This window comes from Artemia franciscana, chromosome 5 (genome assembly GCF_032884065.1).
Source record: "Artemia franciscana chromosome 5, ASM3288406v1, whole genome shotgun sequence".
NCBI lineage: Eukaryota > Metazoa > Arthropoda > Branchiopoda > Anostraca > Artemiidae > Artemia > Artemia franciscana.
The window spans coordinates 21,487,597-21,559,685 of NC_088867.1; the positions used below are offsets into that span (position 1 = coordinate 21,487,597).

A 72,089-nucleotide genomic window follows, 5' to 3' on the forward strand; every position below is an offset into this window, starting at 1 on the left:
TAACCACGAAAACAGAATGCAACTACAGTATTACTTTAAAATTTCTCACCTTCTCAATACCAACCAGTCACAAAATATAGCTATGTTTTGTATAGGGGTTGCATATATTTGACTATGAAATTGTCTAAACTGCTATATATACCGCTGAGGATTTTATACTCATTTTAATACATGCCATCGAATAGGGGTTTTTGTATTGGGGTTGTATATATTTGTCCATAAAATTGTCTAAACTGCTTTATATACCGCTGAGGATTTTTATACTTATTTTGATATCGAATCATATTTTCAGGATTAATTGTTTATAAGTCAAAATTTTTCCAGAAAAATTCTCTTACTTAATACTAAATCTAAATCTAAGTCAAATTTCAATTTTTTTCGTGCTTAACAGACATACCGAGATTTAAAATTTGAACTGAATATATGAAAATCTCAAGATTGAAAAAAAATTAAATAGAAATCTACCACAGCTGGAAACCCTGGGAATTTAAACCACCAGTCTATACCCATCAAATACAAAAATAACAAACAAATAATTATTTGTTTTTTAAGAAGTATTTTGACTCATATACTTAATTTAAAGCACACACCTACATGCATCTTTATTAGAGTCAATATTTTTCTGACTATTTTGGTTTTTATTGGAATATTTTATGATAAATAGAAGAGGAAATATTAACAAAGAGCTCTAAACTGACAGGAATAGCCATTATAAACATTCACCAAAATATTGAGGTAGACATCAACTGTATAATATAGCGGTTGTGGAAATACAGAAATAGACTTTTCTTATAAAATTGTGAGTTCTGTAACTTAGGCGAAATATATAGAACTTTTAAAAGTAGAAAGATATGCTACGTTGTTATGAAAACTAAAATTTTGATTGATTAATTTTGAGATTTCGTCAAAGTTAAAACTGTTTAATGAAACACTATTTTTTAAAAGAAACAGTGATTAGTTAATGCTGTATTGCCTATCCTTAAAACCCTTGTTTCAAATTTCTTCTATGTATATCTATCTCTTCGTTCTGTCTTTCTTATTACACCCTCAAAAGAACTAGTATTTAATATTTAATATATATTTCACAAATATATAAGCTATATAACGATCTTTATTCTCATTTTCTACTCTTCAGTACTATCATGTACTAATGGTGCTAAGCGATGCCATAAAGTTAAGCGACATACTAAATGATTTGACCTAATCAAATTGTTACAAAGAGTGTATGACCCCAAAAGGTGGTTCAAGACCAATCTTTTTTGTCAATAACAAGCTTAACTCACTCGGTATAGCGGTTAGAAGTGCAGAAGCAAAAAATTATACAGAAAATATTAAATATTATATTATTTTATAGATGGTGAACTGTTATTGTTTTTTTTTCGGTGGGGTGGTTTTTATAACTTAGTATTTTTGAATCAATATTTTTACACCATGTTAATTTCGACAGATTTATTAGAACTTAAACCCTCGCCAGATTTTAGATTAAATTTACGACCATTTCCATTACCTACCTACGACACATAATTGTCGAGGCTCCCTTTAAATTGCAGGTATTTCGTTGTTCGCAAGTTTATCAAAGTAACCTGTTATACGCCCCCCCTAAAAAAAATCCTGGATCCACCCCAGACTGAATCCAAGCAGAGATAAGGATTTGGGTTTTTCCTATAGTGTCTTTCAATTAGAGATAAAGATTGAGTTTCTTCTTCTGGACATTCATAGAATTGGGTTTTAAGGATTGTTCCCCCCCCCCTTCGTTTTTGATATTTACCATATATATATATATATGATATTTACCATATATATATATATATATATATATATATATATATATATATATATACATAATATATATATATATATATTATCGAAAATAAATATTTATACTATGGAAAACAAATTTTATGTCGAAAATAAAGTAGCTCTACCATACTATTTTAAGGGAGTAACTAGAAAAATTAACGAATCAATTAGACCATGGATAGTAATAATTGAACGGTGATCAAACCACATGAAATCAATCTTTCCACATATCGTTTCATAAAATTTCAACTTTCCGGCTTATATTTAATCCCCATTTGCTGTCTTTGCTTCGGCTCCGCCTGTTTGAAGGATTTGCACCAATCACATTTATATCCTATTTATTCGAACCATTCATCTTTTCCACTAAAAAGCGCATCCCTGATTGGTTTGTCATGGTTGTGAATGCTTCATGTAACCGTAACGGAACAAATTCTGTCATCAGTCACATAAGTGCCTTGTCAAGAGATAAAACTAATTTTTGGATAGCTTTTAATTTTTTGGTTTAAGTTTTGTCGCAGTACAAGTGAACTAGCTTTAGGAATGATGCGGCCTTGTTTCACTGGATATCCCTTCCAAGGTAGTTTACCTATTATTATTGTGACTGGCGTAGCTAGGCCCATAGTTCAGAGGAAAATTACAACGGGGAGTAGTGTTTTGTCATTTGTCTGTCGCTAATTTAGCTACGTACGCTGGTTACCCTTTGGATTTCCACCCAGAAATCCCTAGATGTTATTTGAGCCTACTGCTCATCCTTCTTTGGCACTATTTTCAAAGTACCCCCTACCCTCTCGAAACAAAACTTCGTTGTTTATCGCAATTGAATTCCCCAAGGCTATCAAACGGACCCTTAACAAAAACATTTTTTCTTGAAAAAAAAACTCACCGGCAAATTTTTTGCAGTTCATATAATTGACTTACTAATAAAGTGAACATACCACTCGATGCTTTTTTTATGTTCTTTACGAATATAATAATCGCTTCTACCGCAAATTCAAATTTAAGCCCTTTTTGACCAAACCTAACCTAAACTAACCTTATTATAGATAATTTTGGCACTCAAAAAATGTAGTATTATTTTGTCAAAAACGGCGCTGAGAAAACGTAGGATTATTTTGTCGAAAACAAGCGATAGCTCATACTTTGATTGGAAATTCGTCATTTTTGAGAACTCAAAAAGTGCTAAAATATTTGCAGTAGCAGCAATTATTATATTCGTAAAGAACAAAAAAAGCATCGAGTGGTATGTTCACTTCATTGGTAAGTCGATTATATGAACTGCAAAAATTTTACCGACTCACTACTTGAATACTAGTTCATTAAAATCCTTCTCACGCTCTTTCCTTTTTCCTCCGCTTAAGTTACGCCCCTTTCTCTTACTCTATCTTGATACATATTTTACGACGTTAATTGTATTTTCATGTAAATTTAATTATCAATTATCTTTTAATCATCTTTTGAGAATTTTTAAGGCTCGTCCATTTAAGTTTATAATTTAATTTGTTTGTCATTTTTAGCGATATTAAGTTCCTAACTGAAAAAAAAACTCCAAAGGCCAAATTATCAAAATTAAAAAAATGAAAATTTCGATTTTCAAAATTCAAGTTTAAAATATTGTTTAGTACTCCCCCCCCCTTCCAAATACATTTTATTAGTATTTTAACCCAGAAATGAATGCAAGATCTGGGTTTGAAAATTGATTTTTGGACAATAATTTGGATATCTTTTATTTCGCTTTGAAAATATAGTCTCATGCATGTATTGTTTGAATAAAGTTTGCTAGAATCTTCAAAAATTTTCGTGGCATAGAGCTAATGTATACGTTTCTATGTTATATGTGCATTAAATTATCCCAGCTGGATTTTTTCTTTTTTTTCCATTGATACAACTTCACTAGGTACAAACAAAAAGATAAAAATAAAATATGGATATTGGATTTAAATTAAAGGTTCACAAAGTACAAAACACGTAAGTCATATGTCTACTAATTTTTATGGTATTACAACTGTAGCCAACGGCATTTGCTGGCCAGTTACAAATTTTTGCTGAGACTGGTACTCACCTTGGGAGCTGTTGGGAGGAGGGAGTGTTTGCCCCCCACATTTCCAAAAATATATTTTTTTCAATATAAACTTTATTGAGGAGTGTTTTTCATTAGTATTTTCATCATGAAAATAAAAAAATGCCCCCCCCCCCCCCGCATTTTGAAAATAAAATTTGCAACATAGTAACACTCTTTAGTGTTTTAGAGGGCTTCGGGCCCACTTTGAGAACTGTCTTCCTGCATACAACCGGAATTTATCACTAGTGCATCTTCAATAGTTGCAAGAACAGAAAAGAAGACGAAAAATTCCAGTAATTGCAGTATGTTTTTTATTTTTATTCCTGTCATTACGAGTACTCTTTCTTTTGACATCCCAAATTAAGATAGTATCTGGAAGAGGGGGGAAGGGGGGCTATGACTTGGAATAAGCTACATTAGTGCACCATCAATAGGCTACATGAGTCCGCCATCAATAGGCTACATTATTCTTTGTATATAATTTTTGGGAGATGTGACTCAGTCTGGAAATCAAAAGTATGTTAGAAAATAGGTCTAAGTATTTTTGACCTATGAGAACTAGAGGACACTTTAAAAGCGTTAACCATGTGGCATAATTCTACTTAAGAATTTATTTCCAAGTTTATGGTACCATTGCTCAATAGTTAAAAACTCCTTTACGATGTTACAAAAACATGTTACTACCGATTTGAAAGAACAAACTTGTTTTAACTAAGAAACGTTCCAGCTTTGCTGCTGGATTTTGGGCATGTAATTTCATAATTTTGAAACAATGAAAAAAAAATAGACATGGGTTATGGTCACTTGGTAATTATCACTCTTTTCTTTTATTTTACTGTATATGTTTATTTCTATTTTAAATCTTTATTTACCGTTTTAAGTCTCGTAGCTAAGGGTCTCCATTTCAACAGAATAAATTACCACGTAATGTATTTTAAATATTTGAGATTCCCCGCACTGAGGAAACTGTTGGCTTAGACTGTTAGCAAAAAAGGGGAAATTGAAATTTTTTTAAAGCTATGTGCCGACGGTTAATGCGATACTGCTTAGAAGTATTGTAATGTTTTCCCACCGTTCTAAAGTCTGTCGAGGCGCGTATGTAAAACTTATTTCTTTTTTAGGGGGGGGCTTAGAAGAAACTTTTGAATTATAGGGAAATCTCATGCCTTTGTTGGATGTGGGCTTCAAGCCTCCTCAATCTCAAATTTGTTCGGGTGGGGTTGAGTTTGGAAGCTCCCATCCCCATTAAAGTATGGTATTCCTAGAAGGATCTTTACGTAAATTTTATTTTCTCTTTTTTTAGAAGTTTCGGTAATTATAGCTGCGTTTGATGAAATTCAGGTTTCTATGTCTTTCCTGAATTCTAAAAAGTATAAATTTTAGGTCAAGGAAGGGTAAACCAGCTTGGTGGTGTTTTCATAAATGGTCGTCCCTTGCCAAATCATATTCGGTTGAAAATCGTTGAACTAGCGGCAGCCGGTGTAAGACCTTGTGTTATTTCACGCCAATTACGAGTCTCGCATGGATGCGTCTCCAAGATACTAAATCGATATCAGGTAAAGTACGTTTGCTTTTACTTGGTCAGGGTGGCTAATATTTAAATTCGGATAAAAATATCTTTCTAGTTTTCTATGAGGGGCACCTACTTTCATAATTTTGTTCACCAACTAGAGCACGCTACGTGCAGTGCAAGTGTGGTATGATTAGTGTGAAGGGGGGTTGCATTGGCAAAAGTGCGTTAAGTATGGTGAAGCAAGGGACGCCCCAACATGTACAGAAGGGAAGGCTTTATGCAGGGGGAGGGGTACTAGGATTACCCCCCCAATTTTTGTTCAATTTATAAAAACGTAACAAAATACATATGAAGAAAGTTCTTTTGCTAAAGGGGAGAAGTTTTACAGGGAGGGGTTACACTCCCTTAATAAATAACCCCCGAACAAAATCCTTGATACGCCCTTGGCAGAAGGTGACAGAACGTGGGTAGCCCTTCGGCTTTCTAGTCTTTGAATGTTTTTTCTCCAATATCCGAGATTCATCTGTATACATTGATTTATTGATTTATCTAATTTAATGCTATAAATGCTAAAAGGTAAAGAAAATTTTTTTCGGAAGATATTCGTATCTTTTGAGCCTCCAACATCTGAAACGCCAAGAGTCATAAAAATTATCTGCAAAAATGATAAGGTCTAAACCCCTAACACTTTATGAAGAAGACATTTGTAATTTAGAGTATATGTAGCTTGGAATCTCGTAAAAAAAGGAACAGAGTTTCCTAGCCGTGGTTATAACTATTTACTTTAAAAATAAGTATCGTTTTTCATAGCTTCAACTTTACTTATTGCCTTTTAAGATATTTTTTTTATTATTTGATTATTTGCTACTTCGGCGGCCGAAATATAACGTTGAAGGTCAGTAAATTACATCTTAGGCTGGGGAGAGATAGTAATTGAGAGTCAAAAGGCCATTCCTTGTAAATGTGAGCGTATTCTATGTTAGACTTTTACTTTGAAACTTTGCAAATTTGTTTCCTTTAATGCAAAAACTTACGTTTATTCTTATATAAACAAATTTATAGCTTCTTCTTTCGAATGAACGAAAAAAATAATACAACCAGCCATGTATAATTTATTATCCATGTACAATTTATAATGTTTTGTACATAAAGCTTTGTGATTTCTTTTCTGATGAAAACACCTCAAACTATGAGCCCAGTCATGGCTACGTCTTGACAACTTGCCTTTTTTTTTGAATTTGCACCCCTTCCCTGATTAATTAGGCCCTCTTGAATTAGATTCTTGCATAGGAGTCGGGATGTCCTGTCCCAACGCTATGGGCATACAGCCGGGAAACATAACTTCCAAGGACAGTCCTCTGCTTGCATCGCTCTATTCTCCTTAAGATGTTGTCTTCATATGCATTGAATTGCAAAAAAAAAAAATATATATCAGGAAGGGGCACGAAAAAATGTGTAGAAGTTATTTTAAACATAATTCATTTTACCCGACATGGAAATGATCTGATTAATGAGGTGAGGAATACAACGCGATCGGGACGTGTGACAAAACACATAGGCACGACAATTTGGAATGCAATCCCAGAGTATATAAGGGAGTCAGAGAGTCTCCCACAGCTTAAGCGTCGGTTAAAATTGCATTTTTTGAATGATAAATGATCAAGTTGATGAAGAGAATCGTATTGAATGAGAGTGGGCTATCCAGAATTTTTCAGGCCTAAATAATTGTTTGAAATATTATATATATATATACATATATATATATATATATATATATATATATATATATATATATATATATATATATATATATATATATATATATATATATATATATATATATATATATATATATATATATGCTACAGTGGTTTCAATTCACATAAATGTAGGGGGAGGGCAAAATATACTAAATATAAAAAATATGGCCTTTTTGCGACTAATTGATATGTATGTGATATAAAGGTTTTAAATAAAAATCTACCTATCTACCTACCTTTGTTGAATTTCATTTTCCGCGTACGTGTATCAACTTTTCTTTTCCGGATTTGTCTTCGTTAAACTAATTTGTTTTCACGGTGATTCGCTCTGAATATTTAACCCAGGAGTCAAAGAAGATTAAAGCTAACTTAATGTTTAAAGTTAAAATAAGCTAGCAAAGATTCTTCTTTGGCGTCTACGCATGCTTCACAAATTTATAAAAACGCTGCTTTTTTTATTGGGCCAGTTTTTTTTTTGTGCAGGTGAACACTCTCCAAATGCTTGATTAAAATACCTACTCTATTCCAGTCCTGTATGGGGTTAGTCATTTAATTTCAGCTCAGCAGTTCATTAAGTCAGAATATTATGAAAAAGAAAATCTTGTGGCCCAATTTCAAGATCGTTTCCACCTCATACGAGTGCCCCGTATGAGTGCCCTCATACTTTAGTAGTGCACCATTACATGCATAGATAGTGCCCCTCATACGTTTCAATGAATTGGTTATTCATGGGACCATTAGATTCAATTTATGATTGCAGAAGGGGAGAAGGGGGCAAAACAGGTTTTTCAAGTTGATTGGTTGCAGGTTGATTCTAATTCACTCAAGTTAATTGACTCAAGTTAATTCTAAGCTGGAACAGAGCCCCCAGTCCCTGTCACCCCGGTTGACACCATTGCGTGGGACTGCAAGCTATGGCGTTATAGTCAGTGCAAAAGTGGCTCTCAGACGAATTCTGAACAAGATGCAAACTCTGTATAGGATATAAAAAATCATTATTTGCAATTGCTAGTGATTTTACAGAAAATTATACAACTAGATACTATTTTACTAGTTTGAATAATATTTTGTGTAATAGGAAACTGGCTCAATTCGAGCTGGCGTTATTGGAGGCTCAAAACCGAAGGCTGCCACACCTGAGATCGAGAAACGTGTTGAAGAATATCGACGAGAGAACCCTGGAATTTTTTCATGGGAGATTAGAGACAGGTATTGCCTTTAAATCATTATCATGAAAGTTTTTTTCATTAATGTTTTACCTTGTCTCTTCTACGTAACCTTTCTTGATGTAAGCTAAGTAATGAGGCTAATAAAATGCTGTGTCAAATCCCCCGTTTGAATTTTCAGATACTGAACTTCACATTATATTTCTAAAATAAACTTTAGTCGATCAAAGTCACGATTTTGTTTAAATTACATTATCGTGAGGAACTTGGAAAATTCAATTTCATTTAAGCAAAGCAATCTCTGTGGTACTTTTCTTTTAATAGATTCTTTTTGTGTAATAAGCTGTAATTCTGAGAATTTCTGAAGCCTCGTTTTATCTTCTTGTTTTAAGGTTCTACTTATAGAATATGGTGAACCAAGGGGTAGATCCAAGGGGTAGTCTTAGGGGCACATACCGCCCCCTAAGGTCAAAATTTTCCCTAACTACAGGAGCAGAGGGGCGAAAAACACCGACAAGGAGAACCAAGATTTGTTGAGAACCCCCCCCCCCCCAAATATTGGGAACTAATAGAAGCTCATGCTTTCTTTAAGGGAACAGTACTATCTAGTGCTAAGCAGCGAGATCAAAGCTAATGAAAAAAGCTAGCTAAGAATATTACAGTTGTGGTTTTTCCAGTTTTTTATTCCCAAAAACTACTTTTATCAAAAGAGTACAATAGGTATTGCTTGTGCACAGTTTCTTGAAAACAGCCTTTGATCTGCATACTAATGTGGTCAGGCTAACCAGGTTTTTATTTATAATGCCTGGGTACCCCCTTGAGGAGACGAAAAAAAGCAGACACACTGCTGCTTCTCAAAAAAAGTTATCTTCCTTGTTGCGCAAGATAAAAGGACTTCAATACTTTGATAAAAAAAAACAGGGATTTCAGTTCATTTTTCAAAATTTCCATGATTTTATTTTTAAAATAACCTTTTACCATTAAAATTAAGCGAAACAATAGTTACCATTACTGAATCACGTTTAAACAGCTATTCTTCCTTGCTTGACAGTTTTTCCAAAAAAAATCATATTTTAAAATTTCGGTTATTATGGGTTTGGGTTCGTTTTTACTTGGTTACGTCACATGTTGCAACCATGATAATTGAGAGTAGTTTAAAAACAGAGGAATCTGACTGTTTTCAGAAAATTTTAGGTTGCATGTAAACAAACTTCGAACTTTGATCAAAATCGAAATTTCATTAAACAAAAGCCAATGTGGTTTTAAGAATGAGATAAGCGAGTATTGTTTCAAAGTAGTTTCTAGGATATTTTTTTTTATGGCTTCCTTCCAATTATCCCGGGTCTTGAAGATTACCGTTATATATATATATATATATATATATATATATATATATATATATATATATATATATATATATATATATATATATATATATATATATATATATATATATATATATATATATATATATATATATATATATATACTAATCTACACTTATGGCCTTTTGAAGGATTTTATTTTGCTTTCTTGTGAAGAAAGGGGGATTGCTGAAGCTCTATACTTACCTCACGCCAAATGACCATCAGACCCCTAATGCATGAATGATCCGTGTCCAATAAAGATAAATTAAAGCCTTTTCAAACCAACGTATGCTTCAAGTACAGATAATTCAAGTAAGAGTAGATTAGTATATATATATATATATATATATATATATATATATATATATATATATATATATATATATATATATATATATATAATGGTCCCACGTCTTCAAGACGTGGGACCATTTGAAAGAAGCGATAAAAAAATATTCTAGAAACTACTTTGAAAATATACTTACTTATCTCATTCTTAAGACCACATTGACTTCTGTTTAATGAAATTTGAATTTTGATCAAAGTTCGAAGTTTGTTAACATCCAACCTGAAATTTTCTGAAAGCAGGCAGATTCTTGTATTTTTAAACTACTCTTATTGATCATGGTTGCGGCGTGTGACGTAACCAAGTAAAAAACGAACCCAAAACCATAGTAACCGAAAATTTAAACACATTTTTTTTTAAAAAAACTGTCAAGGAAGTCAGAATAGCTATTTAAAGGTGATTCAGTAATTACCATCAGACCCCAAATGCATGAATGGTCCGTGTCCAGTTAACAGTGTTCAGTCAAGTGCAGTGGCGGCATAATATAAGATTCTTTCTGGAGGCCAAAGCCCTACCCCCACGTTTGCAAAATTATACATAAGAGTGTACTCTTTTATAATATAGTGACCATATAAAAATAGTGATTCAAGTTATATTTCTAAAGACTGGACGTACTAATTTAAGCAGCTTTATTGTTGGCTTGAAAAATTCGTTGTTTCGTCCCTTTGTTTGTTGTGTGAAAGAAAATGAGCATTTAAAATGAGTTTTCATTACATCAAAGAAATATTGGATAAAGACCAAAACCTCAAATAACATCTCAGAAGAACAAAGGATTTTGAGCATGCAAAAGAGACAAAATCATAAAAGCCATAGGTAAATCAAAAGAAGATTCCCTATAACTTGTGATTAAATTAAAAAAGGCAACAACAAGTTTTTCATCTGAAAGTAGCGAGCAACATTAAAACTTAGAACGAACAGAAATTATAATGCATATGAGGGGGTTTGCCCCATCGTCAATACCTTGCCCTTTACGATAAATTCTTTAGCAATGACCCCTGAATCATAAAAGCCGTTTAATTAATAATAGTTCTCTTGAATAGCTCTTATGATTGTACTTTCAAACTTTTGCTTCGTACTTTCAGTTGAAAAAACATGTTTTTTGGTATTCAATTTCTCATCCTTTTTTAAATAATGCTGGGAAATTTGGCACTCCCTTCATGGAACGTTCTCTTCCTCCATGAAAAAGTCCTTTGTGGAAAGATCATCCCACTTAACTCTCTCCCAATGACCCCCCTTCCCCGCACCAGAAAAAAACAATGAATTTGTCTGTATACTTCACAATAACACGTACTATATGCGAATAATGGACAAAGTTCATAAGTTGCAGCCTTCCCCCGGGGACTGTGGGTGATAACGTCATCTTTAGAGATATAACTATTAATTTTTGACCATTCTGAACAAAATGACTATCTGAAAATTTTTATCGGATTACTTTGGGAAAAAAATTAACGTGTGAGGGGGCCAAGTTGCCCTCTCATGTTTTGGGTCACCTAAAAAAGCACTAGAACTTTTTAAATTCCGTTTGAATGAGCCCTCTCGCAATATTCTAGGATCACCGGGTTGATACGGTCACCCCTGGAAAAAGAAAAACATGTATCCGTGATCTTTCTTGTGGCAAAAATACAAAATTTATCATTTTTGCGGATAAGAGCTCGAAACCTATACTGTTGTGTTTTCTGATCTAATGGTGTGATTTTCAATAAGATTCTATGATTCTCAGGGGGTGTTTCCCCCTTTTTTTCAAAAATAAGACAAATTTTCTCAGGCTCTTAACTTTTGATGGGTAAGACTAAACTTGATAAAACTTTTATATTTGAAATCAGTACAAAAATCTAATTATTTTGATGTATCTATTAATATATAAATTCCGTTTTCTAGAGTTTCGGTTACTATTGAGCGGAGTCGCTCCTTGCTTACAGTTCGTTACAACGAACTATTTGACAAACTGGACTTAACTTCCATGAAGTAATGACACCAGGACTAATCTAATTTGAGCATGATTTTTATTGAAGTATATTTTTTTTTGTCTCTCAGTCATTTTTATGATATCGTTTTAGATTTTTTTTTTTTGTGTGTGTGTTTGTGTGTGTTCTGCCATCAACAGCTATTGTATAGCTAAAATATTTACTTATGTCGATCTTTGTGTCGCTGTCGTGAAAAATTCCTCATTTGTTGGAAAATTTGGTTCTTTTATAATGGAAAAGATAGGGATTCTTGGCTATTACTTACTGGCTTATATTTTGAAACCACCTATTTGTGTTCTTACCTTTTCAAATCTTCATCTCGAGGTTTTTTTCATATTTTGTCCTTGAAAGGCACAATAGTTATAATTTTTTGATATTAGGCTACCTTAAAAAAAGAATAAGTAAATCCAAAAAAAATAATAAGTCTTAGAAAAAAACCAACACTCTTTCCCTTTCCCGAAAAATGCACAAGTAACAGAAGCAAAAGTATATTAGAACTGTCTTGTATGCAGAAGTCTATTTTTTGCAGAGGAAAACTCGAGGAATTACATGAAAATCATAATAAATTACAGAAAATATAATTAAAATGGTGATTTTTTTGGGGAGGGGGACAGTTTTAAAAGCATATCCCACTCTATCTGTGTGTGATTGACTTGGTGGTATGAAAATGTAAATAAACACTCCGTAAATAATAAACATCTATTTTGAATTTCAAAATGACTTTATTTAAAGACTAAACTATATTCACTGAAAGAAGGCCTTTAGAATATTTGTCTTCATTTATTCAGTGTTTTGTTTTTCTAGAGCGCTAATAGCTTCATAAGCTAACTTTGACTTTTACTGTAACTTTTGTGCTTCCGACACCAGACACAGGAGAGAGATTGGCTACAGACTCACCCCACCCTTATTAATAAGACAAAGTTAACGATGTAAAAGAAAAATTCCTGCATTGTTTATATAAATTGCTTGTTTTGTTCTTTGGAAAGATTTCTAGCCCCCTCCCTAAATAAATTCCCTTTTGTGTGCTAACCAACAACTGTATTTCACGGCAACTTAAAAGGTACCAGGTAATAGATTTGCTGATGAAGTTTTTTTTATATAGTTAACACATCATTGACTTTAATTGCATTATAATGAGCTTTTGTTTCAATTAATTCCTGCTAAGTCAGACCTGGCTCTTAATGAAACATTTTATTGCCAATAAAACAAAACATTTTTCTTTGCTTTTTCTTGTGGAAATTGCTTACTCAAGAAACAGCATACATTGTCAAAATCGAAAAAAAGTAATCTAGGCTATATATACCTGAGCTGCGGTTAAATTCTCAGTTGTGTTAGAAGCCTTAGAAGGAGCAGTGATATTGGTGAGTCATGTCTTAATAGTCCTCAAAAACGGAGGCTGTCTTTATAGCCCTCACGTGCTAATTAAAACTGTGCTACCTAAAAAAAAAATGAAAGAAATTTTTTATCGGAAATCGTAAATAGTAAATTCAAAACTTAAAACGAATTGAAATTAATGGCCATTCTTAAGACAAGGGGACCATTTAAAGGAAGGCTTAAATGAAATTCTGGAAGCTACTTCAAACAGTCCCAAATACTTACTTATCTCATTCTTAAGAGCACACTGCTTTAGATTAACTCCCCCTCACCATCCATGATGAATAAAACATAAAGCACACTTTGTAGTTTCATTCTATCTTACAGTAGATACTGGTGAAAGCTAAACGCTAGAATTTTATCGTGGCGGTCGTTTCTCAAGCAGCGAAGAAAGCGCTAATATAAAATGAGTGAATACATAAAATGGACTGTATGTTTATTCATCAGGGGGGATCAGAATACAGTGAGGTAGTGTGCCCTTAGGGATGAAATAAGTAGGTATACATGATTGTCTTAAATTAGTGTTCTAAGCTTTTAGGATTTCTTTCAAATGGTCCCCTAGCTTCAACATTTCCCAAATTAACTTACATAGCATGCTCAAATTACGTAATTAAATTAAAGTGAATGAATAAATGAGAAGTAAAGATTATGTTGAATAACGATATCAAACCGTAAATGGACTGAAATTACCACAAATAGGAAAAGCTAAATATATGGGTGAAAATGAAGGTTTTAATTTATAATTAAGAAATTTTTCTTCACTTTGGTGAGGAAAGGATTTAAATGCTTAGTATCGTCATACTAAGTAGCTGTTGTGTTCATAATTTGGTGTGATGTAACAGTAAAGGTTGAAAATTGTAATAAGCAACTGGAAACACTGCGACACATTTAGTAATTCTACAAGTGTTCATAGTGTCAGCACTATGAACACTTGTTAGTGTGTCAGTGTGTGAACACACTGACACTTGTCAGTGTGTTCTAACACTAGTTAGAACACACTAGTGTTCTAACTAGACTGCAGAGGTAAATGTGGAAGCCTTTGAACTCCTTGCTTGGATGGCTTGCTCTTCGGATATAATACTTTGAAAGAATAATTGTATAAATACTATATATTCGTCTTTAGCAGAAGTGATAATATATAAGTAGCAGCCGTTAAAGAGGTTCTTTAGCACTTTGTATTTATACCTGTCAGTCAAACACCAAGAAAGAAAAATAATAGAAAGAATCTAGAATAAAAATAATAGAAAATAAAAATAATAGAAATAAATAGAAAGAATAATAATAGAAATAGATAGAAAGAATAATATATTGAAATTATAGAATTTATAAAATATAGAATAATTATATGAAATAAAATCATACAATTATTGAGCTCTATAACTATATAGACAGAATAATAATAGAAATAATAGAAAGGAAAAAATATAATAAGAAAGAATCTACTCATACTGGCCTTTCTGGAACAGAAAAAATATTCCCTTCTACTAATTTGCATTGCAACAATAGTATATATAGAAAAAACGAAACCTGACTTCAAAGTCTGAAACCACATTTTTTTCAGGTTTTCATGTTTTTTCATTGTATTTTTATTAATGTTTGCTTCTTAAAAAAGGAAAAAAAATATTCAATTTATCTAAACAACTTTTAGCCTTTCAGGGGTATTAGAAACTACCAAAAAGGCGTTTTAAGCCTTATAAGTGTTTCTTCTCCCTTTTCTCCTCTTTAGTAATAAGAGCGTGATAAGATGCTATGGCAACTAGAAAACTTCTAAAAAGTATATGAAGGGCCATTTTAGACAAAAAAGGGTTCACTTTCGGCTATAACAGGACACTATAACTTGGACACCCTGTTGATTTTTCCCCTTTTGTGAAATCTCTGGTAGTTGGCCCCTCTAGGGAACTCGTACAGTCTCATCAGAAGACACACGGGAAAAAGTAATTTAGTTTTCTGTTTCTTTGATAAATTCATGCAAAATTAGATTCAGTATTTTCGAAAACTAAGTGTCAAAGGTGTGTCGTGGGACGGAGTAGTATTCTGGTATGCTGAATTTTGTTATGATTTTTGTCAATATTCTATTTTGTAAATTTTACTACGATTCCCCTAAGGCCTGATTGACTTTATATCACCAAAAACTTTTGCCTCCATCCAAGTTATGTGCATAAGAAGGGTTGATGGCTTGCGGCCACCCCTCACACATATTAGGATTGTTTTTCATTTTTTTCGACGTTTTTCATTAATGTCAGTATGCTAGAATTTGCTTGACATATCTAACGCGTGAGAAAATTACACCAAATATAATTTCTAGTTGTGTTTTTGTTAGGCACTGACAAACCTCCCCCTTGGATTCTAATTTGGGGGGAGGACTGGTTCTATTGAAGCGGTCTTTTCTGGTCATTGCATTGCACAAAGTAAGAATTTGCAAGTAGTATTTCGTATTACCTGGCCCGAAGAGAGGTTTCAAACCTGGAAAGCGTCTTTAGATATAGCTTTATATCAACATATAATTTTAGTCCAGTCAAAATTCTCACAAGGCTACTTGCATGCATTAAAAAGTTGCATGTCACCTAATTTTGTCTCTCTCTTGATGTTTTAGAGAGATTTGATGTATAGCATTCTAGACAGGTAGATTACATTTAAGATTATACTCCTTGTAATTTATGAGCTCATTCTCATTTTAAGAGGAATAAGTGGGTATTACATACTTCTAAGGTATATTAATTTTGGTTAATTATGGTACATTGTAAGTTCAAACTTGCGTATGTTTAATCGCCATTAATTACTTATTAAATTTAGGCAATTAATCTTGAATATAAGATAAGAAACGGCAAATCTGATAATATTCAGGACAAAAGCATATTATGCCAAGATACATTTGAAAGAACGGTTCTGGAACAAAATCTGGTAGTTGTCTATTATTCAGAACACACTCAATAAGTGAAGTTAGGTTCTTTCGTGAAACAAACTACGATGCAAGTACATTTTAATAAAATATTTGGTAATTGTTCATTACTCAATTGATTCAATTCAAAACACTCAAGAAGAAAATCCGGTTTCGTAGCCACAAAGACAAAACTCAATTTAGTTTCCTATGCATAGTGATAGAAGATAGTGTCCGATCATGGATTTTGAAATGGAGATTTGGGATTTGCCAAAGACTGAAAAAGAGGCAATTATATTTTTCCAGGATAAGGGGTTGTTGCCCACAACAAAACATGTGGCGGGCGGCAGTAAAGGCAGAAGGAAGACCTCCTTTTTAACGCGATTCTTAACGACATTCTTGTGTTCTGGGTACATAATTCTAAGTTGTAATTTTGAAATTTTTCTAATAAGTATTATATTTTCATCATATTTTGTTTTATTTCATTAGCTTTATCAAAAATTAGAACCAGCTTAGCTTATTGAGTGTGTTCTGAATAATGCACAAGTATCCAAAATCTTTTACTGAGTAATCCTAATCCATATTTTAGTCTGCTGTGTTGATTTTTTTTTGGTTTGTTTTAGCGACCCCATATTTTTCTTTTCTAATTTTTATTTTAAGCTATGTTTTATTTTATTCCTGTGGTAACACAGTGGTCCTCTACTCAAGAGGTCAAGTAGATCTTCTACTTGACAATACGAGGGCCAAGGATCGATCCCACGGTATTAAGGCTGGTCGACATGGTTGCTACTTGTCCCTAAGAAAATCGTAACTCAAACGCCAGTTCAACGCCTTATGCACTAGCGGTGGCTCTGGAGGGTGTTTATCTTTTTTATCATTATGTATATCATAGAGATAAGGTGTTCCGGGGGGAGCTGACTCAAAGTCTTGGAATGCAATTGTAATTTGATAAATTCGATAATAATTTTAGATTGATCAAAGAAGGGATTTGCGACAGAGCCTCAGCACCATCTGTCTCCGCTATATCTCGACTTCTGCGGGGCAGAGACGACGATGAAAAAACAATGAGTAAGTAATTAATTGTTAAACATTTGTTGACTGATTTATTTTGTATTTGTCAGGTGGTTTATTACAATCCAATTTAGCTTCCCAATAATTACCGCGAAATCTTTGCATACCTTGCTTATAATCGGGTATTTTCATGGCTTCAGTTTGGATAGCCTACGGGGGTTTAAATCCAGATTGTAGCCCCTATTAATGTTCAATTAAATTACATGCTCTTAACGCTCTATTCCCTCACTCAATTAATCCTTCACAGTAATCTCACTTGTTATTTTCGCCAGCGAAGCGGGCTTATTAAAGGCCTCCGCAAATCATTTCGGTGCACGGACCTGTCACATTATTAGAATTAATGGTTCTTTACCTTTAGATTTCTTGTTTCTGTATGTATGGCCCAGGTGAAGAGTTTTAACACCAAAAGCCCGCACGCATTTGTAAGGAATTCCTTAATTGTCTCGTGTATATATTCCCACGTCCACCTTTCTTGGCCCACCCTCAGTTTGTACCGCCCCTCTTGCTGTAGACTACAAATTGGGTACTGTGGCCTACAGGTGTATTCAGCTCGTGTGGCCTTCTATCCGGAAGGTATAGTACATTGTAGATATAGTTATTATTATTGTTAGCACATCGTTAATGATTCTACTGATCATTGTTTTCCTTTAATAGCTCTAAAGCAGTTTTATTAATATCTCTGATAATTTTGTGAATGTTCCTGCTGTCTTTTATGCTTTTTCATGAAATTGATATATTACTGCATCGTCAGTATTGAATATGTCTCTTGTCAGTGACTTTGTCGTAGCCTAATCATGTTCTATTCAAATCGATTAAAAGGTTGAATAAGGTTGTTTATTTTTCTTGCAAATATGTTTTAATTCAGGTATTATGTTGCCTCATATTTACAAATGAGGGTAAAATTCTAGTTTAGTGACTTCTTGGTATCTCGGAAAGGGGTTAGGTTAGGAAAATGAAACTTTTGGGGATGGGTCTACAGGCTAAAGCATATCCCGGGAAGGTATTTTAAAGTACCCAACCCTCCACTCCTTCTCCCTCTTGAGGGCCCTGAAATTCACCTACATGACCTATTGAAATTTTGGCAAAACAACATTTTACCTTAATTTTCAGTTACCAGTTGCCTTTTCTCTGCCTTTAGTTCTGAAAATGCAGTTCCTGTTGTTTTAGTAGAATTCTGAGCCAAATCAATGTTGTTTTTTTCAAAATTTAGGAAACGTATTTCCATATCTTTAAAACCTTATAAATTGGGATTAAGCAAAGTTGTGAAGCTGAAAACAATTTTGTTGTACTTCATTCAAACAGAAGATCTATTTTGCAAGGTTTCACTTTTATAACACACATATTTTTAAAGGTCATCTAAGGTCAGGACCCTCTAGAGGGAGAGGGAGTGGAGGTAGGTACTTCAAAATACCTTCCTGGGACATACTTTAGCCTGTAGACCCATCCCTGAAAGTTGCTTTATCCTAACCTAACCCCTTCCTGAGATAGCAAGAAGTCACTAAACTAGAATTTTACCAAAATGAGCATCATAAATGGTAAAAAGAAGTAAGGGTTACATAACAGCAGAAAGGGACTCGGGGAAGGCAAACTAGTTTGTAAGCCTGAAAATCCCCCTCTTCTCTATGGATTTTAAACCCTTATATTTTTGATTAAATTTGGCTTAAGTTTGAAATTTGAATGCTTAAAGTTAAATTTAATTAAACTAGTTTAGCTTTGGTCGAACCGTTAAAAAAAGATGATTAAGCACTCCGTCAGATTCTGGAAGAAATTGTAAGTATAAAACCAAATCTTTTAAAGGTTTTGGCTTTTTAGGGGAAAGGGATTCTATTTTGAATGGTAATTATTCTATAAGAAACTCTATTCCCCACAGGCAATTTTGAATTTCTGATCAGAAACCATTGCTTTTTGGTTTTTCTTACTGTAGTTGGAATTCAGCATTTTAGAAGAGCCAACGAAAAAGATTATAGTATATATATTTGTAATTTTGGAAAATAGAAGTTTAATACAATAAAAAGGTACTTGTAGGCTATTGGAAATACACCCAAAAAGTGAAGTTTAGATAATCCTAATGAAAAATAACAGAACATGATGATAAAATAATGCTTTAGAAACAAAATTATGGAAACCTTACCCAGCCTAACGTAACCTAACCAAACCTAAGCCTCTCCCCTAATGCGCAAATATATAGCCCAAATTATACAAGTCCTGTGCATTCTGTCCAAGTCCAATGCATTGTATCATCCATCACTAGTTTTTGTAGCTATGAAACCGGTTTTCTCGAATGTAACCTAAGCGTAATTCTTGAACGTATTTCCAATAACCGGCAAGTACCTAACAAAATTCTCTTAAAACAGGGGAGAGAGAGAGAGAACCCCCTCCTCCTCTGCTGACACGTATAATTAGAACGTTTGAATTTTCTAGAGATTGGGGAGGTACATTGATAATTTCTTTCTCTCCTCCTTCGTGGAATACCAAAAAATTCCAAAAATACAGAACTTTATTATCTCTGAGAAAATGAAACTATGGCATTTTACCGAGAAAGTAAACTTTTTTTTTCAAAATACAACCTTCCATGAAATTTTTATGTCCCCCTCCCTAATTACCCTCGTTTTATGTGGCACAGGGATGGATCGAAGCTCCTAGAAGGTCGCTGAATGCATTTGGCTATGTGTACATTTGGGCTATGCGGCCTATGCCTTTTTAACATTTACTCAATATTGTAACCAATAGTCTACGTAAAAACTCGAAAGAAACAACAAAATTACCTTCCCTAGATTCTGAAAAAAACACTTTGCCCCTTCACTCCCCCTCCCATTATTTTCTTGAATTGACACTTCTGCCAGTACTGTACTTAGAAGTGAAAATTGCCTTATCATAACTATAAAGTTTCAATTCAAACAGAAACACATTTTAAGGATTTTACTGAAAAGGGACTAAATAACATTCATATTAGCAATTAAGCAACTGGCGTTTGGGTATTTTATACCTGTCTCTTGTGTGGGCTTACGCGGAATTACAAAACTTTTACCTATTGAATGGCACGTAGAGGCCAAAAGATTGTAGCTGGCAGATGACATCTTAAGCTGAAGAGACCAACCCTCCGATAAATGAAGCTTCGTTTTCATGGGGATCGCTTTCGAAGTTTGATTTGAATTGTATTGAGCGTGACCGTTTAATGCATAATTTGAGAAGTTTTGATTAGTTTCTAACAAATGGGAGATATTTTCGTTGTGTTAGCTTGCATGTTTTTTATTTTATATTTTTCAAGACATTTACCGAGTGGAATACAAACACGTTGATTCAGAATTTGGTTTTGAGTTCACTTATTATGATTTTTAAGAATCGTTGGAATAATGATAGTTACACTAAATCAACAACGAATATTATATTGAATTGATTTCAAAAGATGATTTAAGACGTTCATTTAACTTAGTTGTTTAATAGCCAGAAGTTTGTACTTCGAAACACATGAGGAAACTCACACTATATATGGAGAAGAGGGGTTTAGTGTAAGACTGTAAAGCTCAAAGTACTGCCACAACCTAGGAGGGTGGTCAAAAACGCGTAAATAATTTGTTTATATTCATTTTTGTTACGGTTTTACAAATCTGACAAAAAGTTGGGGGGAGGGGGCTTAAAACCCTTTCCCCTCCCTTCCTGGATACGGCCTTGGATTACAGGCTCCGATACCTGGACTTTCCCTATTTGTTAAGGCGGTGATTCCCTAATGTGAAAATATTCACAGAACTGATTTCCACTGTCTTGAAAAGATTTTCCCTATTGTTTCTACTTTGTATTCGTTTGTTATGGAAAGGCAGTGTGGTTTTCGTCGCTATTTTTGAAGTTAAAACAATTCTTACTACATAATATGCAGGATGATTGTGCCTAACACATCAGGCATGTGGACCCGCTATAATTTACCCTTACCCCCCTTAATGTGCAAATATATAACAAATTTTGTTCCTAAAGTATTATGTTTTTATCTTACTTTGGTATATTTCATTAGAATTGAGCGTCAGAGAAACATATTATAAGTATATTAGGTAGGGGGTATATCATACAAGTACCTAAACGTATTTAATATTGTTCTTATATTTCTGACGCATCAAAGGGCTCGTGGTTGAACCCAGGTTCTACAGTTACAAGAATCATATCGGCATTTCTTTTAGACCGCCAAAGACGTCTCCCATGCCATCACTAACTTAATGCTGACACCTATTTACTAGACTCTTACTGAGTTTAGTGATGTAAACTACTTTTAAAAGGTATTATATTCAATACTTTCGGCATGTTTCCACCAAAGTCAAAGAGGTGTCTTCAGAACATACAACACCAAGTTCGGGCAGGTGTTGGACAGAGATACCGACACGTTAGGGGTCCAGCAGGTAAAGTGTTTAAGAATGAGTAGCCTGTCTATAGAAACTTGAACTGAATATAGGACACAATCGTGGGAAATTATTGGGAAAATTGGAATTAGGGAGCTGGAGTTGACCGTATGGGATCACATCATTGGGTTCTTTGAATAAGGCATGTCCGAATAATGATATTAATGAGATTAGACTTTCTTTATAGAGTTTCTATATTGGATTATCTTGGATGTAATTGATCAGATTTTGACATGTACAAGTGTAAATTTAGATAGATTGATTCACTGGAATAGAAAATAGAAAATCAAGTTCGGAACTAGTAAAATGAGTGCATTCCATCAATAACTTTTTACGGGTAAGTTTGGTGCGTTTTCCCATATGCTGCTTCGTTTGAATTCGGGTAGTAAAACAAATACAATTTGGACAATAATAAAGATCGAGGTTAAAACACTAAAGAGACCAAAATTAGCTCAAATGTTCCTTAGCCTAACAAGAGTTTGAGTATACTAGATATGATAGGCTATTAATTTTTGCCTAAAAACAAGCCTTATACCATAGTCTTTACCGTCTATTAGCACCACATCAGCTGAATTTCAAATAAAAATGATAAAAAGGCGTTTTTTGGCCCCAAAAATTAAAAATAGCAAGTAATCCTTATTTTTTCTACAATTTCTACTAGTGGGGTTTTGTTATTTCTTGTTTTTGAAATTCTAGGAGTAAAAGAATGGCAGATAGGAGTCCAAGTTCATATCAAGGACATAATCAGGGGGAGGGAGCTTTTGGGACCGTTCACTGCAATAATATTAAAAATTTTACGAAAATTCCACGTATGTGCTTATGAAATTTATCGTTTTTACTTCGCACGACCATAGACTATGTCTGATGATATAAGTTAATTGATTTCTCTTAAACATTTAGAACCAGTGGTATCAATTCATGATATCTTGAGTAGAAGCAAAATATATTTTTCTAAATTTAGAGGGGGAGTACAGTGAGGCTTGTGCCCATCACCCTCCCCCTCCCCCGGCCTCTAATTGACACCTTGGTTAAGAAAATATTAATTAGGGAATAGCGGTAGACCTAAACTTAATATAATAATGTTTGCTAATATTTTCGGATTTGGAACAGGTAATAGCGATTAGTTTCAACATTTAAAGTGAGATTTGCTTAAATACCAAGTGAATATGGGTATAAAAATGATCTGTTATTTTATGGATATTCAGCACATATTTTAAGAATTAGGAACCTTATTCATAATCTAAATTCGACAATTTTCCCTCGATTTCGGTAAGAACCTTTCTGAAAGCACAAGAAAGCGCAATTGGTATTTTCATTCCCAAATCAAATAGGATAACCTATTTTTGTTCCATTTTATTACACTTCCGGTACCATTGTTTCGGCAAAGCTATTAAAACAGAGTTTATAGTCATACTTTTCATTATATGGCTTTTCCCAAATTAGAAACTCGAGCCACCGAAATAATAAAACAAAAAACTAGCCCTGACTTGGCAAAAAAAGCTAGTCCTTGATAATTTCAATATGCCCCGTCATGGCTGTCGCAAATCTGCAATTTTCCTAAGATTTCTGTTCCTTAAGTTTGAAACCGTGATTTGACATAATATGGCTATAACTTTGTATTTTGAATTTCAAATTATTACCTTTCTGGTTTCTGTTTTAGACTATACATTTCAAAGAAAATCCACGTGCCTTTAAAATTGCGCAACCTGACAAGTAAATGATTACAAAGAGACCGACTGCTATATAAAGGACGTTGTTTGAAATGAATGAGTTTCTTTATAGTTTTTTCCAAGTGAGAATTGCGATTGGTAAATTAAATCAAGTTTCTTTTTTCTGAGTGTGTGTAAAAAAACAATTCAAGCAAGTGTTCGCATTTTGCAGTAGGTTCGATAGAATTAAATGACATTTTGTCTTCCAATTTCAAGTTAAATGGTTCCATACAATGCCGTACCCGGCATTATAGTTCATGGGGGAGATTTTTTTATTTATGGGAGGTTTTGCAAAAACAAACTTGGCAAAACGCAGCAATACTTTGTTTACATGTGTTTTGTTACTGTTTTACAAGTCAGACTATTTATGGGTGGAGGGGGGTTCAAACCGAGTATCCCTCTGGATACGGTCCCGGCTTCATACCAGAGACCTAAGTAGACTGGAGAAGCTGGAGGCCTTCAATCCTTCCTCTCCTAGATGCCAAGCTCTATACGATTGTTCATTCCATTTTCAATGTTTTCATGCATCGTGCCTATTTACTGCATTTCTTTATTATTTTTCACAAGTTTATCTAAATTGTCTCTCCAGCTGAAAAAAACTATGCGTCATCCCTGATTCCAGGTTTAGCATTTCAACAAAAAAAAAAAAAAAAAAAAAAAAAAAAAAATCAGGATAGTGGAGCAATCATATGCCGTAGCAGGACAACTGGTCTCCTGCCAAAATCTTACTTTTTATTTATACTTACCTTTAGTGCAAGCATTAGCTGTCACATTTAAAGCATCATTCGAGTCTCTATGGAAGTATGTACTATAATTTGACACTCCAATATGTTTTCTAGGGAGGTATACATAGAACTTTATCCCTAAATAGCGACGAAGACCACAATGCCTTTCCATCACAAACACCAAAAACAAGAAGAACAATAGCGAATTTCTCAAGACAGGGGGGAACAAATTATAATGAATGTTTCGGTCCTATGTCCAAGGGCCGTCCTCAACAGTACAAAATCAATAAAACTAAAATGAAAAATTTTTCAAAACAGCCCAAGCATCCTTATCTCAGCAAAGTTCAACCAGGACTCCTGGATACAGGGAGGGACTTTATCCCTCCCTGCATACTTGAAACACTGTATTCCATTTTTTTACCCCTGGAGAGGGAGGTTTTGGTGATAATTAATCCATGTTTTTGACTTCCTTCATTGAGTCCTCGTTATTTAAAAGTCCTTTTCATCCTTAAGACCAAGCCGATCCCTAAAAGTTACATTTCCATATGACTTACTCTCATTAAAAAGACCCATTAAACCAAGAAACTATGTTTAGTTCATGAAACCTCAATGGTTCTCTACTCTTCAAACTGTTTATATTCCTTCCTTCAAGCTGGCTATAGTTTTTAGGTGTCACTAAGCAAAACCCAAGTGTAATTAAGTTTTCCTTTCTTTAACAGATTATAGCCGATATATCATTATTTTCATAGGTGACACTTAACGTCCACGAAGGTGTTGAAAATCAAAATTCGATTTGATTTCGGCTTCCTGTCGGTAGTTTACAAATAGTGGTCGTCTACCAACCCTTTTACACCCTATGCAATACTAAACACAGCGTGAAACCTCATTACATTAAGACCTCTTGTTTTCAGGTTGTTATAGCTTACATTTTAAAATTGGAGATCAAATTTTAGAATGACAAAGAAACCGGGATCCCCGGAGTGTTCCTAATGAGTCTTTTAGCTTATAACTTTCCCTGTGAACTTGAAACCTTCTTCAAAGTACTATAAACTTAAGGACCACCGAGATTTTATACTTTTCTATAAAAACGATATGTTCGTCTTTACATTTACCAATTTGCCAAAGAGCCCATAGTGCTCCTTTCCATGTCTGAATTACGAAAAAAAAATATAAATGGAGATACACACTAAATTTCAACAAAAGCGTGACGTTTATAGCTAGTTCTCCCACAAGCCTTAATTCATAAGTATTATGCGCAGGCAGGATATATTTTCAAGATTTAAGGGGAAGGGGGAATTTGTCGTTTTATTCAACTTTCCTTTGACAATACCTAAAATTTTTTTCAATGAAAATCCCCCCCCCCAAAAAAAGAAAGTATTTTTCAAAATATATGAGGGGTAAATGAAGTAGAGAATATCACTCCTCTTGCTGACAGTCTGTGCTTGATCTGATGCTGGAAGCACTTTTTGTTGTCCTCTTTTTAGTCAATATGATCAGTCATACTCTTTGTCAAAGTTTAAGAATTTCTAACTTCCAAGAAATTACTTGTCAAAGGCTTTGTCCAAACCAGACACCCTTCAGGTCCTTAAATATTTAAGGTCTGGTCTTATAAGCCTTTTCAAGAAAATCGATGCATTTCTCTATGTTTTCACATAGAGAACTAAGTAAATAAAGCTAATGACCTCTTTCCACTCTATTTGTTTCTTCGGTAGCCTATCTAAGGCCGTATCTAGAGGGAGTGAGGGGTTGGAGGATTAGGAGGTTTGGCTCTTCCCCCCCCAAAAAAATGTTTGCTTGACTCGTAAAAATATAGCAAAAATTGAATATAAACACATTTTGATGTGTTTTAATTTTTTTTAAACTCCCCCTCCCCGAAATTAATTCTGGATACGACCCTGGGCCTATCGCACCTTTTTTAAGAAGAAAACTGTAATTTATTTATGATTGATGGGTAGATTACCCTTCCATACCCTAATTTGTTTTTTTAATTAGTGTAAGAAAAGAATATCTTGTGCAGAATCACCTAAATCCTCTGATTTTGATTTTACCCAGATTTTTGTATAATTTGCCTATTTTTGCTGTTCAAATTTAAAATCCCTCCAGAAAACCTGAAAATTCATTAAATCTAGAGTATTGTATTACTTAACAAATATGGTTCTTCTGGGGGAAAACATTATTAAGCCTTCCATCCATTGCCTTGCAGAAAATTCCATTTTCCCCTAGGTTTGACTAAAAAATAAGAAGCTTCTATGATGAACATCGTTTTGGGCTAATTCTGTCAGTTAATGACATTTATGACGGCTAATATTGATGCATTGCAGCAATAAATGCCGAATTTCAACTCCCTGTAATTTTTATTGCCATTGTTTGCGCGTATTCAGGCCAGAATTTTAACATATGTCTCTACAGTAGACTTGTAAATTATTATGCCATCTAATCTGGACATCTCCTTCTTTCAACTGTTTAAAAGTGGATTTGCTTGTTGATTCTTTGAGAAGGACAATGAATTGGAGGGAGATGACTGCCCTATTTTAGAGTTTCGTTGAAGTGAAGATGTAAAAAATAGAATAACCTAGGCTGTATCAGGGGGGGGGACTTGACTCCCCCCAAAATGTTTGTCCAGCTCGTAAAAAAACGTAACAAAAATAAAAAAAATTTGAAGCGCTTATTTTGTATTTTTTTTCGTCGACCTCTTCCCTCCCCAAATGGAGAGGGAAGAGGTTTCCCATATTTTATATTATTGGGGATTGTCCCTCTTTTCCAAAATCGGGCAAATTTTCTCATGCTTGAAACTTTTGATAAGTAACATTAAACTTAACGAATATTGTATATTTTGAGTCAGTATAAAATAAAATTCCTTTGATCATTAATTGTTATCAAAATTCCTTTTTTTAAAGGCTAGGTCACTATTGGGCCAAGTCACTTCTTACTTATGCTTCAATATTACCAACTGTTTAATTTAACTGCCTATATAAAACTAAACTCTTGGATAGACTTTAAAAATTGCCTCGCTTATTTCTTATCTCCTAACTTTATTACTTTAAGCCAACATCGGATTGCCTGGAGAGCTTTTGTCAAGTTCAGAGAAAATATTCCTAGATCTAATATACTAAGTACTAACATAAGCCCAAGTTTAAAACTGAATTGCCTCCGAAAAGTTTTCTATTTCTGAAGACTTTTTAATCTTAATGATTAGCAATAATGTTGCTTATCAGAAGGCTACTTAAAATAAGCTAAGCCAGTAATAGCCCCTCCTCTTTCCTCGCCATTATCACTGGTTACAAAAATAATTAGTTCATGCATATAATAAAAGACAAATTTGTGCTAGAAACAAACTACGTAGACAATCGACCTTGTTGCGCTAAAAAAAAAAAAAAAAAAAAAAAAAGAAAAATTGAGTTATGTGTCATAAAGCATAACATTCTAGGTACAAAGGATTAATAGCTGATGAAAGGGGGGAACTATTGATGGATGAGAACCGACTTGTAAAGCTCGTGGCAGTGGCGTTAATTCACGAAAGTTAGGAGGGTGCAAAATTAATTTTCCAAAATATAGAGGGGTGACCTTTTTTTTCTTTAACTTTTAGCAATGAAAATACAAAAATTATTTTTATGAAAATTAAAAAAAAAATTATATTTTCAAAGTATAGGGTGGGAGCAAAATTTTTAGTGGGGAAATGCCCTAATTGATACAAATAGCCAGTGGCACTACTTTTCTCTTTCTCTCTGTCTTTTTTGACACGCTTTTAAAGCTACCCATTATATTAAGTCTTTTAGATAAAACTTTAAAAAAAAGAACAATTCAGAGTGCAGTATTCAGGATCGAACTAGAATTAGTAACTAAAAGAGCTAGGGTTAATTTGAAATAAACATTCTGAGTAATAAATGCCAAATTGTACTAGAGGAATTTAACCTGAGGGTGGCTTGAATTACACAATATGCGCATATATATATATAAATCCCACCAGTAAAACATTTACATGCATAATCGCGCAATGTTATTGATTTGTAAACTAAGTTTTAACGCTTCTGGACGTCTGAGGTTCTTAGTGGGGGTATGGCAGCGTGTGTTCACATCCAGTGCCGATTTAAATTCCATTACTGACGTGAAGTCATATGGTGTTGGGTATGTTCAGGGCATATAATCTTATCTTTGAAGGTGTAAACATGGCAGAGAATGACGGCAAGTGGCCTTTTTTGTATTCAGATAAAATGAATCTTTATTATTCAATTGTCAACGACCGGTTCTGCAAGGAATCCTGGTGATCCTTATCGTGAAATAATTTAAGAGGCGTTTCAAAATTTATGTGATTGATTGTATTCTAAAATAGTTTGTGTTACGCTTATGTTTTAATAGTTAAGAAATTTGAGTATTTATTGTATTAATTTTGAAATCTTGAAAAAATTAATATTAATTTGTTAGAAAAAAGATATAATGAAAAGAGAAATCACCAATGCAACAGCACAAACACATTAAAAAAAAAAAAAAAAAAAAAAAAAAAAAGAGAAAAGGAAGACTGTTTTCCTACATTAGTGATTAATATAGATTACTTCAAAATAGTAAATAGACATGTCGCTACCCTCTAGTGAGGCCTACACAGCTGATCCCATTTAAGCTAAATTATAAATTTCAAATTTGTTTCTTTTATGTTCAGGCAAAAGCAGCGGAGAAGGATCTGATGTGGAATCTGAGCCGGGAATTCCTCTTAAAAGGAAGCAAAGGAGATGCAGAACTACGTTTACCGCCCATCAAATGGATGAATTAGAACGCGCCTTCGAACGAACTCAGTATCCTGACATTTACACAAGAGAAGAATTGGCCCAGAGGACTAAACTCACCGAGGCGAGAATACAAGTTAGTGATATAAATTTATTTGAGCAACCTAAAGTAAGAGGAATGGCATTTTCAGTCTACTTCCCAAGTAGAATTAATTCCCAAGTCTGAATTAATTTGTGTTATACCCAGTAAGCTCAGAGAGTTCTTAAAGTATTTATAAAAACAATCTGAAAGTGATGTGACCATGAGTTTTCTACAGTTCCACCTCCATAACGAATTTCTTTGTTCTTTTACCCTCCCCCAACTCAAATAAAATTAAGAGCTGTATCTGACGTTGATGCACCAATATTAACATTACACAAGACGGTAAAATGTTATAGTAGTACATACTTTAACCCCTACTCGCCAGGGGAGGGGCCTATACTTGACCCCCCCCCAAAAAAAGATACAAAAATGATTTGGTATCTTTTAATAATCAATATACTGCCGTACGCTCAACTTCCAGGAAGATCATGTTAGCCCCCTATGACAAGAAATTCGCTTGGCCTAGACTGGCTCTCCTTTGAAGAACCAGTGAGACACACCCGGTGTTTTACTACCACATCTAAACGGAACGATATCATAGATCAATGGATGTTAACTGGCTAACAAGCGTAAATCATGGTGCACGAAACGACGAAAAATTCGTATTAAAATACATATGGAGCTTAAAAATGCGCCGCCATTTTAACCGTTTATTCTAACAGTTCGTCTGAACTTGTCTTTCTGTATTCCAAAGTAGTGTTGTATTTGATCCTGAAAACTCCTACATATTGTTCAAAATTATTATTCTTATGTCCCAGCTTACTAGAAAGATTTTCATTTAATTAAAGAAATTGAACACTGCGCTTTCTTTCATTGGATTTATTTCATATTAACTTTGACAGTTCTTAGCTGTAAAACCTACGCCCTTTTTCACAATATACTACCCATATATAGCGTTTAATATACATGTAATATATATTTTAATGTCATTTCTCGGCGCGAAAATTAGACTTTTTTAGATATCAGTTGTTGTAATTTCTCTAACAAAGTGCCCAAGCGGTGTTTGTGTCGTAATTAAGATGAAATATAATTAACTGAATAATTTAACTGAATTCAAAGTGTAGCAATTTGGAATTTTTGTGGTATGACCCGAGAGACACCATGTGTGGCTGGTCTTCAAGAGGACTCAAATCTAAAGACAATTAAGCAAAGCAATTTATCAAAATGTCCATGACATAAGGATGGCTTCTGTTACAGTGTATTGTGCTTTAAAGCGGTCTATAAACTAATTTAAGGCATTGACGGACTTGATCGCGCAATAAACGTCTGAATTGTTGAAACGGCTAGGACTAGGAGCTCTGCTAAGTGAGCAACATCTAAGTAATACCCACGCAAAAAGGAGACCCTTTTGAAGGCATCTCTTAATCGTCGGTACTTTTCTAGATTGACATCCGCAAATTTATAAGCATTGTCGTTTGAAAACAACTGCGAAACGCTAAACTCCTTTTTTACGCTTTATCTGAAATATCTAAGTACAAAAATATTTGCCATATGTTTATGCATAGATAAACAGATTTTGCCTTCACACCCTGCATAAGTGTGCGATTGAATCAATGTTTATGTATATGCCCGCGGAATTTCATAGACTGTGGAGAATATTTGGTTTCACCCTAAATTTTCAGCCGTGGATAATTGAATATCTGGTAGTAAAGAGACTGAATTACGGGTATAAGGAAATAGTAAGAGTTTTGTGCCAAAATATCAATGTTTTTTACCAAATCCTCTAGAAATTCTTTCCCTTTTCATATAAATCAATCGTCTTATGTTTTTGAGTCCATCCATCCCCTTCTCCCGAATCTTGATTTCCTGAAATAGATTGCTAGTCTAGCATATCCCAATATCATACCCCCAAGAGACTAGGACTGATCGTTCTGTAGCTCTATTTCTGTTAATAGACCACTGATAGACTCCATATTTTTATATTTAGCATGTGATCCTTTACATTATTAAGTAAAATGAAATATAGTTTCGAATAAAAGTAAAGATTTTTATTCAGGGCTGTATTCAGTTTTTTTTCAGGGGTTGTTTTGCACAAAAATTTTATTGGGGGGGTCACACAGAAAACCTCATAAAACGTATAAAGTATTTTTTTATATTCATTTTTCTTACGTTTCTATGAGTCAGACAAACATTTCGGGAGGAGGAGTTCAATCCCCCTACCCCGCCAGGATACGGCCTGGTTTATATTAAATCTGGACTGATCATCAGATACTTTGCTTTGATGCAAGTTTTTCCATCAAAAATTTGCCGATTTTGCAATCGGCCATGGCTTGGTGGCAACTTGATTTAAATTCAAAGATCAACAGTTAAATAAAGTATCAGTACGTGAAAAACTGAATCGTAGGCTATTTACAAAAGCTAAAACCACGCTTCAGCAATAACAGCGGAGGTTTGAGGACGGAAGTCTCTTTTACGAGGTGATTATTGTTCTTTTTAAGTTTTAGTATCACGCTCCGCTTTTAATTGTCTGAAATTTTATCTAATTAATGTGCTCGTTATTAAATCTCGTTCGAAGATATTAATTAAATAAACTTAATCTGTAATACTGATGGTATTGAAAGTGGTAGGCCTATCTGTAAAGAACATAGCCTGTATATGTGATCTTACTGCTCGTTTTCATCAATTGTTCAATATTTTTTTCTTTCCTTTTTTAATCATGTGAGAAAAAACTTCAAAATGTTTTCCAGAACAGGGTGGAGAGGTTTTAAATTTTGGGAGAGGAAATACCCTCACCCATGGACCTTCCTTGGAGGAGACCATGGGGCCCGCCTTCTCCTCAGAAATATAAAAAAAATCCTAATTTCTGGACCCTTTTATTATAATTATCAAATAAAAGTGTTTTCTTTATATTTCTTCTAATTATATAAGGTAAAATCAATGATGGATATTCGGTCTCAACATAAAATCATATTCTTTTTATGGACATTTGTTTTTAAGCTACAATTTTTTTTAAAGATCATGACTTATTATGGGAAGGGGCTGCTTTTCACCTACCGTTGAATGCAATGAGAATTTTGCAATTCTATTCATTTGCTCTATAGGTATGGTTCAGTAATCGCCGTGCAAGACTAAGAAAACAACTATCATCAACGTCACCTGCTGGTTATAACCCAACAATGGGAATGCCCCCTATTGTAACGGCATACCCAACAGCTCCTGCCAATTCGTCATCCTCCAGTGGATACATGCAAGGCCTAGGTCAAGGATTCAGCAGCTTAGGTCATAGTCTAGGGCACCAGACGTTAGGCTTAGATCCACATTCTTTCTCTACAGGCCATGGTGAGTTTTGTCGTTGTTGTTTTGTGGGTATTTTCCATTTTATTTCTATTTGTTAGCACAACTTAGTGAACTAGATCATTGTTGTTAGATTTTTTCTTTTGTTTTTGACAAAGTTGGTCTTTTTTTCAGTATTCGGCGAAAGTTCTTAATAAGAAGCCTCCGATTACATTATGGTTTTCGGTGTTGCTTCAAGTTATATTTCAAAGCTCATGAGAAATACGGCAATCAAGTATAGTAGAACTTCTGAAGATATTTTTTAGCTTGGCATAATATACTCGGATTCTATTTTACACAATTACATAATGAAAACAGAATCCAAGCTTGAAAAAGGGTAAGGGTAGATATCAATAAACAGGAAAAAAAAGGTGCAATTTCTAGAACACTTGGTGTCAAGAAACATTCCCATCTGGAGAGATAAGCAGGACCCATACTTTTGATAGTTATCGATCATGTCGGTTTGTAATGTTGTTAGCAGAGGTGGGCGTGGGCGTTTTGTTAAAAAAAAAAAAAATTGGTCCATTTCTTTTAGCTATTAAATAAAAAAACAAGTTTTTTTTAACTGAAAGTAAGGAGCGACATTAAAACTTAAAACGAACAGAAATTACTTCGTATATGAAAGACGCTGCTTCCTCATCAACGCCTCGCTCTTTACGCTAAAGTTTGACTCTTTCTCTCAATTTTTCTTTTTAAAACAGTAAAAAACTTTAGCGTAAAGAGCGGGGCGTTGATGAGGAAGCAGCCTATTTCATATACGAAGTAATTTCTGTTCGTTTTAAGTTTTAATGTCGCTCCTTACTTTCAGTTAAAAAAATTTTTTTTTTGTTTAATTTCTGAACGTTTTTGAATCAATGCATGTTTTGATTTTGGCTCTCCGCAGAGGAATAATTAAAACGAAATTTGCATATTTATTTTTTTGTCTAAATGGCTTTCTCATAATTTTGATCGAATGATTTTGAGAAAAAAGAGCGGAGGAGGAAGCCTAGTTGCCCTCCGATTTTTTGGTTAATTAAAAAGGCAACTAGAACTTTTAATTTTTTACGAATGTTTTTATTAGTAAAAAATTTACGTAACTTATAAATTAGCTTACGTAAAGAACTTTTGTAATCTTATGTTTTTATTACATATATGAGGGGGTTCGCCCCCTCGTCAGTACCTTGCTCTTTACACTAAAGCTTAAATTTTGTCCCAACTCATTAAGAATGACCCCTGAATCACAAAAGCCGTAGAATAAATAGTTGAAATTACTAAAAATACTTTAGCGTAAAGAGCGAGGTATTAGGAGGAGGTGAGCCCCTTATATGGGTAATAATTTCTGTTTGTTTTAAGTTTTAATGCTGTTCCTTACTTCCAGCCGAAAAAACTTTTTCATATTTATTTTTTCATTGTTTTTATAATAATGCTAGTAAATCCTGCGCTCCCTTCATGGAAATTTTCTTCCCCCATGACAAATTCTCAATGGAAAGTTCCCCCAGCATATACCCCTCTTCTCAACCCCTCCCCCAACCAAAAAAATCCTCCTGAAAACGCCTGTACACTTCCCAATAACCATTACTATATGTAAGCACTGGTCAAAGTTTGTAACTTGTTGCCCCTCCCAAGGGGACTGTGGGGGAGTAAGTCGTCCCATAAGACATAGTTATAAGGTTTTTAGACTACGCTGAATAAAATGGCTATCTCAGAATTTTGATCCTTTGACTTTGGGAAAATAATTAGTGTGGGAGGGGGCCTAGGTGCCCTCCAATTTTTTGGTCACTTAAAAAGGGCACTAGAACTTTTCATTTCCGTCAGAATGAGCCTTCTTGCAACATTCTAAGACAACTGGGTCGGTACGATCACCCCTGAGAAAAAAAAAACAAACAAACAAATGAACACGCATCCGTGATCTGCAAAATACAAAATTCCACATTTTTGTAGATAGGAGCTTGAAACTTCTACAGTAGGGTTCTCTGACACGCTGAATCTGATGGTGTGATTTTCGTTAAGATTCTATGACTTTTAGGAGGTGTTTCCCCCTATTTTCTAAAATAACGCAAATTTTCTCAGGCTCGTAACTTTTGATGGGTAAGACTAAACTTGATGAAACTTATATATTTAAAATCAGCATTAAAATGCGATTCTTTTGATGTAGCTATTTGTATCAAAATTCCATTTTTTGAGTTTTGGTTACTATTGAGCCGGGTCGCTCCTTACTACAGTTCTTTACCACGAACTGTTTGATACAAAATTGAAACGCAGTGTGACTTTTCTTCTTGCAGTTATTTAAATAACAATATGAGTTAATTATAAAAAATAGTGAACCATCGTAGACCAGTGTAATTTTTAAAGACAGGAACTAGTCATACAAACAAAAGTGTCAGGATGTTGATTTTATGCGTATTCCCAGTGGCGTAAATCTGGGCGGGTCGCACATTTTTCCCATGTCATTTTGCCTTTTCCTTAGATTGAAAAAAAAAATTGAAGGGAATTTATTTCTTCTTAAAAATTCCCTTTTTTTGGTATAAGCATTGAATAATTGACAAAAATGCACTACCCTTACTTGGGAATAAAATCACCCCCTCTGTTCTTAAGTTTTTGATTCGACGCCACTGCGTATTTTGTGTTTTCGCTAAAGCTCTGAGTCTATTACAATATGCAAAAAAAATATGAAGGATAGATATTTTTCTTTATCTAGATGCTGCTGCCCTTTGCAACGCCTACATGCCTCCGTCAAATTTAGGGAGTGGAATACCTTCAGTGATGTCTAATTCAACAACACAGTCCGTGAACCCACCTTCTCCAGTTGAAGCCAAGTTGCCTGTTAGTCAATCCTCGCATGCTTTCCCTGGCTTAGGATCGAGTATTCCATCTAGTTCCTACCCTACTGGTTCGCATGTTCCCAGCCATATTTTAAGTTCACAGGTAACATTTTTGTTTGTCCACTTTATCGTTTGGTTCAAAGTTGCTAAATTGTGAAGTCAGTTGAGGTTTCATTCAGTAAATTATTTTTTCAAATGTTATTCACTTTAATTGTGGTATTTATTATCAATGTCAAACCGAGAAAATGCGTGTCTTATGCTCTTCCCCCTGTTTTTGTTCTTTTTTTCTTTTTTATAACCTTCCCAGCCCATTTATTTATTATTGAAACACATTTCGAAGATTAAATATAAAAAATCAAGGTGTTTTAGACAGGCTCTATCTACTTGTTTTGAATGTTAAAATTTATGATTCTAACGGACACTTACACAGGGGTTGATTTTAGGGGGCTAAAGAAGCGACGGAATGTTGGAGAAAGTTTACCAAGGTTTGGAAAAGACAAAATATATTGGATTAACAAGATGCCCCTGTTTACTCCTCAGTTTCTCACATACAAACACATTTTTTTTTCTTTTTTTTTTTACCCAATGTAAGCCCAAGAGTTTTTTTTCAGACACTCTATTTTTCAATCTTTTCCATTTTCCATTCTTTCCTTCTTTCCCCTCTTCATGATGTTTAAAAATTATCCCTTTGCACTTTCTTAGATTTTGACAGTAAAAATAGAAGCTGATGCACCATACCTGTTTTCTCTAGTACTTTTTTTCTCAACATTTTATTCGTAGTGACCCCTAAGATAAGTGAAAAAAAATACTTAGTCACTTTATGACCTCCTTTATAATATGCAATGATTTTAGCCTATTTTTCTCATTAGTTATTGACTAATACATGCTTCTTCATTTTTGTTTTTTTTTCCCTTTGTGTGCGTATATTTATAATCTATAAATTAATAAATAAAAGTATATTGTGCTCATAAATTTTAAATTTTCTCTAACTGACTGATGTATCTATTTATTTATTGTTTCTTGTATTATGCTAAATGACTTCTGTTCTAATTAAGTTCTAACTTTTTTCATGTAAGAATTTAGATTGATAAATAGAAAACAAAAGAAAACCATTAAAATTTATGCTTTTGTGCTTTGACTGTCAACCGGTTAGTAATTCAACTGAAAAATAGAAATCAAAATAATCTCTATTATCGTACCTTTTTCATAATAAAAAAGAAAAATGAAGAAAAAAAAATACTAAATAGCTATATTTCATCATTTCGAAAGATTCTTCGTTGATATTTTATTATTTAAATGTGCTATCGGTAAAATATACTTTAACCAATGTGCTTATGTGCTTATGTGCTAGGACAGTCCATTGCCTAGTGATTCATTAAAGAAAACCAAAATCAAAATGCTCTCTCTCATCATATCTTTTTCATAAGAAAAAGAAAAAAAACTAAATTGCTATATTCCATCATTAAAAAAAAAAATCTTATTTAATCTATTTTTCTCAAATAAAACAATGTGCTGAATAATAGTTAAGTCAATGTCTATGAAGAACAGAAAAAAAAACAAAAAACTTAATTAAACTTTGAACGATTAATTTTACTGGCCTCTTTTTATTTAACAGCAAAAGCATTTAAAAGAAATTGCAAAACTATTGATTTTGGTAAAGTTTAAATTATATTTTCAGTAATTTCAAACACAATAAATTACTAATAAATTTGCATATAGAGAGTACTTCGTTATGAATTACAATGAGTTTTAAATTCGTTTCCACAAAAATCCATTAAAAATTCATATTTTTAGGAACTTCTACAGTTTTTTGTCGCTCAACTCGACCATGTAATGATCAGCAAATAAAATAGATGTCATTTCGTCTTTTGTTCCTAATTACTTATTACATTAAAAAAACTAGTTTTTTTTAACTGAAAGTAAGGAGCGACATTAAAACTTAAAACGAACAGAAATTACTCCGTATATGAAATGGGTTGTCCCCTCCGCAATCCCTCGCTCTTTACTCTGAAGCTTTTAATTGTTTTAAAAAACAGAATTGTGGCAAAGAGACAAATTTTAGCGTAAAGAGCGAGAGATTGCGGAGGGGACAACCCATTTCTTATACGGAGTGATTTCTGTTCGTTTTAAGTTTTAATGTCGCTCCTTACTTTCAGTTTAAAAAACTAGTTTTTTTATGTAATTTCTTAATGTTTTTGAATTAATTCATGTTTGATTTTGGCTCTCCACACATAAATTATTAAAATGAAATTTGCATATTAATTCCTTTTTTTGGCTAAATGGCTTTCTCTTATTTTTTATCAGACGATTTTGAGAAATAAAGGGTGGGGAAGGAGGCCTGGTTGCCCTGCAATTTTTCGGTTTCATAAAAAGGCAACGATGAATTTTAATTTTTAACGAATGTTTTTATTAGTAAAAAATATACGTAACTTAAGAATTAACTTATGTAACAAACTATTATATTTAATTTTTTATTATGCATATGAGGGGGTTTGTCCACTCGTTAATACCTCGCTCTTTACACTAAATCGTAAGTTTTGTCCCAATTCTTTAAGAATGATCACTGAATCATTTTTGTAGATAGGAGCTTGAAATTTTTGCTACAGGGTTCTCTGATACGCCGAATGCGATGGTGTGATTTTCGTTAAGATTCTATGACTTTTAGGGTTTGTTTTCCCCTATTTTCCAAAATAAGGCAAATTTTCTATGCTCGTAACTTTTCATGACAAAGATTAAATTTGATCAAGCTTATATATTTAAAATCAGTGTAAAAATCCGATTCTTTTGATGTATATTTTAGCATCAGAATTCCGTTTTTTAGAGTTTCGTTTACTTTTGAGCCGGGTCGCTCCTTGCTACAGTTCGTTACCACGAACTGTTTGATGAGAGCCTTAATCTGAACTCCGTTGACGAATTGTCTTTGTGAAAAATGTACGCTAGATCTTTATAATAAACTTCAGTACTAATTTTGTACGTGCTCTTTGGAACTACAATGCATTATCAATTCACTATGGAAATACGGTCAAGGCCATATTCAGGGGTGATTAAGGGATTTGACCCCCCCCCCAAAAAAAAAAAAAAAAATTCAAAATTGTCCCACTGGTAAAAACGTAACAAGAATGGACATGAACATATTTTTGATGCAACTTTCTGTAAACCCCTACCCCGCGAAAAAATCCTACTGTACCCCCCCCCCCTTTACAAAAAAAAATCGTGGATAAGACCCTGAATACAGTTGATTATTCTTTTGATACTTCCTTCTGGAAATGTATTATTTAATGTTCTGCATTTACAAGGAAATGCTACTGCATATGATTTATTTTTTTCTGTTTTTAGATCACTTCCTCAAGTTCTTCAACGTTTCCAACTCCCACAACGTATTCTCAACACAATAGCAGCGCATTATCAAATTATACAGCACACGCACAAGCGATGACAATGCCTATTGGTACTACGGGAAGCGCTGAAGATTGGACAAACGCTCTTCAAAGAACAAACAGTGTTGCCTATAGTAATTTTATGGCTACGGGAAGAAGTCATGCCTTTTCGGGAATGTACGGATGGTATTAGGCTCTTCTTGAAGTCTATTTTGGTAAATAGTATGCCCCAGTTTAGACCTATTTTTGAGAACTAATGGACAGAAGCTTAAGAAATTCATCCCATGACAACCAGAAGACCTTCATCAGAGAAAAATATTTTCCGCAAATTTTACGCATGATATTCAGAATTGTTTGACATATTACACTGAATTTATTTGCGGGAGGAAGGGGGACGTTTAGGGTCATATTTTTAGGAAGTTCACCAACACTAAATAAATTATACAGAAAATACGAATATTATAAGGTAAATTATAAAAATCTAGGATTACCGGTGGATGAAGCTAAAACCTAAAGTTTATCTTAGCTTGTGACTGGTTAGGATCTAATGTTAACATATAGAATAATCTTTCTAGGAGAAATCTTTTCTTCTAGAACCAGTCACAGAAGAAATCTTTTCTTTCTAACCATTCACAGAAATCTGTGACTGGTTAGGATCTAATGTTAGCATCTAGAATAAGATTTCTAGAAGAATCCTTTCAAGTTTCTCGTAGGTTTCTTTAGCCTTGATGTGAACGATTTTGCTTTTTGTGAAGCTCTTGCGCATAGTCTAGGAAATTCAAAAAGTACTCGAATTTCTGGGTACTTCTTATTCAAATTTTCAATTGAAATTTAAGTTTTATTAGCCCCTTCCCTCTCCGACTTTGTTGTTTATTTTTCGGCTGGCCAAAAAAAAAATTCTATGTACGTGTCAGGCAAAGCCTTATTATAGAGCTAAAAATTTATTTTCCTGTTTAGCAACGTCTAAATTATGACCGCAATACGCGATTTTTGTTTAAAAATTATTTTAAAGGATTAGTAATATTTTAGTTAGTGGTTTAACACTAATGACTGATTTTTGTAAATGTCTTAAATTTAGTTAGCAGTTCCTGAAATCTGGAAAAACACACTTATTGTTAGAGTCTTTACTGTGTGCCTTCGACTTCATGTGCCTCTCTTCGTATACATATTTCTCTGATTTTTTTTCTATTTTCATGGGTGATAAAAAGGTTTGATTAAAGTATGTGATTTTCAAGTGCAGTTGATATTTGTGCGAGTGTTTTTTATTAAATTTCTAAGTCAGTTTTAGTGTTTCGTAATAAATAAACGGAGGGGTAAAATAGTCATCATCTGTTCATTTGTGCGCTTTTTTGTATTCTTTGGATAGTTGAATAAATAAACCATTGTGCTTTATAATTCATCTGTATCACCAACTATATAGTTCTTAGATTTAGGGCTGTTAATTAACGATTCCATTAAACTTAGGTCGTGGTTTCTTAAGCGAAGCTCCCGGAAGCCCTGTGGCTCTGCGGAAGGTCCCAAAAGTTTCTAAAAGAAAGACTAAACCCCAATAAGCTAAGATGAAACTGGACCATCTATTATGAAAAATGTGAAAGTGATAGGCATACAAGGGGATTCAATTTACCCTGGAAGTTCTAAATATCTTAAAAATCTAGAATTTAAAAGGGAATTTCTATAAAAGGGAAAAAATACATAATTGTATTTGAGGTCTGCTGATGGCCTGATCCATTAACCTGATCCTGTTGAAGTACTAATGAAATATAGTTTTTAGCCAAGGAATAACTAAACAAATAAAAAATTAATACCTATCCGGTAGGTTTACAGTTGAGGAGGAATAAAGGGCAAAACCATGGTACCCCAGAGCCGGACATTTCTACACCCTCGTTTGATCTTGGTTTAAATATCGGAGATACTTTTTTCCAAATATTGATTTTGCTTACAAAAGGTGAGTAGTCGATTGTGTTTTGATTACCCATCATGAGAGGTTACGCTACATCGTGATATCAGCATAATTGGGAAGTATCTTTTTTGCTTTTCAGGAAAATTTCATATCCCCTCTCTAGAGATGATTCCCTCTATTTGATGGGGCCTAATTTTAATTCTGTGGTAGTCTCTGTCTAAAAACACTTATTTGGGGGGAGCGGGTATGTTTTTGCAAAAACAGATTTTAGAGACTGAGCATTTGTATATTAAAAAGAAAAGGTTTTAAAAGGAATAAGCTATGCTAATAATATTATGTTTGGATAGAGCATTGTATGGTGGATCAAATAGTAAATGTTTCATTTAGAAAGAGTGCTTCAAATTATCAATTAATCTTTCAGCTTTTTGGGGTTTTAACTTATTTTAACAAAGGATAGTTTTTCAGATGGAAAACAAAAAGCTAAGTTAAAATTTAAACGAACAAATGTAGTATATGTAACATGCATATACGGAACTATCTAAAATAAACCGAATGATGGTTTTCCCTATATTTGTAGAATTTTGTAAAAAAAAAAAAAAAAAAAAAAAAAAAAAAAAAAAAAAAAAAAAAAAAAAAAAAAACTCATTGCTCGAACCCGCCATATTGTTAATAGACATTAATGTAAATTTTTAACAGTTGGAATGCAATTCAGTATGTGAAATCAAGAAGTAATAAGCCTCTATGAAATCAAGGTATGTATTCAAGCTTAGTAGGTAGAAGTTCAAGCTATAATACGGGTTTCTGAGGTTAGTCTGTAATTTTAACCCCACCTAGACACCTTCACTTAAGACTTTTTGGCAAATCTCAATACGCAAGTCGTACCAAAATTCAGCAAACTCAGTTCATGTAAGAAAGCGCTAATATACTTTTTTTACTCTAAAAAGCATCTGAAACGTTTACGTTTCAGTAAACGTTTTACGTTACGTTAAGCAGAAAGGCTTTACGTTTCTGCTCTACGAAAATCATACACTGTTTAGCGTTTTCACAAAGCGCTAGTTTTTCTTTCAAAATTCTAAGAATATAGGGAAATAATAGAGTCGGTTAATTTGAGCTAGTTTTAAATATGTTTGTTGCATATGGTACAAGGTACTAAGTTGTTTACCTTTTGAGTTCAATATTTCTCCTTATCAGAAAAACTAGTTTGTTTAGTTAATTTGATATCAAACCGAAGAGAAACAAATATATAGAAACATATTTTTGCAAAATGATTTTAAAGAGCAAAATGAAAACTTAAAACTTACAAATATTATCCTATATAACTGGGGAAGGCTTCTATCACCTCTAACACCAACCTCTCGTTCTTTACGCAACTGTGCCTCTTTTTCTTAATGCTTCAAAAATAGATAGGAGCAATATAATAAAGGTTCGTAAAATACAATATTTTATCATTTGCTTCGAATAACTAACTTTTCAGTTGAAATATTTTGAAAGGCAGTCAGTAAATAGAAAAGGTTTAAGTATCAGTTAGTTATATATATATGAATAATAGCTAAAAATACTTTCAGTAGAGACAAAGTCGAAGTTTAGCATCAAATGTATTGGGTTGATAAAGCAGCAGCCTCACTTTTGTATAGTATCAAACAATTCGTGGTAACGAACTGTAAGTAAGGAGCGACCCGGCTCAAGGAGTAACCGTAGCTCTAAAAAACGGAATTTTGATACCAATAGATACATAAAAATCACATTTTTATTCTTACCCATTAAACCCATTAGAAGGTACAAGCCTGAGAAAATGTGCCTTATTTTTAAAAAAGCGAGAAACACCTCTTAAAAGTCATAGAATCTTAATGAAAATCATATTGTCAGATCCAGCGTATCAGAGAACCCAACTGAAGAATTTTGAAGCGCCTATATGCAAAAATGTGAAATTTTGGACATTGGATATTATGATATCTAATTATAGGGACTCAAGATGTGCCCTGGTCAGAGCTTCAGTTTAAATTCCTCCCACTATCACAAACACTTGCTCGGTTCTCGCTCTCTTATCAAATTTATGACATGTGACACGCAACCTCTTGAGTTAACGCAGTCCACTGCGACTACAGATCAGGGTTGCCACCATGATCAGTACCTAAAGTGCTACAATTGCCCATATTTGCGTGCTACACAACGATTTTTGGTGCTACAGTCAAAAAATTGACTGTTTTAGTGCTAAAATAGCCCTTTCGTGCTACATTTGGAAACCCTGAGCACATGCTACAATGCTACACATAATGAAATAGTGCTAAAATAGCACTTCCGTGCTATAGGTAGGAACCCTGTTACAAATAGCAAAGAGTATACACACCAGCTGGACCATTGCGCAGTTATTTTTTGAATCAGGCAACGACTAAATAAGAAACTGATAATCAGTTACAAACTCACTGTTTTCTGCTGTTGCTCTTAATTTGAAAGTAGTTAAAATTAATGAAAACAACAGGCGCAGTATTATTTGATGTAATTATACGATATCACATTCCCTTCTTCTTTTTTATAGATAAAAGTTTTCGCAAATAAATCGTCCAAATCTTCAGTTTCTTCTTCTTGTTCTTCTTTTAGGCTTGAAATTAAGCTTTATAGTTAGGTTGACATTTGACACACAGTTTTGCTTCTTCTTCAGAAAAATAAGCGGCACTCGAAACCATTACACCAAATGTCGGCTTCTTTGAAAGAAATGTCTTCTTTGCAAAAGTCGCATATTTTGTGCTACCATTTTCACGCTTTTATGATACCTTCAAAACATAAATATTTGACGAATGAAAGGATTTAACGTCCCTATTCATGGAAACACAATAAGATGTGCTTGTACGATGGTTGCTTTTCATTCTATTATAGATCATGCGCATTTATATCATGTACAAGTGACTTTTGAGGGGGTACTTAATCCATCCATGCATTTTATGTTTATTTAATTAAACTATTTCAGGGTTTTGAACTGAAAAAATAGCCGTACAAAATTATGCAGAATGAGATAGCACACGTTCAACGTTCAACATGGTACTGAATTTAAAAAACGTCTTTTAGCCACAAAAAGTGCAATATTTATGTTTAATATTAAGAAAATTATCCCTGAAATGTGTTTGGGCATGCATTCATGGTCGTCTGGATGGGAGGGGGGAGACTATTCATCTGTTGTCATTCTTGCTTTCAATATGAACACTCAAAAATAGTCGTTAATATCATGACAGTTTCTACTAGGATAATTTCTGCCTCAAGTACTTCTAGAACAACTATTCCTAGATGACTTTTCCCGTTACGACTGCTCCTTCGACTACTAAATTGACCAGGACTATTTTATTGAGAGCTTTCCAAGCACGTCAATTCGAGGAGGAAAATTCCCCTCCCCCTCCAGTTTTTCTACCTAGATTCCAAAAATACCTGTTCTTGGTATTTACTTTGAAAAATCTCTTTTGGTATTCTCGTTGAAAACTTACCCTCTGGATTTTGAAAGTATATTTTGCCCTCCCCCCTACATTTATGTGAATTGAAACCACTGTAGCATATATATATATATATATATATATATATATATATATATATATATATATATATATATATATATATATATATATAGCTCATGTTTTGCAAATATTAGCTCATATTTAGCTAATATTAGCTATATTTAGCTCATGTTTTGCAAATATTAGCGCCACTTCTTTAAGTTAATGGGTTTAGAACCAGCGGCTCATCAAACAGTTCGTGGTATCAAACAGTCAGTGGTAACGAACTGTAACTAAGGAATGATGTGGCTCAATAATAACCGAAACTCTAAGAAACAGAGTTTATATAACAATAGATGTATCAAAAGAATCGCATTTTGATGCTTATTCGAAATATGTAAAATTCCAATGGCACAAAATTTAATTGCACCCATCAAAAGTTACGAGTCTGAGAAAATTTGCCAAATTTTTGAAAAAGGTATGAACACCCCCAAAAAATCAAGTGATCCGAATGAAAACCACTCGATCTGATTCAGCAGAACCGTAGTATAGAGTTGTCAAGTTCCTATGTACAAAAATGTGGAATTCTGCATTTTTTTTCTCCAGAAAAAGGATCACGGATGCGTGTTTAATTATTTCTTTTTCCAGGGGTGATCATATTGAACCAGTAAGCGTAGAAGCTTGGGAGAGGGATCATATTTCGGGAAATCAAAAGTTCTAGTGTCCTTTCAAAGTGACGAAAAATATTGGAGGGCAGCTAGCCCCCCTCCCACGCTCATTTTCCCCCAAAGTCACCCGATCAAAATTTTGATATAACCATTTTTCCAGCATAGTCGGAAAGTCTGATGAATGTGTTTTAAGGATGACTTAAGCCCCCCCCCCCCTTCCATAGTCCCCGTGGGAAAGGCTGCAAGTTATGAACTTTGCCCATTGCATTGTACAGTAGGCTATAGGATATTGGGAAGTATATAGATATTTTTAAGGGGAATTCTTCTATTAGGGGGGGGGGTACGTGGAAGTATCTTTAGACGGAGCAATTTTCATAAAGGAAGGGAAGTTTTTATAAAGGGGGAGCCCGATTTCCCAGCAGTATTTAAACACAAGTTCCAAAATTAAATTAAAAAAACATTTTTTTCAACTTAAAGCAAGGAGCAACATTAAAGCTTAAAACGAACATAAACTATTTCGTATATGCCGGGAGCCTCCCCCTTCTCAGTACCTTGCTTTTTCCACTAAATTTCCTTAGAACTTTTAAAAGAGTCTATTATTCTAATTAAACGGCCTTTATGATTTTGGAGTTATTCTCAAGAAATCTGAAGAATATTTGAACTTTAGCGTAAAGAGCGAGGTATTGAGGAGGGAGTGACCTCCCTCATATACGTAATAATTTATGTTTATTTTAAGTTTTAATGTTGTTCCTTACTTTCAGTTTATTTAAAGAACTTCAAATATAACTTCAGTTATTTAATAAAGACCAGAATTTTTACAGGATTGAAGCATTCCTAGTAATCTAACTTCAGTAACACTCCTAATAAGTAATTAGGCTCTTACTTTCTTCCGTTATCATTCCCTTAACTAAGCTTATAAAAATTCCCTTTCGTCGTGGGGTTTTTCATCAAACAATTAATGGTCATCAAACAGTTAATGGTAACAAACTGTAAGTAAGAAGCGACCCGGCTCAATAGTAACCAAAACTCGGAAAAACGAAATTTTGTTACCAATATATACGTTAAAAGAATCGTATTTTTATGCTGATTTCAAATTTATAAGTTTCACTAATTTTAATCTTACCCATCGAAATTTAAGAGCCTGTGAAAATTTGCCTTATATTTGAAAAAAGGGGGAAATGACCCCTAAAAGTCATAGAATCTTAATGAAAATAATACAATCAGATTCAGTATATCAGAGAACCCTATTGTTTCAAGCTCCTATCTGCAAAAAGTGGAATTTCGTACTTTTTGCCAGAAGAAAGGTCCCAGGTGTGTGTTTATTTGTTTTATTTTCCTAAGGGTGATTATATCGACCCAGTGGCTTCTAGAATATTGCAAGAGGGCTCATGTAAACGAAAATTAAAAGCTCTAGTTCCCTTTTCAAACGGCCAAAAAAATCTGAGGACATCTAGGCCCCCTCGCACACTCATTTTTTCCCAAAGTCACCCGGTCAAAATTCTGAGATAGCCATTTTGTTCAGAATGGTCGAAAAATATAATAACTAAGTGTTTGAGGATGACTTAATCCCCCACAGTCCCCAGTGGAAGGGTAATCAATAAATTAAAATCAAGTAGTTATGGGCATCAAGCCCTGGCTAATTGTAGAAAAAAACAAGACAGATAGTCCGAGTGAGTGAAAGGCAAATGTGGTATGAGCCCTTATTAGGACTGTATAAAATGATGTTAGTTTATTTGTTGATAGATAAGTGTATCTATCATCTGTCCATGCGTCATTCCTGAGGCATAACTAACGTAGGTAGTCATGGATTGATTTTGGGTTGATGCTTGATGGACAATGTCCGCTGGACTCGTTTGCAAAATCTGGGACTGAATTTGTTAGGACTCAAAGACGAACAAGTGAAATCTAAGCCTAATAGGCTTAGCCGCTTGTAGTCTGACGTTGAAATACCGTGTCATAGGATTGATACATGACCAACAAGTCCTCTGGACTCCCAGGTGAACGGTGAAACCTATTGATTTCCAAATGTTTGGTCAAATAGCCCGGGTAAACGGCGGGAGTAAGTATGACTCTCTTATTAAAGTTTTTTTTTTAGTATGCTACTTTCAAAAGAGATATTTATCCTAATTAAACGGTCCTTGTGATTCAGGGGTGAATCTTAAAGTATTTGAAAAAATTCGAACTTTAGCCTAAAGAGTGAGGTATTGACGAGGGGGTGAACCCGCTCACATTCGTTTTATTCGTTTTTTTTTATTCGTTATATTCGTTTTAATTTTTAATGTTGCTCCTTACTTTCAGTTTAAAAAACATTTATTATTATTTAATACTATATAGGAGTAGGCCACGAAATGATCCAGCTACCATTTATTGTCTCTGTTTAGCAAAAGTTTTGAAAAAGCCAAGCTTTTTTGCCTTTATGTTTTTCTAACTCCCCAGGACTTTATCTATGATCAAAATTTGTTTTTCGAATAAATCATTCAACTGAGCTCGCTTAGGTTTTCTTTTGAACTATCTTCATTCGCTGCTCAACTCTTGTTTGATTCTCACTGTTTTTTCCCTAGGATATTCGTAAAGTGTGCTAACTCATATATATATATATATATATATATATATATATATATATATATATATATATATATATATATATATATATATATATATATATATATATATATATATATATATATATATATAAAATGTGTATGTATGTATATGTATATAAATTTTCTTATTATTTCATAGGAGTCTGTTTTATCTACTGATCTACTTAATTAATTTAGTCTAATCAATCTATTATTCTATTTAATTTTTTTTTCTTTTCTGAGTAAGTGAGTCGTTTATTTTCCCTTTTTTTACAGGCCAAAGAGCCTTTGGGGGAATAGTAAAATGTAATATTGTATGTTTGTTTCGTGATTAATAAATCTTATCTTATCTGAGGGATGGGTATACCAGTAGGAGGGGCAATTCTCCTCCCTGCTAGTTTTCGTCCGCCTATGTTTTGAAAAATACCTACCTTTAATATCAAACAGATCGTGGTAACGAACTGTAGTAAGGAGCGACCCGGCTCAATAGTAAACGAAACTCTAAATAACGGAATTTTGATGCTAAAAGATACATCAAAAGAATCAGATTTTCATGCTGATTTTAAATATATAAGTTTCATCAAATTTAGTCTTTGTCATCAAAAGTTACAAGCCTGAAAAAATTTGCCTTATTTTAGAAAATAGGGGAAAACACCCCCTAAAATTCACAGAATCTTAACGAAAATCACACCATCGCATTCGGCGTATCAGAGAACCCTAAAGAAAAATTTTCAAGCTCCTATCTACAAAAATGTGGAATTTGGTATTTTTTGCCAGAAGACAAATCACGGGTGCGTATTATTTGTTTTTTTTTTTTTTTTTTTTCTTTTCCCCAGGGGTCATCGTATCGACCAAGTGGTCCTAGAATGTCGCAAGACGGCTCATTCTAACGGAAATGAAAAGTTCTAGTGCCCTTTTTAAGTGACCAAAAAATTGGAGGGCACCTAGGCCCCCTCCCACGCTCATTTTTTCTCCAAAGTCAAAAGATCAAAATTTCGAGATAGCCATTTTGTTCCGCATAGTCAAAAACCATAAGAACTATGTCTTGGGGAATGACTTACTCCCCCACAGTCCCTGGGGGAGGGGCTGCAAGTTACAAACTTCAACCAGTGTTTATATATAATAAAGGTTATTGGGAAGTGTACAGTCGTTTTCAGGGGATTTTTTTGTTTTGGGGATGGGGTTGAGGGGAGGGTGCTATGTGGGAGGATCTTTCCTTGGAGAAATATGTCATGGGGGAACAGAAATTCAATGAAAAGGGCGCAGGATTTTCTAAAATTACCATAAAAGAAAACAATGAAAAAATAAACATGGAAATGTTTTTTCAATTGAAAGTAAAGAGCAGCATTGAAACTTAAAACGATCAGAGATTATTACGCATATGAGGGTTTCTAAAAATACTTTAGCATAAAGAGCGAGGTATTTAGGAGGAGGTAAATACTTCACTCTTTATGCTATAGTATTTTTAGCAATTTCAACTATTTATTCTACGGCCTTTCTGATTCAGGGGTCATTCTTAAAGAATTGGGACAAAACTTACGATTTAGTGTAAAGAACGAGGTATTAACGAGGGTACAAACCCCCTCATATATATAATAAAAATTAAAGAATATAAAAGTTTGTTACGTAAGTTAATTCTTAAGTTAAGTATAATTTTTACTAACTAAATAAATTTAAGTTAGTTAAGTTAAATTTAAATTTAAGTTAAGTTAAGTTAGTAAAATTTTTACTAACTAAATAATTTTTAAATTCGTTAAAATTAAAATTTATAGTTGCCTTTTTATGTAACCGAAAAATTGCTTGGCAACTAGGCATCCTTCCCCATCCCTTATTTCTCAAAAATCAAAATCGTCTGATCAAAACTAAGAGAAAGTCATTTAGCCAAAAAAGGAATTAATATGCAAATTTTAATATGCAAATTATTCGTTAAAATTAAAATTTATAGTTGCCTTTTTATGTAACCGAAAAATTGCTTGGCAACTAGGCATCCTTCCCCATCCCTTATTTCTCAAAAATCAAAATCGTCTGATCAAAACTAAGAGAAAGTCATTTAGCCAAAAAAGGAATTAATATGCAAATTTCATTTTAATAATTTATGTGTGGAGAGCCAAAATCAAACATACATTAATTCAAAAACGTTCAGAAAATACATAAAAAAAACTAGTTTTTTTTAATTGAAAGTAAGGAGCGACATTAAAACTTAAAACGAACAGAAATTACTCCGTATATGAAATGGGTTGCCCCTCCGCAATCCCTCGCTCTTTACGCTAAAGTTTGACTCTTTGCCACAATTCTGCTTTTTAAAACAATTAAAAGCTTTAGCGTAAAGAGCGAGGGATTGCGGAGGGGGCAACCCATTTCATATACGGAGTAATTTCTGTTCGTTTTAAGTTTTAATGTCGCTCCTTACTTTCAGTTAAAAAACTAGTTTTTTTATGTAATATATACTAAAAATGCCCTTTTGTTAAATATGCACAACAATCTTCTTTATAAACTTTCTCATTTTGGTATAAGAGTTAGCACACTTCTTCGGCTTATGTCGTTCATATCCAATAGAATAATCTCCATTGATCCGCTTTTCCCTTCACCTTCAAAAGTTGACCTATGCCTCAAGGGTCAATTCTATGGTCAGTAGCCTAGTGTTTTTGATTTATTTACATAGCCAGACTTTCGCAATTCGAAATAAAAATCCTTTGTATTGTTGTCGCCTGTGTCATCCTATGTGCTCTCAATCCCGCAACTGTTATTTACCAACTTGGAATCATCTTGATCATTTTGCTAATGACAATCCCATTGTTACTTCTGGGAGAATGGAAACCAAAGTTTCTACATGATTAGTAAGCCTTTTAGAGAGAATAAGTTTTGCTTGATACTAACCTTTTTGCCTTACATGTCTCAATATCTAATTTTTTTAATTTGTCTTGTGCATCTACCGTTTATCCTTGACTATCCAACATTCATTTGTTCAAAGGCTATGTTAGTAGATCATATGATAGTCATGCTTGTTACCTAGACATCTTTGTTGGTGAAAATTTGTCTTCAAGTACCTATGGGCTTGATTAAAATTAAGGTTACAGAGTCCATGACATTCAAAGGAAGCTCAAACATATTTTTCAGGGGCAATTCTTGAAATCCTGTTTCGCAATTTAGTACAATAGTTTGTTTCTTATTGCCAAATTAAATCAGTTCTCTATTTTTCCTTTTTTCTTAAATCAATTGCATACGCCCAAATTAAATCCAGGAAAAAAATCATTCAGTAGATTAGCCGTTACTTGATGTTGAAAAACATTATATTCCATCCAGTACAGCTTTAATTTCTTTTTTAGCTTCTTGTTTATCTTCCCCAGTTCCTTAGATTTATTTCATCCTTTTCGTCTGACCGGTTGAATTATCAGCTTTTTAGTTCTCAGAATATTCCAACTCTTTTTAATCCAACAGTAAGATCTGAGTTTAACTCTTTAGTTGTCTTTCAGGTCATATACACTACCCTTCCTGACTTGGCTCGAGTATGACACCTGTGTGGCACCTTCAAACGAACTAAGAAAATTTTTGGTTTCTATGTGACTTTTATATTAAAAACCAAATACTAATTTGGAGTATTTGAGAACTAGAAAAATGTTTGCTGTCAGTATGTTTGTAACAACCAACATAGCTTTATTTGACTAGCTTGCGGGTAATTTTTATCCAAACTTTCTTCCTTTTAAATCCATTCTCTTCAAGTATATAAGAAATAGATTGACAAAACAAGACCCTAACTTAAGAAGCTCTGCTTAGTCTACAGTAAAGCTAAACAATCTGTTGAGTTCTCCGTAAAGCTCAAACGACACTTCAGCCTTTTGGAAGCTAGGATGGGATGTCGACTATAGAGTTAACTTGTAAATCGACATTGTACTAAACTTGTATTTTAGAAAGCATATTCATCCACTTTGACTTGTGTTTAAAACTCAATTCTCATCCTGTAGTCTTATCAAGCAGAAATAAGAATCCAAACTCAGATTGCTTGTTCAATATTGAAGTTTGGATTTTTATTGAATCCTGAATTTGGGGTCAAATTCTTTTGTGGTTGAATTTACCCATTTTTGTGCCAACCACCCAAATCCAAACAAATACCCGAAGCTCAAAAACTACACCCAAAGACTATGTCCTGCGCTCCTAATATTGGGTCCCATACCCTTAGAGTTAAAGACTTTTCTTAAAATTATCCGTTGAAAAAAAAAAACAAGAAAAGATGTTGGATATAGTACTAAATTAACAGTTATGAAAAAACTTACAAATTTTTAGAAATTTTAGTACACACAATAAGTCATCTATTTGGAGCCACAATGGAGTTAAAGATAGACTGTTTTCTTCAATTACATAAATGGACATTTGTTGCTGGCCTTGTAATTCACCTAAATTAAAAATAAATATCTGTGTCGGGCTCTCGTCCAGAAGGAGAAAAAACCTCAATTTGACTGATAATATTAGCCTATAGAAAACATTTAGCTGAATAAACCCTTTTCATTCTTGTAGTATGTGTGCGGCAAAAGAGCCAAGGAAGATAATAGCATTCTTGGACTTCTATTCAATTTGAAAGAAAAATGATTTATGAATAGCTTTAAGAAAAAAACGTGTCTTTTGAGTGAAGAACTGGAATAATTGACACTTTGGTTGTCAAATTTTGTCATTTTGACTTAACCAGAAAGCAATCTTTTAACTTGGTACGCTTTACAAAATAAACGGTTCTTTTTGTGCCTGTTCAATTTATACTTTTGGTTGAAATTAATGGCAGAGAGCCAAACTCTTTTTGCACGGTTAAAAAACAACTAAAGAAACAAATAGATTATCGGTCAAAGAAAGACATGACAAAGAAGAAAAAAAAATTTTAGATAATATTAATTGCTCACCACACTACAGAAGACATCCCACCCGAAGACAAACAAAAAAAGCATTTTTTTTTCTCAGCCAACAATGGGACAACAAGAAGAAAGCCAAGACCCGAGGGAAAGACCCAAAAATAAAAAATTAGAATAATAATAAAAAATTAATATCTATCCAAAAGGAATGATTTTAACTTGTTTCGAAAATTCCAAACGATAAACCAAGATCGATACCAGACTCACTTTTGTTCGCTTTAAGTTTTAATGTCGCCCCTTACTTGTACTTAAAAAACTTGTTTTTTAAATTTAATTCCTGAACGTTTTTAATTAATGTATGTTTTGATATTGGCTCACCGCACATGAATAACTAAAACGAAATTTGCATATTATTTTTTTTTTTTGCTAAATGGTTTTCTCATAGTTTTGATCGGATGATTTTGATAAAAAAGGGGCGGGGGAGGAAGCCTAGTTACACTCCAATTTTTGTCACTTAAAAAGGCGACTAGAACTTTTTATTTATTTTACGAACGTTTTAATTAGTAATAAATATACGTTACTTACGAAATAGCTTACGTAAAGAAATTCTATATTTTTATATTTTTATTACATATATGAAGGGGTTCTCCCCCTCTTCAATACCCTGCTCTTTACACTAAAGCTTTAATTTGGTCCCAATTCCTTGAGAATAAACCCCTGAATCACAAAGGCCATAGAATAAATAGATGAAATTACTGAAAATAGTCAAGCGTAAAGAGTGAGGTATTGTGGAGGAGATGAACCCCCTTATATACATAATAATTTCTGTTCGTTTTAGGTTCTAATGCTGCTCCTTCCTTCCACCTGAAAAAACTTTTTTTTAGTTATTTTCTCATTATTTTTTTTAAACAATGCTACAAGATCCTGCGGTCCCTTCATGGAAATTTTCTTCCCTCATCATAAATTCTCCCATGGAAAGATCTTCCCACGTAAGCTCTTTCCCCAGACCCCTTTCAACGTGAAAAAGTCCCCTTGAAAATGTCTGTAGACGTCCCAATAACCATTACTATATGTAAACAATGGTCAAAGTTTTTAATTTGTAGCCCCTCTCCCGAGGACTGTGGGGGATTAAGTCGTCCTGAAAGACAAAATTATTAGGTTTTTCGACCATGCTGAACAAAATGGTTATCTAAAAATTTGATCCAGTGACTTTGGGAAAAAATGAGCGTTAGAGGGGGCCTTTTCCCACAACTATTATTCCCTTTTTTTAAATTCAAATTTTTGGCTACTTGAAAGGACACTAGAATTTTTAATTTCAGTTAGAATGAACCTTCTTGTGACATTCTAGGACAACTGGGTCAATACAATCACCCCTGGAAAAAAACAAAAACACGCATCTGTGATCTGTCTTCTAGCAAATAATACAAAATCCCACTTTTTTGTAGATAGGAGCTTGAAACTTCTAAAGTAGTGTTCTCTGATGCACTGAATCTGATTTTCGTTCAGATTCTTTGACTGTTAGGGGGTGTCTTCCCCCTATTTTCTAAAATAAGGCAAATTTTCTCAGGCTCGTAACTTTTTATGGGTAAAACTAAACTTGGTGAATCTCATATATTTAGAATCAGTTTAAAAATGCAAATCTTTTGATGTAACTATTGGTATCAAAATTCCATTGGTTAGAGTTTCGATTACTATTGAGCCGGGTCTCTCCTTACTACAGTTCGTTACCACGAACTGTTTGGTTATATCGTTTTTGTTTGCTACTTTAAGTAGCAATGTTATATACTGTTTTATAAAGCAGAATTGAGAGAATGAGTCAAACTTTAGCGTAAAGAGCGTTACGTTGAGGAGGGAACAGTCCCTTTCATACAAGGACTAATTAATGTTCGTTTTAAGTTTTAATGTCGCTCCTTACTTTCAGTTAAAAAACTTGTTTTTTTTTTAATTTAATTTTAGTAAAAGCCAAGTACCAGCGCTTATATTTATGATTGTTTGATATGCGTTTAGTGGTCATAGAGTATTGTGTAATGTTTTTAAATTCACCAAGTAGTGTGTTTGTTAAACAGTTACTTTTCTTCACTACTGCTTTAATAGCATCTATTCCAATAGCACCCCCTCTTGCCCCCTCCCAATAAAAATACTGTAGCTACACCCCTGGGACAAAAAAAAGAAGCAAAACCAAGTGTGAAAATTAAAATGTATGATTCAGGTATATACAGAGGAATCTACTAAATGGAACAACCACTTGGGGGGAGGGTATGTAAATTTCACAAGAAACATTAGATTTAACATGACAATTATAAAAATCTGGAGATTTTGGGGAGGATTAGGCCCGAAGTCCTCTTCTCTGCTTACTTGTTCTCATTTGAGAGGACACAGCAGGTTACCGTATTCTTAAAAATATTGACGGTTACAGGCTAGATTTAAATCATTTTTTAATTGAAAAAGATGTTCATTTGAAACGCTATTCTGTATATTACTCGGAAAAGTAGAAAATTTTCAGGTTCCAAATGAAAATATGGTGAAATCATGACATATTTTATATAAAGCTAACAACGTGAACATTACAACTTTTTCATGTGATTTAATGCCTTATTTTTCTAGGCTCGTTCCAAACGGATGATTCCGCTTTTATTTCATCCTTCTGGCGGTTTTTTCTTTTAAAAAATGGGTGCTTTTCAAGTGATCCACGTTTCATTCATGTTAAACTTTTTTTTGTAAAAGTTTAGATGCATAATTCTGAACTTTGAAAGTCCATTTTTGGTTTCTTTGCATGAATAATATGAAAAAAACTTCGTTTTCTTAAAGAGTTAAAGAGGCTGCGTCCCAAAGTCGAACCTTAAAACGTACAGGAATTAGGAGAGGCAGTTGGAGGGCTGCCGCCCCCCAAACCCCCCGCTTTTAAAGACTCTTTTGTACAGGTTTTTTGTTGTGGGGGGCTACCGCCCCCATAACCCCCCACTCTTGGCTTCGGAAAGGCCCTCTTTTAATTAACAAAGAATACAAAACAGGTTTTTGTTTGCTACCCTACCCCCGCCCCCCAGCTCTTAGCTTGTGTGCTCTGTGTCTGGGAAACAGTTTCAATAATTATGTTAAAATGTCAATGGAGTGGTCAACTTCATTGTTACTAATTACTAGTTTCGGCGCAATGGTTCTCCTGTCCTCTTGTGTTTAACATTTTTCGAAGTTATTCCATTATTCATTCATTTCAATTTTTTGTTAATTAAAAGAGGGCCTTTCAGAAGCCAAGAGCGGGGGGTTAGGGGGGCGGTAGCCCCCCCACAACAAAAAACCTGTACAAAAGAGTCTTTAAAAGGGGGGGGTTTGGTGGTGGCAGCCCCCCAACTGCCTCTCCTAATTCCTGTACGTTTTAAGGTTCGACTTTGGGACGCAGCCTCTTTGGCTCTTTAAGAAAACAAAGTTTTTTTCATATTATTTCTGTACGTTTTTCTACAATCCATGGTGGATGTAATTGAATTTTTCATGTACTCCTCGTACAGGAATTAGGACTGCCTCTCTTAATTCCTGTACGTTTTAAGGTTCGACTTTGGGACGCAGCCTCTTTAACTCTTTAAGAAAACGAAGTTTTTTTCATATTTTGTGAAAAAAAAAAACGCCCGATAAGGGACTTGAACCCTTGACCTTAGGATTAAAAGTCCCACGCTCTACCGACTGAGCTAACCGGGCATGTTTGAAGTCGAAATACCTGCATGTGTATAAATATAACTTTCAAATAACTTTTAAGAATTTCAAAAATTAACATGGGCTCTTATGGGGAAATGGGTTTTTCTAAGCTAGAAAATCAGGGAGTTAAGATTTTCCGACGAAACTTTTCAGGAAAATTACTCGGAGAATTTCGCGTCGAATGAGTCTTCGTACACCCAGATCTGATGTCGGCTGTGACCTGTAGGTGTGGCGAAAAAAAAAACAAAAGGAGGACATGAACATTAAGTGGCTATGCGTGGTTTCTGGAAAACAGGGAAGGAGTTATCGGATTTCGCAGATAAGCTCCTGGGCCCTAGGGGACCTTAACTTGTGAATTTCAGCCCGATCGGACAACGTTAAAGGGGGTGTGGGGTTGGGGGGTCGAAACTTTCGGCCAGATTTTCCCCATGAAGGAAAAGTCGGAGGGGGGATGAAATTTGGCAGGTTTCTTAGTTGGAGCTCGGACTACGAAATGTATCCCTCCCCATCCCTCTGCGACCACTGGAACCGAAGATTGCTAAACATTGTCATGGTTCGCCTCTTTAAAGAGGCACGAGTGTGCCTCCTTGATTCAATCTGCATCCAGCCCAATCTGGTTGCATATTTAGGAACAAGTAGTTATCCGAAGGAATGGTGTATGTGGTATATGAGGTAACTCTTCCCGTTCCAGTGGTATGTTTCAGTTCGAAGTGTGTCTTGACAACATGCATATCGCGAAACCGAGAGTTTTCTTGCTTCAAATCTACCATGTCGTCCCTTTAGACCGTTTCTGACAGTTTTTTTACGCCATACCTGGCTCAAACGCACCCAATAGTAGTTGTCAGCTTTCGCCCGTAACTCTTTCGTTTGGCTGGAGAAGTCCATAGAAGACCACAACCTTCTGTTACCCAAAATTCAGAGAATGATCCTGTAGCCGTGCATTTTTGGCTGGAAGATCGATGGTGCATGTTTGTCTGTCACCAGTCACGTCACCAATTATTAAGAACTCATCATCAATCTCAAAATAATTCAAAGATTCCGTCCTATATTGCCTTTGATTCGTACTGCATGGGTAAAAGATGCTTTTCAATATATCTCAACTATAATCAATATGGCACTCGGCTGGATCATACCTTTAAGAAATAAGAAATATAAGAAATACCTGGAAAACTAGACTTGTTATGTTCTCCAACACCTATAGAATTTTAAGAACTAGCGCTTAACTAAAAACATAAAACTGAATTTGAAAAATCAACATGTTCTCTTGGGATCAGAAAATTCTTTGAGTAGCCTAAACAAGGAAACGGATAAGTTATAAGTCTTTAACTAGTCTTTTAACGATAACCTTTACTATGCAATTAACGTATAATTCTCTAAAAAAAATTTGACTTGCTTATTTTTCAGGAAAACATTAATTAATAGAATTCTACAGGTAAACTGATTATTGCGGGTCAGTTTATTTATGTTGGCTTTGTAGATATATCATACGTAATCTACAAAGTAATAATTTTTGTTCGTTTTAAGTTTCAACTTCACTTTGACTTCCGTCAGAAAAACTTTTTTTTTAAATTAATTTTCGTATATCCTTATTTTAGACATGCGCAAAAAAGGTTAAAGAAAATTTCCGTTTAACTTAGGCAATGAAGCTAAACAAGTCAGGTATTTTGTTAAAATGCGATAATAAATGTAGTTTTTACTTCCTATTAAATAAAAAAACAGGGTTTTTTCAACTGAAAGGAAGGAGCACCACTAAAACTCAAAACAAATAAAAATTTATTACGTATATGAGGGGTGTTGCCCACTCCTCAACACCTCACTCTAAACGCATAAGTGATTTAGTACTTTTAAAAAAGCTACTTATTATTCATATTTAACGACTCTTGTGTTTTAGGAGTTGTTCTTAAAGAATTGGGACAAAATTAGACTTTGGCGTCAAACGCGTGGTGTTGAAGAGGGGACGACATCCCTCACATACGTAACAGTTTCTGTTGGTTTTTGAGTTTTAATATTGCTCCTTACTTTCAATTAAAAAAAAAATTATTTTTGGTCTGGTCTGGTCTTGAGAAGGCTTGGGGTTATCAGCCCTACTCATGTTAATTTCTGCTCATTTTGAGTTTGACTCGGTTATTTATTGTAATTTCTGTTCTTGTTGAGTTCCATTTATTTATTGGTTGCGGTTTCTGGTAGTTTTACGCTTGGAAGGTTATTTGACTTTATTTCTGCTCACTTTTCGCTGAATTGAGCTCTTTACTTTTCTTTGAAAAACTTGTTTCGTGAAATAAGTTTTTTGAATTAATGTCTGTTAATTTTTTATTTATTTAGTCTTTTTATAGAAAAAAACAATATTTTACATCATTTCAATTTTTTATAAGAATCCATAGTTTGGTTTGCTATTTGTATGTTGGAGAAACTTTTTTACAATTTTTAATTGTGATACTAACAGTATTTTTAAATTTTATTATCCTGAAGTTGACCTGAAAAATAAAACTTGAAATCAATACCTTAAGATTCTATTTAATGTCTGAGACAACCTGGATACATTTATAAACTTTTTATTTAATTAGATTGCAAGAGCAGATGTAGTAATAGTAGTAACCATAAAAGTTTTAACTTAGTACCCCTGACCTGACCTGAAAAAAACTTAATATCAGCAGTAAGGCCTTTTTGGATTCCACAACCCAGATAGGGGATACACCATTGCAGCTAATGGTCCCTCAAGACGTTATTACACGCACCTGAGTAATACTATAGCGCACCTGTAACGATATAGTACATCTGTGTGTTACGTAATGGAGTTTGTTTGTTTTTCATCGTTACGTAAAGAGGACTTGTTTGCTTTTGGTTGTTACATAATAAGACTTGTTAGGGTCCGTTAGTCAAGATACAAACGCACTTGCTACCTAAAAGTTTCATTAAATGCTTAAAAAACTTACGAAAGCCAGGAAAAAACATTCGTGGCCCCCCGCCAAATCAGGATTTCCCTAATTCTCACGTCATAGTTTCTTGGAGTGTTTAAAAAACCTAAGGGTGTTGGGAGAAGCCTTCAGGGACCTGCCAAATCAGGATTTATTCGGAATGTTACATAGGGTTTGGCTGTTACGTAATAGAGAGTGGTTTTTTTTCTTCTTGCTTTTTTTTGAAGCAGGATTTTCATCGGTGTTGAATTCAAGATCTGAGAATGTTGCTTTTGTCTCGCTCTTTTTCTTGGTTCATCTGCTCACCACTACATCCAGGTAGAGGAGAAATCTCTTGTATAGACATATTAATTTGTGTGTTAGGCTGAATAAGAACTTTTTCAAGTTCGACAGAGGATTCGAAGTTTTGCTAAGTCATGAATTCGTATTGGTCTACTTCTGTGATGATTTCATCTGCACTAGCTTTCAAAGAATCGTCCACACAATCAGGCGTTAACTCTTGATTCTTCTGGAGGATGTCCTCTGCCAAAAAATCCTTATCTGTGAAAACTCCTGGATTAAGAAGACGGATCCCAGTTTTTGAACCCACTTGTTGCTATTGCAATGGTAGTAACTGGTTCATAGGCCTTATTGAATATCTCTGCTACATCGTAAGGGGTTATTTTTACTATATTCATGGTTTCTATGAACATATCACATTTCCTTTTGTAAGCAGCCTTCAAGGGCGAGTAAAATACTTCATCCAGAGGTTGAAACCTATGTGATGTATGGGGTGGCAGTGACACCATAACGATCCCTTTCTCTTTACAAGTATCACGAGCTTCAGCTGAGTAATGAGTGGAACGGTTGTCCAGAATAAGAAGCATTTTGTTATCATTACTAGCATGAGTAAACTGAGCAAAGTGTTTTGACCAAACAACGAACAGTTCTTCATTGATCCAGGTTGTCTTAGAGCATGAGTAAACTGATCCAGGTAGTCCATTTTTTTTTTCTAAGACCGAGGACATACGAGATCGAGGAAAAATGAACATTGGTGGAGCATAAAGCCCTCGCGAACTCATTGCACACACAACTGTAATGTTTTTGCCCCTTTCCCAACTTGTTATAGAACCCGCACATTTTTGGCCCTGTTCTGCCAGTATTAGACCAGGATCCTGCACAGTGGTGATCCCTGTTTCATCTACGTTCCAACAATTGGTATCTTTAAACTTGCATTTATCCATAGCCTGTTCTAAATTTCGGTAAAAACGATTTGCTTCCTCTTTGTTATACCCCATGGCTCTCCCAATGCTTGTGGCTTCGGGTTTGCGCACACTAATTTTGTTTCTGTCCATGAACCCGTGTATCCAATCCAGACCAGTCATTTTGTTTCTTTAAGAAATCTATGGCTCAATTGGTTTCTTTCTGCATATTCAAATGCAATGTTTCTTAATATTATTGAAGTGATGCCGTAGAAAATCTTCGAAAAAGTTTTTACATGATCGACAAGAGCTGCTCGGTGTGCAGGAGGGAAGACACGCTTCCTGCCTAAGCTTCGATCAGAATCAAACCCACTTTTCATTCGTTCTTGCAACGTGCTGAATGATATTTTGAATTGATCTGCAGCCTTTCGAAGCGATAATCCTCGTATAATGGCGGTTTTTGCTTTCTGTAAGACCTCTGCAATCCATTTAGCTTTACCAGCCACCATCTCTCCAACCACATGGTCATTATTTATCGGCTAAAAATCAAAATATCAGTGATTAAACCTTAATAAAATGCTACATGGTACAACAATATGACTTACCTTGTTATTGCGAGATAATTCTCGTTCCGTGAAATGTAAACAGAAAGAGATGATAGTTGATTAAACTATTATCTGTCTTACAATGTGAAGCGTCAAAACAGTTTTTCTTACGAAACAGACAAACTAAAATTGGCAAGATGGCAAGCTCTCCGATAGTATTTCCATAAACCTTCTTGAGATGGCAGCACCAATCGGTATGAATCTGCGTTATCGACTCTACGGGAAATCATAGTGACCGCCATTACCCACTGACCGCCATTACCCCAATCTACTACTACTAATAGCTCATAGCACCACCAAACTGCCTGAGGCCATTGAGAAATTTGGGCTATATATTTGAACATTAGGAAGGGGGGAGGAAGTATAGCTGGTCTGCAAGTAAAATGTGTTAGGTTCAACTATTCTGCATATTATAAACTAAGAATTGTTTTCTGACTTCAAGCTGTCTAAAAATTTTACCCCCCCTCCCCCTATGTGCAAATATATAGCCCAAATTATATGTTTTCCGTATAGTATATCACTTGTTTTTGTCTGGTCTCGCGCTAAGCTGAAATAGACAAACGAAGAGACCGGTTTTACACAGCGTAAACTTAAGTGAGTGCTGCATAATAAACAAGTACCAAAATTAATTACCTTTAAGAAAAAAAAGAACAAAACTCAAATAAAATTCTCAAATTTGGAGAGCCTTATTTTCCACAGGCGGTACTTTCGGGGAGTATTTTCCACGGGGGAGGGGTGTTTTCTGGGATTTTTTTTTCACAGGTTAGGGGGGTATTCTTCTTTGGCGGCATTTTTCTCGGATGAAGGGGGGGAGTAAACATCTAGAGCCATGAGGAGGATACCCCTTCCACAATGTCTCGCTCTTAACGCTAACGTTATTTCGAGTTATCAAAAAGCTTCTTATTCTAATTTAACCTGTGTTTCATTTGTTGTTCGTGAAGGATTTGGATACAAAATCCTATTTCCATATAAAGGGCGAATTATTTAAGAGTATTTAAGATCCATCATATCCCGCCACTGAAATTTCCCACAGAGAAAATTTGCGTCTATTTACTTCCCAATAACAAATGCTATGTGTAAGCAATAGGCAATAGGCTTTACTTTTTTGAATTAAATTTAAAAGAAAAACCAAGTTTTTTTAACTGAAAGCAAGGATCAACGCAAAAACTTAAAAGGAACAGAGATTTTTCTGCATATAAAAGGGGTTGTTTTCTCTTCAACGCCTTAGTGTTTACACTTTAGTTTGACTCTTTGTCACAACTCTACTTTTTAAAACAATGGAAACTTTGGCGTAAGGAGGCGTTAAGGAGGGGACGCTCTTTTGTATACGCAATAATTTCTGTTCGTTTTAAGCTTTAATGTCACTGTTTACTTTCAGTAAAAAAAAACCCTGTTTTTATTTAATTTCTGAGCCTTTTTCAACTATTGCAGATTCAAATTTGGCTCACCATACATGAAAGTTTACAAGAAAAATTTGCATATTAATTTAGAGAGATTTATTCCGTATATGAAGGGTTCCCCCCTCCTTATTAACTTTTCCTTTACTTTAAAGCTGTTAGCACTTTAAAAAAACTTCCTATTTTATTTAAATGCTTTTGTTTCATAAACGCTCTTTAAAAATTATTCAATCCATCTTCCGCCTTGTCAAATTTTAAACTCTCTAATTTAGTATTCAACTGTACCTGAAAAGTATTCAACTGTTCCTGAAAACCCTCTCCTGATCTTCCAGGACCATTAATTCAGTACGATACCGCCCCTGGGAAAAAAAAAAATGATCTGTCTTCTGGCGAAATTTGCAAAATTCCATGTTTTTACTTGGAACTTCCACGGTAGGGTTCTTTGGTATGCTGAATCTCATCGTGTGATTTGCATTAAGATTCAGAAAGTTTTCAGGCCCGTAACTTTTGATGTGTAACACTAACTTTATTAATCCTATATTTCTTAAATCAGTATAATAATTTGATTCTTTCGATGTACTTATTGATATTAAAAATCATTTTTAGAGTTTTGGTTACTATATTAAACTTTCAGTTGAAAACTTTCATAGTTCCCGGACCATGGAATGGTTTGCCTTTGGAGGTTGTCGAGGCAGAGAGTGTTCGAATTTTTAAGAGTGCATTAGAAAATACGCCTTTTTATTTATACGCTTTTGTTGTGTAGTTACGTGTTATTTAGAAGTTTTTGCTGTTTAGTTTGTCGTTGCCAATTTACTTTAGATTAGTATTATGATTTTGTGTTTTTGTGTTTTTGCGACAAGCATTGATGCTTACCGTTATTCGTAATAATAAAATAAATAAATAAAAAAGTTATTTTTCTTAATTTTGATTTTCTGATTGTTAATCAGATCATGCCGGAAAATTCTGCCCCCTTGAAGTAGTTTCAGGCACCCTCCCCTGTCCCCACTCTGCATCCACCGGCAGTCTTCCATAATTAATGATTGGAAATTTAAAAAAAAACTTATTATTCTTATTAAACTGCCGTTCTGTTTCAGTAGTCGCTCTTAAAGAATTGGGACAAAAAGTCAACACTTACGATTAATTAAAAGTAAACGTATGCTAAAGTATACGTATGCTATTCTATGCTAAACTGTATCCGTATATTATATACTAAAGTATATGTAATGATTTCTGTCCATTTTAAGTTTTGATGCTGCTCCTTACTTTCAGTTAAAAAACCTTTTTTTAGAAAATTTAGTTTCTAATCTTTCTCAAATAGTACCGGTAAAACTGGCTTTCCTCCATGAAAAATTCCTCCCCCACAAAAGATTCCATCGTGGAAAGCTCTTTTCATGTAAAAATACGCCCCTCCCTCCAAAAAAATTCTTCCCAAACAATTTCATTCTAGCTGAAAATTCCAACCAGAAACTTTCTTGCTGACGATCTCAGGTGAAAAATCTTTCTTGTGCACTTTCGTTGGAAAAAGACTAATTTCTGAATGTATTTTCGAGAAAAATTTTTTTTGGGGGGGATTGGCTACAAAGAAACTTTTAAAAACGCATCAAAAACGTGAAATTGATTTCTACTCCCTTATGATTTCCGGGTATGTTTCTGGTCTACGCTGTTATTCTGAATGTAGAGAATAACATTAAACCCCAAAATGAACAGAATCTATTTCGTACAGGAGGAGGATGCCCCTTCCTTATCCAAACCTTTACCTCAAGGTCATAGAAACTTCGGAGCGTGCTCATTAGATCAGAAATTTAGATTTCTAGTCCTTTTTTTAAGTCCAAAGGGATTCGAGACCAACCAGCTGCATTGGGGTAAAATTTTCTGGGGAAGGGTATTTTCTTTAGGGGGTTATTTTCTGTGGGGTTTATTTTCCGGGAGGGGGTAAACGCCAGCCACCAAAAAAGGACAAAGAAAGATGAAAAAAGACCGTTAATATCTTTAAATGCGTGAAACGAGGCATGCTCATTACCGATAAAAACCAGAAAAAGACAGAAACGCCTAACAATAAAAAAACGAATTGCGACTAATCAGGTAAATTAGAGAAGGAGAAAACCAAAATTGCTCCTCAATAAAACTAAAAGTAATTAAAATCTAACCTGCATTAGGTTGGACTCTTATTACCTGGATGGGGTTGGAGTAGCTTAAATACATTTGCTTTGCTTTTTTGTGCGGGAGGGGGAGGGGGCCAATTGTTTTTGGTTCTCCTTTTTAAAAAAATATCGCCTCTAGTTTTCTTATCTCTTCTTGTACTGTTCTTGTTGCTTTCGCTTTTATTCTTTTGTTGTACTAACATAATAAGTAAATAAATCTTAAACGAGTTCAACTAAAATTGAATATGGAACCCAAGCTTAAAACGAACAAAAATATTTTACTGTTGCAAAATAAATAAAACCCAAAACAAACAGAAACTAAATAAACACTCATTGCCAACAAACATACAACATACTAACAACATACTAATATAAATAACAACATACTAACAACATACTAACATAAATGAATAAATAAATAATAAATAAATGAATAAATAATCCTTAAAACAAATAAAGCTCTAATTAAGTATGCGAATCAAGATTGAAACAAAAAAAAAATCAAATAAAAGAAGAGTATGGGTACTGCCTCCTTCTTGAACTGTAAATGTCTAAAACCTACTGTGTCATTGGCGCTTTACTGAAAATGGCACTTTATTACAAACATTTTCTTACGTTCGTATTACAATACTGACAATAAAAAAATTAAATTACAGTAAATCCAATTTTGAACTGATTTGCTTTTCAGCAGTTGACATCATTATATATCAACATTTTAACCATATTTCTTCCCAAGACCGTTCACGACAAATTTAGTTTCACTACAAACGGGAATTTAGCTACTGCCTCCTCTCCTAACTTTAAAATCTAAGGCCTACTGCATCATTGGCGCTTAACTGAAAGCGACTTATACTACAAATATTCTCTTTTCCGGCTTTTACAGCATTGAAATGAAAGTACATATTACACTATTCAAATTTGACTTACTCAATTTTATTTATTTTAAAAGAAATTTTGCTTTTTCAGTTTTTTTAATTCAATTGGAACTAAACCGTTAGTCTCCTTATAGTATATTAAATAAAAAAACAAGTTTTTTTTAACTGCAAGTGAGGAGCTACATTAAAACTTAAAACGAACAGAAATCATTCCGCATGAAAGGGGTTGTCCCCTCCTCAACGCCTTGCTCTTTGCACTAAAGTTTGACTCTTTCTCACAACTCTACCTTTTACAATAAAAAACCTTTAAAACGAGCCCCCTCACGAAATTCTAGGACCACTGGGTCGATACGATCACCCCTAGGAAAAAAAAAAAACATACAAACAAATAAACACGCATCCGTGATCTGTCTTCTGGCAAAAAAAAAAACAAAATTCCACATTTTTAAAGATAGTAGCTTGAAAATTCTAAAGTAAGGTTCTCTAATACGCTGAATCTGATGGTACGATTTTCGTTAAGGTTTAATTCTAAGACTTTTAGTGGGTGTTCCCCCTATTTTCTAAAATAAGGCAAATTTTCTCAGGCTCGTAACTTTTGATGGGTAAGACTAAACTTGATGAAACTTATATATTTAAAATCAGCATTAAAATTTAGTTCTTTTGATGCAACTATTGGTATTAAAATTTCGTTTTTAGAGTTTCGGTTACTGTTGAGCCGGGTCGCTCCTTACTGCAGTTCGTTACCACGAACTGTTTGATTAAACGTTAAATGCTTATTAAATGCGTTCAATACCTTGTGGAAATTAATTGTTTCTCCTTAAATGTTCAAATAAAAATATCAAATTCAGATGCCTATTGGTAAAGAAATTTTAGCTCACTATGCCACTGCGCGTGTGGACGGTTCTAGCAGATAATTAAATAAAAAAAATAAGTTTTTTTTTAACTGTAAGTAAGGAGCGACATTAAAACTTAAAAGGAACAGAAATTACTCCGCATATGAAATGGGTTGTCTCCTCCTCAACGCCTCGCTCTTTACGCTAAAGTTTGACTCTTTGCCACAATTCTACTTTTTAAAAAAATTAAAAGCTTAGCGTAAAGAGCGAGGCGTTGAGGAGGGGACATCCCATTTCATATACGGAGTAATTTCTGTTCGTTTTAAGTTTTAATGTTGCTCCTTACTTACAGTTAAAAAAACTAGTTTTTTATTTAATTTCTGAACGTTTTTGAATCAATACATGTTTGATTTTGGCTCTCCACCATCAGACTTGTCCAATCTTATTGAATTTTTTGTATTGAATCAGAACAAAAGATTATCAAAATTAAATTTGCATTTTAATTCCTTTTTTTGGCTAAATGGCTTTCTCTTAGTTTTGATCAGACAATTTTGAGAAATAAGGGGTGAGAAGGAGACCTAGTTGCCCTCCAATTTTTCGGTTACATAAAAAGGCAACTTTAACTTTTAATTTTTAACTAACGTTTCTATTAGTAAAAAATATACGTAACTTAAGAATTAACTTACGTAACAAACTTTTATATTTTTATTATGTATATAAGGGGGTTTGTACCCTCGTTAATGCCTCGCTCTTTACACTAAATCGTAAGTTTTGTCTCAATTCTTTAAGAATGACCCCTGAATCAGAAAGGCCGTAGAGTAAATAGTTGAAATTACCAAAAATACTTTAGCATAAAAAGCGAGGTATTTATCTCCTCCTAAATACCTCGCTATTTATGCTAAAGTATATTTAGAGCCCCTCATATGCGTAATAATCTCTGTTCGTCTTAAGCTTCAATGCTACTCCTTACTTTCTCCTTAATTGAAAAAGCTTTTTCATGTTGAGTAATTCTAGAAAATCCTGCGCCCTTTTCATTGAATTTCTCTTCCCTCGTGACATATTTCTCCAAGGAAAGATCCTCCAACATAGCCCCCTCCCCTCAGCCCCACCCGCAAACCAAAAAAATCCCCCTGAAAATGTCTCTACATTTCCCAATAACGATTATTATATGTAAACACTGGTCAAAGTTTGTAACTTGCAGCCCCTCCCCCAGGGACTGTGGGGGAATAAGTCATTCCCAAAGACATACTTATTATGGTTTTTGACTACGCGGAACAAAATGGCTATCTCAAAATTTTGATCTGTTGACTTTGGTGAAAAAATTAGCTTGGGAGGGGGCCTAGGTTCCCTCCAATTTTTAGGTCACTTAAAAGGCCACTAGAACTTTTCTTTTCCGTTAGAATGAGCCCTCTTGCGACATTCTAGGATCACTTGGTCGATACGATGAACCCTGGGGAAAACAAAAAAACAAAAAAAAACAAACAAACAAATAAACACACACCCGTGATTTGTTTTAGTATAAAACGAACAGAAGTTACTCCGTATATGAAAGGGGCTTTTCCTCCTCAACGCCCCGCTCTTTACGCTAAAGTTTGACTCTTTCTCTTAACTCTATTTCTAAAACAGTAAAAAAACTTTAGCGTAAAGAGCAGGGCGTTGAGGAGGAAAAGCCCCTCTCATATACGGAGTAATTTCTTTTCGTTTTAACTTTTAATGTTGCTCCTTACTTTCATTTAAAAAAACTTGTTTTTTTTATTTAATTTCTGGGCATTTTTGAATTAATGCATGTTTTGATCTTGCCTCTCCGCACATAAATAATTAAAACGAAATTTGCATATTCATTAATTGCAATTAATTGGAAGATTTTGAGAAAAAAGGAGTGAGGGAGGAGGCCTAGTTGCCCTCCAAGTTTTTGATTACTTAAAAAAGTAATCAATTTAATTTTTAATTTTTTAATTTAATTTTTTACAATTGTTTTCATTGGTAAAAAGTATACGTAACTTACGAAGTAACTTACGTAACGACCTTCTATATTCGTATATTTTTATTGTGTATGTGAGGGGGTTCAACCCTAGTCAATACCTCGCTCTTTACACTAAAGCTTAGATTTTGTCCCAATTCCTTAAGAATGACCTATGAATCACAAAGGCCGTAGAATAAATAGTTGAAATTACTAAAAATACGTTAGCGTAAAGAGTGAGGTATAACGAGGAGGTAAACCCCTCATATGCGTATAAATTTTGTTCGTTTTAAGTTTTAACGCTGCTCCTTACTTTCAGTAGAAAAAACTTTTCATATTTATTTTTTCATTGCTTTTTCAAATAATGCTAGAAAATCCTCCGCCCCCTTCATTGAAATTCTTTTCCCCCATGAGAAGTTTCTCCATGAAAATATCCTCCCACGTATCCCCCCTCATCTGGAAACGCCTCTACACTCTCCCCCTGGAAACGCCTCTACACTTCCTAGTAACCATTACTATATGTAAACACAGGTCAAAGTTTGTAACTTGCAGCCCCTCCTACTGGGACTGCGGGGGAGTAAGTCGTCCCTAAAGACATAGTTATTGGGTTTTTTCGACTATGGTGAATAAAATGGCTATCTCAGAATTTTGATCCGGTGACTTTTGGGAAAAATGAGCGTGGGAGGGGGCCAGGTACCCTCCAATTTTTTGGTCACTTAAAAAGGGCACTAGAAATTTTAATTTCCGATAGAATGAGCCCTATCGCGACATTCTAGGACCACTCAGTCGATACGATCACCCCTGGGAAAAAAAACAAAAAAACAAACAAAAAAGCAAACAAATAAACACGCATCCGTAATCTGTCTTCTGGCAAAAAATGCGAAATTCCACATTTTTGTAGATAGGAGCTTGAAACTTCTAGAATGAGGTTCTCTGATACGCTGAATCTGATGGTGTGATTCTCGTTAAAATTGTATGACTTTTAGGGAGTATTTCCCCCTATTTTCTAAAATGAGGCAAATTTTCTCAGGCTCGTAACTTTTGATGGGTATGACTGATCTTGATGAAACTTATATATTTAAAAGCAGCATTAAAATGCGATTCCTTTGATGTAACTATTGGTATCAAAATTTCATTTTTTAAAGTTTCGGTTACTATTGAGCCGGGTCGCTCCCTACTACAGTTCGTTACCACGAACTGTTTGATCATAACCCAAAGATAGTGTATGTTATCGGCTTGTGCTTGTTATTAAATAAGAAAAAAACTAGTTTTTTCCAACTCAAAGTAAGAAATAACGTTAAAATTTAAACCAAACAATAGTTTCGGCCTCTTTGGCTGTTCTGTTACTATTATTAGTTAAAAAAAAAAGTAAAATTAATATACAAATTTCGTTTTAATTATTAATGTAAAGTGAACCAAATTCAATATAGAATAGAAATTATTCCATATATGAAAATGGATGTCCGCTCCTCAACGCTGTGCTCTTTACGCTAAAGTTTTTCATTGTTTTAACAAGTAGAGTTGTGAGAAAGAGTCAAACTTTAGCGTAAAGAGCGGGACGTTGAGGAGCGGATACCCCTTTTCATATAAGGTATTCTTTCTGTTTGTTTTAAGTTTTAGTGTCGCTCCTTACTTTCAGTTAAAAAAACTTGTTTTTTTATTTAATCAACATAATAGCCCAAGTTTTTTTCATATATCTATTGGTTTGAAAATTCAGTTTTTAGAGCTTCATTTACTATTGAGTAGCGTCGCTCCTTACTTACTGTTCGCTACTACGAACTATTTGATCTTTCTTAAACTTTTTTGACAAGATGGGCCCAACTTTGTCATAAAATTAAAGACACCAAAAGCTATTTTTCAAAATTTACAGGTAAAAAATTCAATTATTTTACAGGGTGGCTGAAGGTCAAGCGGTAGTCTCTTAAGCTCTCTTATGGTAATTTCCCCCCTATGGAATAGAGACTTAGTTTAATAATAAATATAAAGTTGTCAACTTTAAGAAGCCAGCGGCAGTCTCTTATTCCTCAAATATTACCGTTTCCTTGAGTTATAATCTTCCTTATCAAACAGTTCGTGGTAACGAACTGTAGTAAGGAGCGACCCGGCTCAATAGTAACCAAAACTCTAAAAAATGGAATTTTGATACCAATATCTATATCAAAAGAATCGCATTTTAATGCTGGTTTTAAATATACAAGTTTCATCAAGTTTAGTCTTACCCATCAAAAGTTACGAGCCTGAGAAAATTTGCGTTATTTTAGAAAATAGGGGGAAACACCCCCTAAAAGTCATAGAATCTTAATGAAAATCACACCATCAGATTCAGCGTATCAGAGAACCCTATTGTAGAAGTTTCAAGCTCCTATCTACAAAAATGTGGAATTTTGCATTTTTTGCCAGAAGGCAGATCACGGATGCGTGTTTATTTGTTTTTTTGTTTTTTTGTTTTGTTTTTTTTTTCCCAGGGGTGATCGTATCGACCCAGTTGTCCTAGAATGTTGCAAGAGGGCTCATTCTAACGGAAATGAAAAGTTCTAGTGCCCTCCCACGCTAATTATTTTCCCAAAGTCAACGGATCAAAATTCTGAGATAGCCATTTTATTCAGCGTAGTCGAAAAACCTTATAACTATGTCTTTGGGGACGACTTACTCCCCCACAGTCCCCGTGGGAGGGGCAACAAGTTACAAACTTTGACCTGTGCTTACATATAGTAATGGTTATTGGGAAGTATACAGGCGTTTTCAGGAGGATTTTTTTGGTTGGGGGGAGGGGTTGAGAAGAGGGGGATATGCTGGGGGAACTTTCCATCGAGAATTTGTCATGGGAAAAGAAAACTTCCATGAAGGGAGAGCAGGATTTACTAGCATTATTTAAAAAAAAAAAAATAAATAAATGTGAAAAAGCTTTTTCAGCTGGAAGTAAGGAACAGCAATAAAACTTAAAACAAACAGAAATTATTACCCATATAAGGGGCTCACCTCCTTATGATACCTAGCTCTTTACGCTAAAGTATTTTTAGTAATTTCAACTATTTATTCTACGGCTTTTGTGATTCAGGGGTCATTCTTAATGAATTGGGATAAAATTTAAGCTTTAGTGTAAAGAGCGAGGTACTGACGATGGGGCGAATCCCCTCATATATGTAATAAAAACATGAGAATACAAAAGTTCTTTACGTAAGCTAATTTATAAGCTACGTAAATCTTTTACCAATAAAAAGATTCGTAAAAAATTAAAAGTTCTAGTTGCCTTTTTAATTAACCAAAAAATCGGAGGGCAACTAGGCTTCGCCCCCGCTCTTTTTTTCTCAAAATCATTCGATCAAAATTATGAGAAAACCATTTAGCCCCCCCCCCCCAAAAAAAAATATTCAAATTTCGTTTTGATTATTCCTCTGCGGAGAGCCAAAATCAAAACATGCATTGATTCAAAAATGTTCAGAAATTAAATAAAAAAAAACAAGTTTTTTCAACTGAAAGTAAGGAGTGACATCAAAACTTAAAACGCACAGAAATTACTTCGTATATGAAAGAGGCTGCTTCCTCATCAACGCCCCGCTCTTTACGCTAAAGTTTGACTCTTTCTCTCAATTCTTCTTTCTAAAACAGTAAAAAACTTTAGCGTAAAGAGCGGGGCGTTGATGAGGAAGCAGCCTCTTTCATATACGAAGTAATTTCTGTGCGTTTTAAATTTTGATGTCACTCCTTACTTTCAGTTGAAAAAACTTGTTTTTTTTGTATTTAATCTCCATAAGGCTGGGAAAGGGAGTATACAAGAAGAAGGATTTTAAACCTTTAATTGAGGTTTTGCAACCATTAAAATAATAACGATAGCACTGTAATATATTCCAGCCTTCCTACTCCAAAAGGTGCCATATGGCACTTTCCGACGAAGTTATTAAGATAAACTTGTAAGAAGCACGTAAAGAGAGGTAGTAGTTATAGTTCTCTTGCCGATCTTGTGCCTACCTGCTAGTCGTAAAAAAAAATCAAAGAAGATAACGAGATGCATGCTAACCATGCAAGAAAAAAAAAATTCCTTCTTTTTAAAGCTGAAAAGTCACTGAAAAATAGCATTAAATATTGAAATTTCCACTCAAATGACCCTTCTTTCATCATTCTATGACATCTGGTCAGGTACGATCACTCCCAGGGAAAAAAAGAAAAAGAAAATATCATCGGCGCTTCCCATGCAAAAAGTAATTTCGTCTTGTTCCACAAGTTGGGGGAGGCTGTGATTTCTCCTGTTTGGAGTTTTAAAATGGTAATTCCAATAGTGCACTCTCCAATTTGACCTGAGGCCACTTTCAACGGGTTTCAGGCTCTATTATTCTCAGTAATTTGTTTTCGCAATAAAATTTTACTATTAAGAACAGTCGAAATAATAGTTACTTTTCTCGAATCAGCTACAAATGACAATTTTTCTTACTAGACGGTTTTTTTCATAGCGTATTTTTAGATATTCTATAAAACTTTGGTTTATATGTTTGGTTTTTAAACTTTCAACTTGGTTGCAGCTGTTGCTGAAACCTTCTAAACTTTCCTTCATAATACAAATATACCAAATGAATCACTTTTGCTTAAAGACTTAGTTGAATAGATTTTC

At 34.2% G+C, this 72,089-nt stretch overlaps 2 protein-coding genes across 2 annotated transcripts; one reads left to right on the plus strand and one right to left on the minus strand.

Moving 5' to 3' along the window:
• The first annotated feature begins 2,240 nt into the window (after positions 1-2,240).
• On the plus strand, positions 2,241-39,823 carry LOC136027095 (protein gooseberry-like). The gene is made up of 8 exons (XM_065704045.1): positions 2,241-2,377; positions 5,243-5,415; positions 8,211-8,341; positions 17,198-17,295; positions 28,772-28,971; positions 32,019-32,256; positions 34,928-35,154; positions 38,388-39,823. Exons 1-8 carry the CDS (start codon positions 2,341-2,343, stop codon positions 38,619-38,621), a joined length of 1,338 nt encoding a protein of 445 aa, XP_065560117.1. The 5' UTR covers positions 2,241-2,340; the 3' UTR covers positions 38,622-39,823.
• A 19,225-nt stretch (positions 39,824-59,048) lies between these two features.
• On the minus strand, positions 59,049-59,855 carry LOC136027698 (uncharacterized). Its single transcript, XM_065705148.1, has one exon. The coding sequence runs from the start codon at positions 59,853-59,855 to the stop codon at positions 59,049-59,051; it is 807 nt and encodes a 268-aa protein (XP_065561220.1).
• Between the last annotated feature and the right edge of the window lie 12,234 nt (positions 59,856-72,089).

What these genes read in the sequence shown, in the direction of transcription:
- LOC136027698 (XM_065705148.1), bottom strand. Translation starts at nt 59,855, where the DNA reads ATGACTGGTCTGGATTGGATACACGGGTTCATGGACAGAAACAAAATT.
- LOC136027095 (XM_065704045.1), top strand. Translation starts at nt 2,341, where the DNA reads ATGATGCGGCCTTGTTTCACTGGATATCCCTTCCAAG. An exon ending in AGATACTAAATCGATATCAG is followed by an intron (nt 5,416 to 8,210) that starts GTAAAGTACGTT and finishes TTTGTGTAATAG; the next exon opens with GAAACTGGCTCAATTCGAGC. An exon ending in TTCTTTCTCTACAGGCCATG is followed by an intron (nt 32,257 to 34,927) that starts GTGAGTTTTGTC and finishes TTCTTTATCTAG; the next exon opens with ATGCTGCTGCCCTTTGCAAC.